Source organism: Mycetomoellerius zeteki, unplaced genomic scaffold, assembly GCF_001594055.1.
Source record: "Mycetomoellerius zeteki isolate Tzet28-1 unplaced genomic scaffold, Tzet1.0 scaffold309, whole genome shotgun sequence".
Lineage (NCBI taxonomy): Eukaryota > Metazoa > Arthropoda > Insecta > Hymenoptera > Formicidae > Mycetomoellerius > Mycetomoellerius zeteki.
This window is the reverse complement of record NW_017257293.1, coordinates 318,156-387,331: the sequence shown is the minus strand read 5'-3', so window position 1 is coordinate 387,331 and position 69,176 is coordinate 318,156. Positions and strand designations below refer to the sequence as shown.

The 69,176-nt window shown below is 32.2% G+C and overlaps 4 protein-coding genes across 10 annotated transcripts in view; 2 read left to right on the top strand and 2 right to left on the bottom strand.

Annotated features, from left to right (window-relative positions):
* Window positions 1–29,544: 29,544 nt before the first annotated feature.
* On the bottom strand, window positions 29,545–33,720 carry Uxs (UDP-xylose synthase). Its single transcript, XM_018450981.1, has 5 exons — window positions 33,320–33,720; window positions 30,733–31,323; window positions 30,532–30,645; window positions 30,124–30,444; window positions 29,545–30,036 (listed from the first exon to the last, which is right to left on the bottom strand). The coding sequence occupies exons 1-5, from the start codon at window positions 33,378–33,380 to the stop codon at window positions 29,768–29,770; spliced, it is 1,356 nt and encodes a 451-aa protein (XP_018306483.1). The 5' UTR covers window positions 33,381–33,720; the 3' UTR covers window positions 29,545–29,767.
* On the top strand, window positions 33,690–58,806 carry botv (tripeptidyl-peptidase 2). Of its 2 annotated transcripts, XM_018450980.1 has the most exons (30): window positions 33,690–33,729; window positions 34,653–34,999; window positions 35,659–35,787; window positions 36,392–36,559; window positions 37,484–37,644; window positions 37,758–37,921; window positions 38,007–38,339; window positions 38,518–38,787; window positions 38,879–39,187; window positions 39,371–39,527; window positions 39,611–39,798; window positions 39,895–40,049; window positions 40,151–40,368; window positions 40,445–40,679; window positions 40,960–41,210; window positions 44,567–44,793; window positions 45,330–45,784; window positions 46,645–46,813; window positions 49,098–49,336; window positions 49,888–49,953; window positions 54,741–55,281; window positions 55,407–56,248; window positions 56,328–56,543; window positions 56,701–56,911; window positions 56,987–57,243; window positions 57,329–57,456; window positions 57,521–57,797; window positions 58,038–58,142; window positions 58,275–58,513; window positions 58,771–58,798. In XM_018450980.1, the coding sequence occupies exons 2-29, from the start codon at window positions 34,838–34,840 to the stop codon at window positions 58,377–58,379; spliced, it is 6,738 nt and encodes a 2,245-aa protein (XP_018306482.1). In that variant the 5' UTR covers window positions 33,690–33,729; window positions 34,653–34,837; the 3' UTR covers window positions 58,380–58,513; window positions 58,771–58,798. The 2 variants fall into 2 exon arrangements, with proteins under 2 accessions (XP_018306482.1, XP_018306480.1); XM_018450978.1 differs by lacking the exons at window positions 33,690–33,729; window positions 34,653–34,999; window positions 35,659–35,787; ... (15 more) ...; window positions 49,098–49,336; window positions 49,888–49,953 and adding exons at window positions 53,963–54,275; window positions 54,426–54,660 and having other exon boundaries at window positions 58,771–58,806.
* On the bottom strand, window positions 51,904–53,731 carry SCCRO (defective in cullin neddylation 1 domain containing SCCRO). Of its 2 annotated transcripts, XM_018450983.1 has the most exons (5): window positions 53,574–53,731; window positions 52,836–53,049; window positions 52,574–52,742; window positions 52,241–52,454; window positions 52,004–52,168 (listed from the first exon to the last, which is right to left on the bottom strand). In XM_018450983.1, the coding sequence occupies exons 1-5, from the start codon at window positions 53,574–53,576 to the stop codon at window positions 52,004–52,006; spliced, it is 765 nt and encodes a 254-aa protein (XP_018306485.1). In that variant the 5' UTR covers window positions 53,577–53,731. The 2 variants fall into 2 exon arrangements, with proteins under 2 accessions (XP_018306484.1, XP_018306485.1); XM_018450982.1 differs by lacking the exon at window positions 53,574–53,731 and having other exon boundaries at window positions 51,904–52,168; window positions 52,836–53,058.
* A 6,782-nt stretch (window positions 58,807–65,588) lies between the features above and the next one.
* Window positions 65,589–69,176, top strand: part of Rim (Rab3 interacting molecule) — a 62,020-nt gene continuing 58,432 nt past the window's right edge. For 4 of the 5 annotated variants that reach the window (XR_001936709.1, XM_018450984.1, XM_018450985.1 and 1 more), the window contains exon 1: window positions 66,349–66,482. Coding sequence is in view for 4 of the 5 variants with exons in the window: in XM_018450984.1 (XP_018306486.1) it covers window positions 66,367–66,482 (116 nt within the window). In the remaining variant the exon portion in view is untranslated. Of the gene's footprint in view, window positions 66,483–69,176 lie in introns of all 5 variants that reach the window. The other variant, XM_018450986.1, reaches the window with a different exon arrangement.

Here is a 69,176-nt window from a genome sequence, read left to right as displayed (position 1 = left end):
ATTTACATTTGTACCGAATATTTAAAGCTTATTGTATTTTTTTTCGTCGATTTGGAATATTAATTTTTTAATGCATGATAAATATTTCTTACAAACAATTACAAGTATAATTCTATTATAAAATAATGATTTTATAATATCGAATTAAAATTGGGTTAATCTTTATTGAAAAATGAAGCTTTATTGTGCATTTTATATTTTTAATTTGTAGTAATCCGAGTAGTAATCTTTAAATATGTGATTGCATATTCATAATTTCAAAATTTTTGAAACGTCCAAATCTTTGTGATGTTTTCTTATAGTCTTGTATAATGTGACTTCCACTTTAAATCGGCAGATGAGCATCTGCGTTTGATAGCCGCAGTGCGAATACACCGACCGTGGAGACGCGACAGGTATTCTCAGATAACAGACGAGTACGCGGAATGTGGGATCGCGAAAGCGTTTCGAGCCGAGCGCGTTCATGGCTGACCGGTTTAGAGAAGCTCTGCACCTGTAAGTAGATTACATCGTCGATTTAAGGACTTAACGGCGATTGGTATAGCTGTAGTTGTATCGTCTAGCATCCTCCATAATAAAGAAGTACTTTGGAAACAAGATTATTGATATCGTTAAAGCATGCACGTTATTCGAAAATCAGATTGCGTATTAAGTTCAATTCAATTCAGATGAGAGAGAGGGGCAAGAGCTCGGAGAAGAGAGAGGGAGATGAGATAAAAAAGTGAGAGGAGAGAAAGGAGGAGAGGGAGAAGAAGGTGAAGAGAGAGAGAGAGAGAGAGAGAGAGAGAGAGAGAATAATTATTTCTCACGAAATTTTAACAATATCATAGAAATATTTTAACCTCATCGTTATTTAGCCAATTATTTCTTTGTAATGATGTTTGCCAATATATTTTGCTAGATAATTAAATATAAATTAATTGTATTCTATTTGTTATATAATTAAATAATATACATATCTACCAAAAAATATTTTGTCATTTTACATTATTCCGTTATATTCGAACCTTAGATTACGATTTTTACTATGTCTATTATTTTTTAGTTAGAAGTAATCATATATAGAAGTAATCATAGTTATATAGCAAAATATATTGGCAAACGTGATTACAAAAAAATCATAGGAATAACCATCGCTGATACAACTTTATTTTCCATGGAAAATTTCGTTTTATAAAAAAAAGAAATAGTACTTGCTCCATTTTAATTCGTTTTGATTCTGTTGCATGTTGCGCTGTACACGGCCATTCAATTTGTCACGTTGAAGGTCCGAAGTATTGTTCGCGTTATTGGCGAGTTAAAAGACGTTTAAACGTAAATAAGGGGACTAACAATATTCGGGTCACGGTTGATGTCGGACTCGACCGCGTTTAATTCTCGTGTGCAAAGAGAGAATAGCGTGGCAAAAGTCGAGAGACGAGAAACATTTAAAACTTTGCTTCGAGCGAAACGTTCGAGTCCGTGCAAATTGCCTACAATGACCTCTTGTCTTGAGAAAATAAAGCATATCACGGTTCCTTATTTTATATAGTCCAATTACCATAATAAAATGTACAGTTATTTGCGGCCAAGAATGTATTAAAGCTTCCTTCGAAGAAGATTTCTTTCTTAACAATACTTTAAAAATACTTAAATACACGTGAAATGCATACTACTATATTGTACTAAGAAAAATATCTGGTTGAAAATGAATGAACTAGAAGATTCTGTGATTCATTCATTTTCAATTAGAATTCCGATTAGATATTTTTCTCAGTGTATAAAAGAACATTTTTTTTCTTATCATGGATTTTCATATAATGGAAATTTCAAATGTTGATAAATCTTTTTTCAATGTTTAAATATTGAAATAAACATTTGACTTAGCAACGAAAAATTATCAATAACATAATGTAAAATATACTGGAGACATTTTTCATCAAAGGAGAAAGGAAGATTATTTATTTGTTTAAAAAAAAAAACAATAACAGCGAATCATCTTGATGAATTGTGTTAATTATAACATTAACTATTAAAATAAGCAAATTACCATTAAATGATAAAGTTTAACAAAAATATTACCTCAACAAAAAACTAAATGTGCATGATTATTTATTTGCTATTAATAGTAAGTGAATATGTAATATATGAGAAGGTGCGATGCACATTCGCGTGTATGTAATTACTTCGGCGTTCGTATCATGAATGTGCGCACGTAGTCATACGTATAGGGTCGAAGGCAGATAATGACGAGCTACCACATAGTAATTTCACGGCAGAAAGATTTAAAAGCTTCTATGCTGTGTATAAGATGAGCGAAACAATACAAAAGTACGAAATGTTAGAACAAAAGCGAATCAGAATTTTCTGGTTAAATTAATTAGAATTCTAGTCGAGATAACAGGATTTCTGGTTAATACAATATTTCTGATAAAATCTATTAGAATTCTTATTTTTACCAAAATAATTATATTAATCATAATCCTAGTTATCTCAATTAGAATTCCCCAGAATTACTGTTTAATTCAACCGGATCATCATTTTTCTCAGTAGATTTTGATTTTTTCAATATGCAATGATGTTTTCGTGTCTGTGATATTTCGATTGAATATGGGGTGATTTCGAATCGAACTTCCTTTTTTAGATCTTTATTGAAGATATATGTTTAAAGATAATATAAAGTGGCGACCAGCTGTTTTCCGTTTTTGACAGAATACATTGAATGTGCAGCGAAGCGCTTCGTCTAACATTTATATATCCGAATTTCTTCCGGTGTTGTGCCTTCGGATGAGACGTCAAATCGACAGAATACTCTGAGAAAGTTTCCAGCTGCTAAGAGAATTCTTATCTTCCGCCCAGACGACGAGTTACCATCCACAGTTTCCTTTTTTGTATCCTCTCTTCGTCCATACTCCTTTCACCGCATATTTCTTTCCGTTCTCATCTTATCTTCCTCGCCAATATGTACTATATCACGTTAAAGTTATTGACGGCCCTTCACTTTAAGGGATATAGACATTTACATAAACGTTATGACATGACGTTCTTTTAACAAGATAATGAAATATAAAATCACGTTTTAAGAGTCCTTCGCCATAAGAATTCAATATTTATTTTTCAATTGCATCAAACAAATATACTTACAGTTTTATTCGAAAGATTTATGTGTTCTAAGAGGTACATAAATCACAACTCCATGGCGGTAAGCATCAATTTAATAATAAATTGTAAATCATAAAACGTCAGACATCGAAAAAGTGCGTAAAAATTTACAATGTGTGCGCGCGCGTGTGCGAATGTGTGTGTATGTGTTACATAATTCTATACATTACAATTTATTATATTTATTTCAATGTATGTAGAATACGGACAAACATCTAAATTTTACTTTCAAAAATTAGAAAAAAATAAAAATTTCAATAATCAAGTTATATGTTTTTTGTTTCTATTTCCAATTATATATAACTGATTATTCGTATTTTTGAAAAGTAAAAAATTGTATTCGTTATGCGCGTGCGCGGACTATATCCGGTGACAACTATATAATATCGTTACGCAGATTCTGTGTAATTGTGTAGTTAGCAGTTCGAAAAATAAAAAATTTGAATTCGATTTCTAACTCATTGTTAGCTATCTCCACCTGACATTTGCTTCACTCTCTAGATGGAATTAAACATAAATAAATTCTCATATTTAAAAACGTAATATTTTTTTATTAATAAGTATTTAATATATAATTATTTATAACTGAAAATAGAGACATCATTTAATTAAAATATTTGTTTTCGCCCTTTTTTGTAAATAGAGTTTGGAAGAGTTGCACATAAATTGTAATATGTAGAGTTATGTAATATACACATTACATGTATACACATACATATTTAATATTATTATACATTCCATTAAAAAGCATTAAATATATGTATATAAATTAGTATATTAATATAAATTAGTCTATTAAAAAAATACATATAAATATCTAATAAATCCAATATTTGAATAGGTATACGTATACCTGAATATATTAGTATAAAGAATAAAAACTATAAAAATAAAAAAATCTAAGAATAAAAAAATTTATAAAAACTATGGTCAATTCTGAAAAATTAATAGTTTTCATAGTTTATGCCATACATAATTATATTTTATTAATTATTTTTAAAGTAACTTGATCCACACATTAAGTACGAAATAATATTATTAACCAAAGATTTACCGGCTATGTGAAGGGTTGAAGTAAAATTAAAATTGCGGCCATTAAAATGATTGGCGGCGATTAACTACCTACATTAGTTACGTACATATATGTGTGTGATGCCGCGATATGTTCTGTATCCGTTTGGTGTCAAAGAAGATCGATTGCCGTAAAAACAACTTCGTCATTCTCAACAATGTTGCAAGATATTATCGATTCTCCTCGCACCCAACAATGGGAATTAATTGTTTTCCTCGATTATCTTTTCATATCTCGGGAACGTCATATATGTTACCACTAACGTTTTCCATGAATTATTCTTACCTGCGCGAAAATTGATAGATCGCACGGTTCGCTGACGCCAGAAATTACACCTAACCGTCACGAGAAAATTCAACATAATAGACAGATTGTAATTTTAATAGCACCTTAACACCTAGCTCTGCGAAATGCAAGTTGTGAAATTCATGCTACCGAGTAATTCTCCAGCTCTGATCTCCATAAACGACATTAGATAACCATATATCTGCGAAAATCAACGTAGTTATTAATATTTCCACAGACATAAATATTGCATAATACATAAATCAAAACTACGTAATTTACAGAGATATCCATGCAAAGTTGTGATGCAGCTTACGTTTTACATATACTCGAGCTCGCGTAAGACTTGTGAATATCTCTCCGGAATAGATATTGCACGGCGGAAAGTGTATAGCGCGCGAGGATTAAGTATTCATAGCGATCTTTAAAAGCTCCGGACACGATGTGAGATTTCAATGCCCGTGTGGAAACGGGCCTCGGGTCGGTGGAACCACCGACAGGAGATTGCACAATGAGGTATCCTGTGAATTTCACGTATTTATACATGATAGAGTGTGTTCAGCCTCAACATTGCTATAGACACATCGATGAAATTCGACGAGAGGTACGTATCTAAACTTATTAATTATATGGTAAAAAGCTGTTCAAGATATATCAATTAAATGGGATTCCCGTCAAGAAACAATTCGAGAGACAATCATCATTAATTTCGTTTCATTGAACTTATGACATATGTATGTTCCTGCCAACTCGATAGGGTTGTCCGTTAATACATTTATGATGATGAACTCGTCTATCTTTTCACGACGTATGAATGTTAAAACGAGTTTACTCAGATATTCATATTTCGACTCCCTCAGTAATACAGACTCAATAAGTCATCGATAAGCCGCAAGTAAGTGATACTCATAAAATGACTTAATATTTGACTGAAATCTCTGAAGATAGTTCTAGCCTACTTTATAAAATATCTTCGCACGTACAAATTTGGTCAATAATTATCGTTTGGCAGAAATTGACTTCGATCATTTTTAATCTCTAAAGATGCCTTCCGGGAAAGTGGGAGGAAATATACCTACGTGACTAAAACGCGAGTCACGATTTAGCCGAAAAGTATGCTGTCGAGTGACGAATTCGCAACGATCGCAAGCTTTACAATGCGTACAGCGCGTCATGTAAACTGATGTAGACCGATGTAAACCGACGATGGTGCATGCCGCGTTAGTGCGGTAATGGCACGCCGGGTCACGCGAGGGCTTCTAAGACGTCCAAGTAGTCGGCATCAACGTGACGCGAGAATGGCGTGTAATTTTCAAATGAACCATTCAAAACGCATGTATATATATAGATGGGTCTACCATAAATCACGTCGCGCAACAGAATGCGTCACATCCGGCACGATCCTTACACTTTATGAGGTGAGCGTTCTGATTTCTTTTCTCTTTTTTTTTCGGTTTTATTCGAGCGATATATCATGAGGAGAGAAGGGGCGCTCTCTCTCTAACAGTAATTCCTGTATTTATTTTACTTTAAAAGTTGTTTAATCGGTTGCGATTAAAAACTCCAAGTTCTACACGATTTATCTGGATTAATGTCGGCTTTTGTATAAAAGATTTGTACAAAAGATTTGATATCAACAACTGGCACCAAGATAAATTCCACTCTCTCAACCCAAGTGATATGTATTGTATTTCGTTGAAGGTTTTCTTATTCAAACCCAAGTAATAACAGTTTTTAATTCCCCTTAAAATTTATTTATCGTTAACAGGATTTAATTTTAAAATGCACCCAATATCATTTTAAGTAATATGTTTGTTTAATATCAAAATATTTGATATAATAATACAATAATTCAAAATTTATTACAATAAATTAAGAATTCTCGTGTACATTCTGTAGTGATCGTCATATAAATAATGTGATACAGCGCGAGTAAAATCGTTCACTTATAAACAATAAGAATCTCATTTTTAGACCGAACATGTGAGAATACGATCGATAAACTAGAAGCCTATACCGATTGAAGCTAGATTTTTTAATGCTTGAGATAATTTTTAATGAGAATTATATATATGCTATAACTTGCATATGTACTATATTTGTAATCCTTCAAACTGCGTTCACTTATAGTTCTCCTCGCAATTGCATCGGCACACGAGTTATTCCCAGAGATTTGTAATATAGTATCCCTCTATCCGGCGCCGCTATCCCTTCGTTTCCTACCCCATACCGAATCAATCCTGCACCGAGATTCGCTGCGCATCATTCGATACTCGATGAAGCGGCAAGGATACAACAATTGATAAATGGTCAATCGACGCATATACATATAGTAGTTACCGCTGTCCGCGACCGTCACAAACAGCTGACCAACGTTTTGGTAACATATGGTTGGACAATATTCTCTCGTCCTTACTGCACAGACTGGACATTAGCCCCTCCGTGATTTCCCTTGAATCAGGATGCGCGACGACTGGTTCGATGAACATTGCTCTCACACAATAGTGAATGCAGCAGGAAGGGTGGGCTTGAAACCGAAGGAAGATGCGCACGAAAGACAGGGATGCTCAACTGCTCGTTATATCCCATGATCTAATTTCCCATATACAAGCACAAAACAAAATTATAACCTTCTTTCTCTTTATATTAATTAATCTTTTATTATTAATTGAAATACTGAGAGAAGAGAGAATCCATATTTATATTATTTTAATTTAATTTATAGAAAAAAGCTTCATTTAGTAATTGACTACATAAATTCTTGTGCAGCTCGTTGCTCCCCCATAGGAGAATAAAAAAATGAATGACTCAGAATTATAAACTATTTATAAGATTTCACACAAATTAAAATTGATCTTATCAATGTGCGCAGAGATTTAATTTTTTCTCATTATTTAAAAGAGGGAATGGGATTTGGTGACAGAACTAAAATAGAGTTAAAAAGCTTAACTCGCTTAAATCGATATAGTTTCGAATATTATGTTTAATAAATTTAATAAACATTCACTCCTCTCTTTATAGAGAAAATTAAATTACTGCCTACAATAACGAGCTCAAAATGTTTAATTAGTGAAATTCGAAAGTTTATAAATAGCTTATAATTCCGAGCTTATAATGTCATATCTTTTTTCATATTTGTATTAGTTGTTAGAGCAACTAATTACACAAGAATAACGTGATATTATTGTAGCAAAAACTCTGCAGCATTGGTATAAATGACAACAAGTCAAAAAACGTTTCTCGAGTTTCTATCTTTGACGGTCATAGGTCAACTTCCAGAAGATGTATGTTCCAAGATTACATGAATGCATCATTGTTATCGAAATATACATCAGACGGGACATCTTTAGCTGTAACAGTTTATTAGAACGTCGATCACGATCTTTTGATATCGTTGTTTAATTCATCATATTTGCTATTAATATTAAATACAAACATTATTTCCGTCATCAATCATATATCGATAATATGTGATACATACATGCACAAAAATTCAACTTTCAACACACAATATATGCCAAAGAGAGATATAACGACTAAAACGCTACTTTATCATCGATGATCTTTAATAAGTTTCTTCTGCAAACGCGAAACTTCCGTGATTCCCAAAATAAATTTACAAGCAAACTTATGCTCGATATCGTAGAGTATTTCTAGAACTTAAGCCAGGTTATTTATAAATCCTTAGTACGAAACTGTTCCGTGCCGTTATAATGCCTGAAAGGCTATTTTCGGCACAAAGTTAATAGCGTGAGTGTTCTCGTAAAAAGGCAGTATTTTACAACAAGGATATCCTGCAGTTTCTGGAGCGAGACCTAGCATAAAGTGCACACCGACAAAAAAAATGCGTTTACCGATAATTGAATGTTTGAACTTCGTACACAGATACATGCCTATTAGATGTGTACGTGTATGTGATGTACACCTCCGAAAATACGTTGCTAGAATGACGACAGCAAAACGCTGATCATTCTAGCAACGATTCGCTATTTCTTCATCTGTCATTAAGTTTATGTACGTTCATTAAATCATGGTCGGAATTGAATTAGTGATAGACAATTCTTAATAGCAAAATGAAAAATTCGCTGCTATCGTGCTGGGCGAACTGTCATATAAACGTTCATTCCAAGGTTCATTCTTTAATTACCGTTTTCTAATAATAATACAACTGACAAAACTGGATAAATGTTTGGTACGTATAATTATTCACTTTATTGATATATAAAAACTTTCTTACTTATTCATTTAAAAATTGTGTTGTCCTAATCAAATTAAGACAATATAATTTTTAAATAAGAAAGTCTTATTAGTTATAAATCAACAAAATGAATGATTATACGTATCAAATATTTCTCTCATTGTCAGTGCAATTCTGTAAATTAAACATATAATATACGAATTTCATTTTAATTGGATAATTAGATAAATATGTTATTATATATCTTGTATTTGGATACACACACATACAGTAGTCAGTTAACAAAATTTTATTTCAGTAAGCGTGTTTTTTAAATAAATACATTTTTGTGAGGAAAATGCGATAGACGCGATAAAGATTCCCATAGGATTTAAATATAGGTGTAGTAACTATAATATCTTGATCCGATTGGTTGACAAACGCTCGATGCAGTACGTATCATCATGTAATAAAAGCAATATTATCATTGATACCCGTTACCGTTTTGAATGATTTCATTTCACTTATCAAATTCTATATAAATCACAGCGACGCGTTTAATGTCCCCCATTAAAACAAACGATCATGCAGAGGCGAGCTTCGAAAGGATAGATTCAAACAATACACGAAGTGATAAATTTACGGAAGCTTATCGTAACGGTAGGGAGCAATCTAACTATCTTGCACGTGCACAAATATGCATAAGTATGTACAACAAAGAAAGAGAAAGAGGAAAAGAAGAATCACTGTGCGTCCATCGTGACTCATCAACTTTAACTGTAGCTGATCGTTGAATTGATGCATTAATAAATAGCTTGCACATTGATTATGCAGACTACTACAGAAAATATGTTTCTTCAACAAGTAGAGACGCAAATTCGAGTTAGATGCATATCGCGAGTGTTTTAATAAAAACAGCAAGCTCAATAATAAAACAATACCATTTACTTGCGATCCCAGAATACGTGTCTAATATCAAATAATTCGAGCGTCGATTACGCGACGATGGACAGAGAACATATTTGAGAGTATTGAATACCTTCTTTTATATTAACTTTCATACTCTAGATGGAGTCAGACACAAATAATTTCTCGTTTTTTTAATAGATCTAATTTATATTAATATACTAATTTACAGGGTTGGTAAACATTACTTTTCAGTTACTTTTTATAGTAAACAATTTAATGACAATGTTGCAATTTTTTATGACGGTAACGCTAACTAAACACTAAGGTTGTACTAAGGTTAGAAGTCACTTTAAAAAGTAACTTGTCACTATTACGCGTACACTGAAAAAGTTATAAGTATACACTGCTTTCCATTTAATGACACAAATCGACACAAGTCGACACAAGCATCGTTCTATCCTTCTTGATATTCAGAGAGTGACAAAGATAGAACGACACTTGTGTCGACTGTATCTCCTAAAAGGAACCCAGCCATAATAACGAGTAACGCGTAACGTTACGCGTAACGTTATTCGTTACTAAAAAGTAACGCGTTACAAATTATTTTTTTAAGTAACGAATGACTTTTTCAATCCATTACAAGTATCAATTGACTTTTCTAACTCTGATGTTAGCATTACCATCATAAAAAATTCACAATGTCATTACCAAATCGTTATTATAACAAGGTAAAGGCGTTACAAGTGTATATAATATATATATATATATATATTGATATATATATAAATAAAACGCGTTACTTGCCAACCCTGTTAATTTATATATTTAAATGCTTTTTAATGGAATGTAGTATTAAATATGTATGTGTATATATGTAATATATATATTACATAACTCTGCAATTTATGTGGGATATGCAACTCTTCCAAACTCTATTTACAAAAAAGGGCGAAAACAAATATTTTAATCAAGTGATGTCTCTATTTTCAGTTATAAATAATTATATATTAAATACTTATTAATAAAAAATTATTACGTTTTTAAATATGAGAATTTATTTATGTTTAACTCCATCTAGAGAGTGAAGCATCTCTTGCGTTGGAATGCTTCACTCTCTAGATGGAGTTAGACATAAATAATTTCTCGTACACAAAAATACGAACAATTGGTTATAAATGAAATAAAAGTATTAGATTATTACTGATGGTCACATTTTTTATTATTACTAGTCATAATTATGTATTATATAATTTATTTATTTGTTATTGCGTATAAATATATATAAATAGGGTAAACTAACAAATGTAATTTAACAAATTTTTTGAAGTGTGAAGTTTAACTCCATCAATAAATTGAAACAAATATAAATTATAATGTAGAGATGGCTAATAATGAATCAGAAATTGAATTTAGGTTCTTTATTTTTCGAACTGCTAACCACGCAGTTACACAGGATCTATACATAACGACATTTTTCCGCTTGTTTCTATCTGATCAGTTAAACAAAAAATTTGTTTTTGAATGTTTCCTATGTTGTTTTAGGATTTCATAAATATTGCAAATGTTATACATAACATAATATAAAATCCGCAATTAATAATGACATCTTTGCATATAACGAGCATATAATTGCAGTTTATACATGTCGCAGTTATATTCTAATTTTTGAGTTACCCTAATTTATGTTTGTTTCACTTTTTTAAAAAATTGTATTTATATATCTTTTCACGCTGTATACATTCATATACATTTCGCGAATGTTATTTATTTATCTTATTATAAATGTAAATTAGATTCTATTTATATATTAGATTCAAATTATATATTCAATTTATTCATTTATAAGAGAAAGAATTAAACTCTGAACTATTTTATTTCTTTTCAGGCGTCTGATGTCTGATCCGATTTTGCATTGTATGCTTATATCCATTTCTTTTTTATCCGTACACATTCTTGCATTTTGTATTTTGGGTGATACACGATTACAGGTAACAGTGTACGAGCAAGTTATAGCATTTATGCATACGACAATTATGTATGCAGAAAAGCTACTTTAGGTCGCACGTGCCCAGCATGACAAGTAGTGATATCCTTTCGTTCTCCCGGACTTTCAGCAATAAATCTGTATTAACAAGGCATGCTGCGATAACGTGCCATTATGCACATTAATTGTATGCATACATCATACGCCGCGGCGGAGTGCAAATCAAAATATCGAGGAAGCTTTCATCATGTTAACCAATTAACTATGTATTAATAATGTAATCTCTATGGAAATGCGAAATTAACAGAATATAATTTGAATCCAGTCAAAGAGAAAGAATGGGAGAGAGAAAGAGAGAGAATAGTTGCTAAAATAACAAAATAATGTTGAAGCTGATGAATCCAAGAACAACGCGTATCATCGTACTCACACTTGGCTTCTTGCGTCGAATTTAATTTACAGCTTATCTAACGATTAATGCATCGATATGAAAATGGTTTTACAGCGTACGTTCCTTGAAAATATCGCAAAAAAAATTGTTAGATGAGCAAAACATAAAAATATGACTTTAGAATGATAAACTATTGCTTAATTCATTAGCAAAGAAAAATGTCATCATAAAATGCAGATCTGGAGACACGGTAGTGTCTCAGCGCTAAGCCAAGCGTAGCGATAACGTTATACCGTAACAGAACGATAAAATATTTTCGATTTCAGAATGAAAATGGAGATTTGAACGTCGCGAATATTTTGAGCCATGCATGATATGTTTAATATTTCTATGTCTAATGTGTATCAATGTGCTTCATCGTTACTCCAAGAAGAAATATATGACTATAAGATATCAAATGAATATACTTCTGCTTAGCGACTTAGCATGTCGTTTTGTACGCATGACCGTATTACACATATTTTCATGTGATGCATGTGTACAATACCATATCACCCACATTAACATGCGATATAAACACAATATTATTGTGCATATCGGGGGGACAAAGATTTTCTATTAAACCATGTATTAAATATTAATATAATACGATAAGATAATCTCCGTATGTGAGAGTATAGAATTATAACCATAATTTGAATCTGGTTTTTCTTTATAGGAAAGAAAAATAAAAATTTGTACGCGTTACGACTATAACCAGTGATGACTGTATAATTTATATTATATTTATGTAGATGCACGTTTATTTTTTTTTTTTAAAGTAAAACTTGATTTAAGATCGTAAATATTGGCGACATTTCGCATATCGCATACGGTTAAGGCATGCACAAGCTGCAATCGTGTGCTCGATATATGCAAAGATATCATTAATTGTTGATTTTACATCGTATTATGTACAATGCTTGCAGTATTTACGTGAAATCTTAAGACAGCATATGAAACATTAAAAAAACAAGTGCTTTGTTTTAATTTGTTCAAATTGTAAATGTGATAAAACCAACCGGAAAAGTCGTTACGTAGATTCTGCATATATGCATGGTTAGCAGTTCGAAATCGATTTCTGACTCACAAGGGCACACAGCCAACTGTCCCTTTCTAATTTTAACAAGCTCTGGATATATTAAAATATAGACAAAAGTATGAAACACGAATTTTTTTTATAACTGCAGAATCGCATATTAAGAAGTTAAACCTCTCCTTTGAAAAAAATTAGTGTTTTTTTTCTTTCAAAGTAAATATTATCTAAATCATGAAAGAGACATAAAAAATATTTTAAATAAAAGTTGAATAGTTTTACGAGTAGTTCATAACACGGATAAAAATTTTTACGAAAAATTTTCATTTGTAAAAAATTAAAAAATAAAATTTTAAATTATCATATTATAAAGTACTTTTAAAACTAATCAACTTTTACTTTTATAACATGTTTTAATATCTTTTACAGTTTATAGCCATTTTTACCAATGTTAATTTTAATCTTGGTTCAATTAACTCTTTTTTTTCTAATTCTAAAAATTAAAAAAAGATAAAGCGTAAATTGAACAAGATTAAAGTTACTCTATATTGGTAGAAACGGATATAAGATGATATTCACTTAGAAAAAAAACCTATTTTTTTTAATGGTTTTACCGAAATGTACGACTCAGTACTTATAAAAAATACTATATATCTCTTATTTTTGTAATGATATTTACTTCTACACTTTAACATATCCAAAGCTTATTAAAATCGAAAAGAGATGGTTGTGGTCCCTTGTCAGCCTTATCAATCATTCGCTTGACATTTGCCACATTATAACTCTACATTATAATTTATGTTTGTTTCAATTTATTGGTGGGTTCAAATCCCACACTTCCAAAAATTGAAGAAGAAGATAAGGGAGACTTATTGGGTCATATTTTATAATATAATTATTTGAACTATCAAATTGTACTATTAATATAATTATTTATTTTGATAAAATTTATAATACAATGATTAACAATAATAAATAAATTATAAAATCTAATAATTAAGTAATAATCATCGTATACTTCTGTTTCAATTATAACCAATTGTTTGTATTTTTGGGTACGAGAAATTATATATGTCTTACTCCATCTAGAATACGAAAGTTAATATAAAAGAATACCATCTTATCTGCAGATAAGAAAAGTAAAAACAAATATCGACGAATTTCATATAATTTGCTTCCGTATATTTTTAGTTATAAATTTTTCTTTGGTATACATTTATATTTATTTATTATTATTTATTTATATTTATTTATTTTTATTATCATGATAATAATTATATCATGATATATATAGTAATATTTGTAATACATAAAATACATAAGCGGCGATAATGTAAAATTTTTACATAGCTTCTATTATTATTTAAATTGTCCTGAGTGTGATAAATCAATGGACAAGTTAAATTATGTATCAAAACTAAAATAGTAATGTGTGGAAAACGTTCAAGGACATGCTTAAGATGCCAACAACTAAACGACTCGTCCTAAATTTGTACACGATCGAGATACATCGCAGTATCGAAGTCGTGCCAAATATTAATGTTCAAACGTGATACCTTAGATTGCAGAGTGTCGCACGTGTGACACGATTTTACGAATTTATTCCATATTCGGATCGCCTCTCTTAATTAATATTGAATCGCTGTAACGCCAAGCTCCAATTCGTTGGAGATTAATATCGGAGATATTCAATAGAAAATGGAATGTAAATTTTTACTGCCAATGCAACGTATAATAAATCTGTAGGTTTCCATATTACCAATTTCGGAAGCAGTGAGTTTCACATTTGACTGCGAACCTCCATTTTCGCTTAAATTGAGACAAATGTATCGCGCGCATTTCCATATGTTACTATCAGATTCAGAAGTAGATAGATGAATACATATAAGAAATCATTTACTTAAGTAATCTTAGTTTGCCTAGGATATGCAGCAAACAACAACATACTGGTAATATTGATAACATTTTGAATAATGTATGAATCAAACAATATAAAACATAAAATAAAAATATAATATATATATAATATGAAGAAACATTTTTATTCTTGTTTTTCTTTACTTCGCTCTTCTTTCTATTAAGAAAGATAAAGTAGTCTAAAATAATTTTTATTATCTTATTTATGTCGTAATATAAGAGAGAAAGAGAGAGAGAGAGAGAGAGAGAGAGAGAGAGAAAGAGAATGACAATTTCGTTTAATTAAGACTAATGATACCTACTTTTGGAGTCATCTCATTATACATCATTTCCTTTCATTAAAAAATTTTTCAATATATATAGAAAAAGATAGAATATATAGAAATTATCTTATCAAATATTAACTTTTGCACATAAAAGAATATCGTTAGTTTGAATATTATTTATTACACGAAAAAATTGAAAGAATTAAATAATCGCGCAATGAAAACAGACGTGTGAATTAAAGAGTTTTTAACAGGAGTTTTTATTCTTCCAAAATAGAAATCCATGCTGCGCGATATGTACAAAATTAAAACTTTATATCAATCTAAAACTTAAATCGATAGATTGCCACAGTACAGTTCTTCTTTCTCTCTTTTTTTTCTCGTGTTTGCATCCATTAATGAGTTTCAATATGTTCCAATCGTAATAATAGCCCAAACCATTAAAATTTCTGCAAAATAGTCTGCTAAAAAAAAACATGCGCGGACAGTGGTTATGTTTGTTTATTCGCTCGATACTTGGTGGGACGAATTCGGATCCTTGAGACAAGTCCCGTAACGAATAGCGAGGATAGGAAAGCACTCGCGGTGATTTATTCAGTCCTTTGTGCTCGCGTGCCTTCCGTCACGGATCTATTTTTGACCCTTTCAAATGATACGCGAAATAATTTTCCTCCCCGGCTTATTGCCATCGTAGTTGGAAATAAAAGAACAAAGGATATTTCTCGAACACGCGAGTGAGCGAAGCGAGTCGCGAAATTCGCGAACTTGTTCCCATTGTTGAAAAGAAGCTCGTATCATTTGAATCTGATACACATATGAAAAAACGAATCTTATTAAATTTAGCAGCTAATTTATATTTCTATTCTAGGAGAGATGTAACATTTTGATTCATATCAATTTGCCAAAAAAAATCAAGGTCTGTTTTTTAATAATAATTTAATTAATCTAAGAAGAAGAAAATATAAGGCAATTATGAATTATTCATGAGAGAATGCATTACTAAGAATATATTAGACGTTAGATCCGCAATTCACAATCCATAAAGTGTCTTAAGTTTCGTGATTGCTAATTTTACTTTTTTAACTCACATATGAAATAAGTTATTGTGCATTGTGATAAACCCACTAATGTGAACAATAAATACCGTGTTGGTTTATGAAGGTGTCCGGTAAAAAAGAAAAAGAGAGAAACATTTGTAATAAATAACCTCGCTGTATGAATGCACAATGAGTCGTTAATCATGTCATCGAGTCTTAGGTGTGAAATGCGGGTATCTGTAGCGATATATATATCGTTGATAGTTTTTACTTGTTCTCCGTTTCTTGGTCGAATAATTTATTGATTCCTCACACGAATGTTTTATTAGCAATGTTCTTTTTGCAACGTTCACACATCAATATCGTAATTAATTATTAATTTCGAAGCTTTCCACGAAAATTGCCAAGAAATCTAAAGGACAATATAAATTTAGCTGCAATCTTCAGAGATTCCAAGAATTATTTAATCTTTAAAATGCGACGCTACTCCGAATCACGTGAATTATTTTGTCTCAAATCATTACACAATAATTACACGACTAATAGCGAATTCGATTGCACGCACTATAGTGCGCATTTTTAGATACTTCAGCAAAATCGTTCTTTTCTTTTAGAAACGTTATAGAAACAAGTTAAACTTTGAAATTTTTAATATACTTTATTGTACTATTAAGTAAAGTATTTTATAATTCGAAATATTTGCATTTCACTTTTATACTCGGATTAAATCAGTGCAAAACGGCTTTAATATGCATCAGTGCGCACTGAGTGCATCCAATTGAGTTCGTTATAAAATAAAGAGATAATCATTGATAAGACGATTAACTTTATCACGCGATTATTTTAGCAACTTTAAAATGAGCTTTTAAATTACAGATTTTACTGATAATTATTAATTTCTTAGTTCGTTGATTTATACATGTTTCATTACGGAGTAATCATCGATTCTTTGACTACTTCAAACTATGTATACAATTCAAACCATGTATACAATTACGCTATTGTATACAAAAGCTGTATTACGTATTACAATTACATCATTATGCGTTTGGTCCTCTTGAATGCACTTTACGTATATAGCATATACTTGTATGCAAAGTGCAGCATATAAACTTTGAGAAGAAACAATGCGGCTTACAATCTTTTCCAGATTTCCCACTAAAAGGCCACTTTTTAAGAATAAATTCAACGTAGCTTTACATCTTCAAATTTATAAGGAGTTATACGATTACAGAAGACTGAACAAATCGTTCGTATTCGGTTGAATGCGTTGATATTATATCGATTTAAGGCTCCTGTTCACTCATTACTACTATTTCAGATAATGATATCAGAAGTAAGAAAGCATACAATAAAAATTCTTTCAAATTATTCGAATAAAAAACATTTTTCAATAAAACAATATTTATAAATTATAGAATAGACTTATAAAATAGGTATACCAAAAACTCATTTAGTACTTTCAAATTATAAACAAATATAAATATACATTGCGACTAAATATGCTTCGGTATTAAGTCGCGACATAATTATTTTTTCATTTGTTCATATGATTCATAGTTCTATTTGTTTAGATCAATATAATTATGTAAAACGTTTGAATTGATTATTAAAATGTTACAACTTTTTGCAGCATTGTCATCAATGTTTCAGCATTCTACTAATTACTTTAATGGTTTAAATAATATTATTTTCAGATCTAAAGCTAGCTAGATATAAAGCTAGAATTTTTACATACTTCGACGAAAACGTTCTTTCTATGTGCGTTACAACTTCGCACATGTCTCCCATGTGGCTTCTTCCGATCGAAAACGTTTCTACCATATTTGAAAGTTTCCGGGGAACAAATGACAGCATTCCTCGTACGACTTCTTGGCTACAATGTCTATTTGCGTCTATTGACTAGTCTATTGTATCGGTCCAACGCTTTTTTTGTGTGAATGGCTGAGATTTACAATCGGATACCACGAATCCACAAACGATTCATTCCGGGACGAGATACTATAGATTTTAGCATGAACAGTGTATATCAAAACACAGCCACAATTAATGTAACATGCGAGTATTAAATATATATATATATTTTATGTTAACTTTCTCACTGTAGATGGAGTACGATATAAATAATTTCTCGTACACAAAAACCAAACAATTGATTATAAAAAGTATTGAAAAGTATGGAAAAGTATCAAGTAAGTGGATATTAGTTATTTTATATTTGTTATATTTTATACTTTATTTGTTGCTACATAATAAACAGGTATATTATAAATGATATAATGATATATAAATGCTAATTTTTGGAAATGTGGAGTTTAATCGAAACTCCACCAATAAATTGAAACAAACATAAATTTTAATAAAGTTATAATGTGGTGAATGTCAAGCGAAGATGGCTGATAAGGGACCATAACCAACTATCTCCCTTCGATTTTAATAAGCTTTGGATCGAGGGGGTAACTATTAGGTGAAATATTGTCCCACAGATTACATGATTTCATATGATTTTATCTGATTACAAATAATTTTTTCCACTACATATGAAGTAATTTGGTAAAATATACAATTTTATATAATATTATACAATGGTTTCTCGTGGTTTTATATATAATTATCGGATTATGCATAGAGATTTCATATAAATTTTATAATGATTTTGAGGACTCTGTCTCACGATTACATTAAGTGGTTACCCCCTCGCTTTGGATGTGTTAAAGTATCGAAATAAATATCGTTACAAAAGTAAGAAACATGTATTTTTTATAAGTATACATTTGCGCGTTAAGAAACTCATGAAAAAAAGGTTTTCTTTCTGAGAGAATGTTGTCTAACGTCTGTTTCTACTAATATAGATTAACTTTAATCTTAGTCCAACTTACACTTCATCAGTTTTTAATTCTTAAAATTAGAATCTATATTGATAGACACGATTAATCTACATTGATAGACACGGACATTAAACGCTTTGAAGCATTCTGGTTGATCAATTCGTAAGATTCTTTCTTCTAATTGATCAATTAGAAGCATTTGCAGCGTTAAATGAATCGCATCTTTTGTATCACATGATGCAATTATGGTGTGGGTCATAAATTATTTATTAAACGTTAGAAACAATTGAAGAAAATAATAGTGGTCAAAAACAATAGTTGCGGAAGTACTACGTTGAAATAAAGGAATATCTAATATAACGTACGAATAATTTAGACCGAAACTAATTTAAGTCACGGAAGGAGGTGAAATATTCTCAAAATAGCGGATTTATGATCGGTTGTCCTACTTTTGAATGAATGTAATTTATTTAATGGACAAAAAAAGGAAAAAGAGAAAGAGAGCGAGAACGAGAGAGCGAATAAGCTGAGATCATAGAGCTCGAAATATGGAGCAACTTAGCCTTTAAGGCTTGGTTTTACATAATCTGGTTAACTTATAATTTAGATTTAACCTCACACTTAACTTGATGATAATGTAAGAATTGTGTTTTTCTAACTAGGATTAATCACTGAACTAACGGTTTTATAATGGTAACTTTAATGCCCGTTTCTACCACATAGATTAACTTTAATCTCGGTTCAACTTACTGGCTCTTCATGTTTTTCTAATGTTTAGAACTAGAAAAAGAATATAGTTGAACCGAGATTTAAATTAAACTAACTAAGTTGGTAGAAACGGGCATAAAAGATATTTATTACAAAATCATCAATTTATTCTAGAATCAGTTTATAAATATCAGTTTAGAATAAATAGGATAGATAGAAAAATACAATTTTTACATTGGCTGCGTTCAGCAGAGAAAGCAGCTTTGCAACTGTTGTAAAATTCTTTAATATGATTGGTATAACGTTTAGATCTATAAAGAACCAAAAGCAAGAACTAATCATATTGAAGAATTTTACAACAGTTGCAAAACTGCTTTCTCTGCTGAACGCAGCCATTATGAAGTTAACCAGCAAATGAAAAGCCGGGCTTAAGTATTATGTCTAACCTAAGTAAACATCGAAATACGTCTGAACCGGCATATTTTACTAGTCTGCGCATTCTCGTTAATGATAGATACATAAAAAACTTTCAATAAAAACAATTACACGAACGGCGCATGTATGACGCGTCGACAACCAGCGGGTTGTATGCGAAGAAAAAAAAAAGAAAGGAAAAAAGAAAATAAAAAAGAAGGACTTACCTATACGCAGAGAAGATCCAGCCAGCGATTCCGGACTTTCATCGGCAACACTGCTTCCCGAAGATGAACTCAAGCCGGACCCGAACGACGACGGCGGGCGTCTTCTTGTCGCGACGTGGAATTCGATCCGGTGAAATTCGGACGCGCAGATCGGCGAGAGTGAGGAACGAACGCACAGATGCACGTGGCGGCGAGACGATGCGATACCGTCCCAACAAACAAATCTACCCCGCAACGCAACCTCACCGCGCGACGGTCGCAACCAGACTGAAGTTCGCCGCCGGTTGGTCCGCCGCGCTGCCGCTACTCCTACCCTGGAAACAGCTGCTCCTCCCTCCCTTGCTCCTTTCGATCACAGCCTCACCGCGGTCCTACGACGTCGCGTAAAATGCATCTTTCCACGAGAGAACCAGAGACAACCGACGCGACGCCTTCTCTCGCGAAATCGCGGTGATCCTGGCGGGTGGCCGAGAACATCTCGACGTTGATTTATCAGCGCGGAAGAGAAATCGCTCGCGCGACGACGCGCGCACGCAGGCGACGAGTGGAGAAGCTTGGAAATTTCACGATAAAATAGAAACTTTTCGTTATCCGCTTTTCAGGATTTCCGACGTAAATCCGGGAACGCGGAAAGAACGATTTTGTTGAAATATCTAAAAATTTAGCTGGATATCACAGTTGAAAAATTTGTGTTAAATTTTATATGTTATTTTACATGTCCCAAACGGTCCACTCAATTTTTTTTTATTTAATACGAGATGAATATACAAAAAAGTAACATAAATATTATGTAAAAAAATTAACACAAAGAACTTAACATTGGCTCAATTTGTAAGCAATCATATTTCTTCATTAAATTTAACATTTATAATATGTTAATGTAATACATTTTTTTTATTTATCTCAGAATTTACATTTTGAAAAATTGTTCTTGTGTTACTTGTTCATTTATTCATAAATAGTGTTTAACACTAAATAATGTTGGATATCAATGTATCCCAAAATATTCAAATAATCACATTAAATTAATTAATAATCGGATATATTAAAATTCAACAAAAAATTTTAATAAGGACTTGAATGGATCGTTTCGAACACAAATATGTTTTACTGTATATAAATCTGAAAATAATTTTGTTAAACCATCGAAATAATTATGCTGAAGTCGATTGTTGGTATAATAAAATTTATTGTGGCATTGCTCATTATGCTTGAGTTTCTCGCATAATTATTTTAATAGTCCAACAAAATTATTTTAAGATTTCTACCTAGCTGAATTTTTAAATACTTCCGAGGATATTTCAGCAAAATCGTTCTTCCCGTGTTAGATCTCCCTGCAATTCCGGATTGAGAACAACTTCCGAATGTTGGTCCTTCTGTGTTTTCTCACTTACTGCTTGACATTCTCGTTTGAAAGTAAACGATCGACGTGAAGATGGTTGCGATTCGTTTTTTATGACTTTATGAAAAGCATTCATTTCGCGATCGGAGAATGTAGGTCTGTTCGTATTGCTTGGACTTTTTACATACAAAGTCTTTATTTTCTTTCTCTCCAACATTTGAATATATATTTATTTCATTTTTAGTGCAAAAATTTTTGAAAATTTCGAGCAACACGAATAAACCTTATATTTTCTGAACGGGAAGAACGATTTTATTGAAATATTTAAAAGTTTAGCTAGATAGATCTGAAAATAAATTTGTTGGACCATCAAGATAATTATGTAAAACATTTAAGAGCGTTGATGATAATGCTGCAAAAAGTTTTAATATTTTAGCAGTTAGTTATTTTAATGGCCTAAACAAAATTATTTTCAAATCTATATCTAGCTAGATTTTTAGATATTTTAACAAAACCATTCTTTCCATGCAGGAATTTCTAGAAAATTAGATTGTTTTTCTTAGATATTGAATTGCGTTCGGAAATTCACTAAAAAAAAAAATGATAGCTTCAAATATTTCACGCCAAACGTGCAAGGTTCATTTGATGCTTGTTTTGAAATATTCTTTGATTAGTAAAATTCTTCCTTCTGATTGGATAATCAAATGCTTCGAAATATTTGTAGTTTTTAAGTGGACTGCACCTCATACGTGTATCATATATTATTTATCCATTTATATATTTATATTTTTATATAAATTAGATATAGATAAGTATAAATAATTTTAAACCATAAGACAGCTTGTTTATAAAATAGCTTGTTTGCAAAATGGCGTAAAAGTTTGGTTTAATTAATTTTAAAAATAAAATAAAAATTGTTTGAAATTAAAATAAGAATTATTGAGATACAAAATTGGGACGATGTTTTATTGTAATGTGCACTCACAGCGTTATACTATATCTATTTGCATTGCTTAAAATCCCCCAAAAGTTTTGCACATAAATTATTTAAACGTAGAGAAAGAAAGCGAAGATCTTGAGTACAAAAAAGTGCAAGCCAACAAGAATAGCTATTATCTACCAATAATTCAATTGTTCGCAAACAATTTAATTTTTCAGTCGGAATTCTCTTCACTCTATTTTTAGAACTCATTCTCGTTATTGCATCGATATAAATGCGTCAGAATTGATAAATCCCGGTTTATTATTCTATACTGATTCTAGAAAATTGCTACTAATGCTAGAATCTCTGGAATCACGCATGGGACGTCAAACGGTGTCACTCTCGGTGTCACTCGTTTCGATGCGGCAAAAGAATCGCGATGACGCGGATGCATCGCGGCCGGATATTTTTAGATCGCGAAAACGCAACTAAAGCTGCGACAAGGAGCGAGTCCGGCGGAACAAATCGCGTCTCGAGAATGAGAATATTTTCCGGAATGCACGCGCACCAATAATCGTAAAACGCGGCACGGAATGTCTCCGTAAACTTTCGTTTTACGCGTAATAATCATGGTGACCATACCAAAGTCACGAGCGCGGCCATAAAGCTTTTAGCGAGAATTAGTATCGAAAACGGCTGCACGTACGCGACTCGACGGTAAAATATTTCCCCGTGCATATTCCAACACGCCGGGTGCTTCGATCACGAGGGCGGGCAGAAAGGGCGAGGGAGAGCTTTTATTGCTCGGCTTTTATTAACTGACGGCGCTACGTGTCCGTCTTCCTATTACTTACGCCCGCATGTCGTAAACCACCTGCGCCATGACGCGCCACTTTGCGCCCCGATATATCGCTGGGTCATGGACGCGCATTTAACCCTTCATTCTCTCTTTGAACTCTTACATCTTTAAAGGCGACCTTTATCGCGCGCATTTATGGGGACCGCCGGAACTTCGGTGCAACTACGGCGTGATCTCCGAAATTTGTGAGAAATTCTTGTTCACAGGTCTCTCCGAAGCCTGACCTGACTCTTCCGGACCCTACATTTTGGGCACAGCGATAAGCTAAAGTTTCGAGAAAACGCCCTGCGAATATCGGCCCTTGCATCATGCCAAAGGCACGCTCGAGGAATGCCAACGATCGCTGTAAAACCACGATAATGCCGATGATGGTGTTGTAATGTGCATACAGGATCATTTAAAAAAATATGCTTCTTACATATGAATATAAGCGCCTACTGAGATATTTGGAACGCCTGTCTTATACTTAAATATATTCGCGCGTCATAGTTATTTTATTATAATTTAATAATAATTAATTACTTATAATAATAAAACATATAGTAATGTTAAAACAATGTATATGTAATATATTTTATTACATATTACTATTTTGTAACAAATTAATTATTCTATAATTATTATCAGTAGTTATATAATGTGAGAAATTGAAATATACACCAAATGTGCCTCGATATGTCAATTCATACGTGAAGGTATTTATATACACACTGTTACTCTCTAAAACTTAGAGTGACTTTCACTGTAAAGAGTGAAATCTTATTCGTAAAGATTGAAAATTGAAAATTGAGCATTCTTTTTTAAAACTGGCTCAATTTTCACTCTTTAAAATGAGATTCCATTATAAAGAATTTAGAGAGTAGATATTAAAGGAGCAATCCACAATCTCTTTGTTATTTTTAACTTCCATGTATGTAAAAACAAATTAACCAATCCATTTTTACGGTTATAGCTCCAAAAACAACATTCATATTAACGTATGCATTTAGTAAATAATAAACTAAATTTTTAAGTCAAATTTAAACTGTAAATTTAGTACTGGAAGAACATTTAAAAATTTCTAGGTCTTTTTTATATGCGTCTAAGGGTTAATCTAAACAAGATCGATCTAATTAAGTGTGTGCTTTTCTAATTCGCATTCTCTCTCTCTCTCTCTCTCTCTCTAAGAGATATCAAAAATCAAGAATGGATAAAAAATACGGACTCAGCCTGAAGAGACATCAATATCGAGTTTAGTTAAATCAATCACCTTCAATTATTAATATACACCGATAATGAATAAATGGCAGAATCCCGCTTGTCGACGTCCATCAAATATCCAGGAAGTCGTTCATCCGTCTTATGTAACGCATTGCGGACAAATTAACCTTTGCAAGTACACCCAGAGCATTTTTATCGGCGGGGTGTTTATTTTATCGAGCTGAAATCAATGAAGTGTCAAGAATATACATGCCACCACATGTTTTCCCGTCAGTCCTCGATTGCTTCTCCTCGGCTGCGCCTCCGAAGCGTAATTGCAGTTCCATAGTTTATACACGAATACAACTCGACGCTTATTCTCATAACAAATCATGTATTTCATAGAAAAGGTTTCAATTTAGTTTATCGATGAAAGAAAATATAGTGAAATATTCAGTACAAATATAAATTTACATTTATGTTTATTTGAGTTTATTAGTGGGGTTAAGCATGTAACCAAAATTGGAATCTACATCAAATAAAATTATGAATCTCAATAATAATCCCTTGAAATAATAAATACTTCTACGTACTTCTTTTGTGTACGAGAAATTATTTATGTCTAATTCTATCTACAGTATATCTATAATATCTATTATTCTATTTTTCAGAGCATGTCTTCAACATCCGCCAGTTTTTGTAGAACAATTTCTGTAACTCATTTTGATTTTCTTAGTTATCAAGGGAAATGTTTAAGCTTTAATTTAAGTTTTCATTTTGATACGATAATTTTTATTAAGTTGTCGCTATTCGAAAAGATTAAAAATTTATGCTAAAATTATTTCAGTTTATTAGTGGGGTATTTAGTTTATTAATGTGTACCCCACTCTCCAAAAATTAGTTCGAAATCACTTATTGCAATTCATCAACCCTTGAAATAATAAATACTTGTACGTACTTCTTTTATGCACGAGAAATTATTTATGTCTGACTCCATCTACAATATATCTACACAATATCTATTCTATTTTTCAAAACATGTCTTCAACATCCGCTAGTTTTTGTAGAACAGTTTCTGTAACTCATTTTGATTTTCTTAGTTATTAAGGGGAATGTTTAAGCTTTAATTTAAGCTTTCATTTCAATACGATAATTTTTTATTGAATTATCGCTATTCGAAAATATTAAAAATTTATGTTACAATTTAGAGATCTGTTTTTTTTGCAGGTGAATGTATATACCCACATGTATAGCAACGATTCCGGAACGCGTGTCTATCACGAGAAAGTTACGCGCTTGAACTTTACTATTTACGCGTGAATGTACATAGAGACACGTGCCAGTCTCGTTACCACGTGTCTCTTTAATGTGCTTTAATGATGTACGAGAGAAAGGACAGTTTTATCACGATGCGATCATTATTACTACTACTCAACAAAGGATCACCTGTCCCACCCTAGTAGTATTTAAAATTCATCTCGCGCAATTTAATTGCGTCCGAGATTGCGAAAGCGCAAGAAAGCGCAAAAGATCGCGATTAATCGCTATCTTCTATGATCCATTATATAAGAAAGTACAAGGTCTTCTTACAAATATAAATTTACATTTATGTTTATTTCAGTTTATTAGCGGGGTTAAGCATGTAACCCCACTCTTCAAAAATTGGATTATGCATTCTGAGAATTGTGAATCTCAATCCCTTGAAATAAATACTTGTACGTATTTCTTTTGTGTACGAGAAATTATTTATGTCTGACTCCATCTACAGTATATTTATAATATCTACTATTCTATTTTTCAAAGTATGTCTTCAACGTCCGCCAGTTTTTGTAGATCAGTTTCTGTGTAACTCATTTTGATTTTCTGATAAAATAAAACATCATGACTGAGGCAAACAATCTGCGATTGATTCATAGATGTAATCATAATGTAAGAAGATCAAGTGTCACGGCACACAAAAAAGAATTTAAACAGTAAGACATAAGGAGTACAGACCTTTGCATAATGTACAATGCATAAAGCACAAGAAAATCAATCAACCTTTTAATTGTCTTTTATTTCATTGAAAGAAAGAAAATAAAAAACTGATTGATTTTCTTGTGTACTAAAAATTGAATGATTGTATTGTGAATAAGTAGTGGAATAAAAATTTGATAAATTTAGACAAGTTTCTGATATAGTAAACAAATTTGATTATTGTGCATCTTCACTCAAAAAAGTGATCTTGCAGTTACAGCGAAAATTATCTAAGTACAAAAAATAGCTAAAATAGATAAATTTCTAGCAAGTACTGCGATATTGGATATGTATATTACATCTAATCATATAGATGACAGAGATAGAATTTAAATTTGTGCTATAAATTCTATGATACATTATTTTTTATCAGATACAAAAAACAGCTATAATTCTAGCTGGATCAGCAAAATATATTTTTTTGCATGTTTGGAATTCTTTCACTTGGTCTTTTTACATCATGGACATTAAGAATGGATTACGCATTCCTAAGAAATTGTCACTATCAGTGTAGAAAGAATGAAGTAGCTTGAATCATGTCACTCTCTCTAAAGTATCGAGTTGAAGAAAAATGCTGATAGAATTGAAAAAAAAGCTGGTGAATACATGCTTCTTTCTAATAGAGCACAGATGTTAAGATCAAGGAATTCGCAGTCTAATATATATCTATTAAATCTATGAATTGATTCATTTTTTCTTTTTTTTAAATACGTAATTTTATATCGTTCACATGTTCCTCCGCGTTTCGACATAGACCTCGTACAAACGCCTTTGTAACGATTAGATCATCATCGTCATCATCACCCTCGGGGCGGCACTTTCGTTTGCGCCAATCGAGTTGCCGTATATCCCGGACGCGATCATTATCGTTAAGAATAACCGAGCCTCGCTTCTCTCTCTCTTTCTTTCTCTTTTCCATTTATTCCTCTTTTCACCTTCCGTTCGTCTTTTCCTGAAGAGATAAGATGACCAACCACGCGCGCCCTGTCATGGCCCACGCGACATTCATTACGACTAATCGACCCTTCAAATAATCGCTCTAAGCGACACAGACAATTCTCCCATTTGGAATTTCATCCGTCTTGGACTGCATTGCCTCGCAAATGATCATGTATGCACATAACGAGATTATATTGTTTAATCGGTTAAGAAAAATCAGAAAGATTCGACTTACAGGAAGTAGAAGAGTGGTTCGATTAAAATTTATTTTGTAAAATGATGTTCTTGCCATTTTGGAAAATGGATATTAAATTTTGGAGATTAATTCATTTAAATGGAATTAATTTGAAATGGATTTCATGATTTGATTCGATAATTTTGCTACCTTTCTTAGAGCTAGCTTATTACCTCTTCTATATAAAACAAAACAATCATGATAATCATGTTTCAGGGAGAAAAAAGTATATATATATATATATATATAAATAGAAGAATATAGCTAAAATAAATATGCATGCTTTACTAAATAAAGATAAAATATATGCTTGTTTAAGCATGCTTGTCAATTACAACAGAATTCCGTTTATCTATAGCCCATTCATTTATTAAATAAACAATTCATGCTCACAGATCCAAATATCCGAGCTCATAGCTGAGCTTCTTCTATTATCTGAATTATGGCGTTGTAGTTTAACATAATAATGATAGCTCAACTTGCTCGACTCTAGTTTTCTGAACGTCGGCTCTTATTATCGGTCATCGGAACTAATAAGTACTGATAGAGGAGAGAAGTAGTGAACCTCTATTATCCGAACCATTCGATTATATCAGAATTGTCCTCCCGATAAGTTCAGATAAACAGAGAATTCCACTGTATATGTATTTTAACTATATATACTTAATTATATACACATATGAGTATATATTCATATTTAGGGTATATTTTTTAAATTTGCATTTTGATACAAAGACATTTTCATACATTTTTGCTTAGTTATTTACATCATATTTACTTCGCATATAAATTTTAATTTTACACTTGTAGGAAAAGAATTTGTCGCGATAAATTAATATTACATAATTTTTTATAATGACAATATAAGAATTAATTACATCATACAAGTTACGTTGTAAATAGTTACATTATCGTAAATGTATTTTCTGCTCTACTCTTATATATAAAATATAAAATTACTTTCTTACTTATACGTTGTTATTACAGTCTCACAGTTTATAATCACACTATATCTATATTTTATGTACCATATAACTGTAATATAAATTACAAATGAAAAACTATTTTGTCAGTATTAGATACTATCCATTTCAATGTATTGTACAAGAGTTCGCGAATGTTCATTACAACTATAATTGAGTAACTTAATAACATTCTTTGAAGTTTTATTGCAAGTACATATTATCGGTAATATCACTATTATGACTGTAATAAATGAGTCAAAATTAAACAACATTTCCTACCTATATATAAATATTATATCTAAGCGAATTATTTTACGTCCAAGCTAATACGTGATCGACAATATGTAAAAAAAGAAAAAAATATCTTCATATTCACCAGCACCAGTTTTTCAGTTCTGCTTCGATAAAAATATAAATAGATAAATAAAAGATAACAATTTTCCTATTTAAAATTAATGCACGAATTTGAATAGATACAATGTTAATAATAAAGAAAGAAAAATAAAGATAAAAGTACATAAATTATATTTAGATATGTATTATCAATATATTTTAAAATATATACTTAGAATTAAAAATAATAAAAAGAAAGAGAGAGCTATGGAGTCATAGAAAAAGGAATAAAAATATATTTTAAAAATTATTGCTACAAAGAGAGAACATGACATATGTACCTGATTGGAAGAAATTCGAGTCTATTTACTTAAATGATTGCATATTATATATGTGTGTATATATATGTATTGATTGATTATACAAATTATGCAAAATTTAAATTGGACGGGGATTTTTTGGCACATACTGGTCCATAGCTTAATGGCACTTTCACGCCACTTCTGAAAGTGGATACATTCATCGTATCACATTACACTTGAATTTCTAAAGTTGTTCTACAATATCGTGATCGTTTTTGTATGAAGAATGTTTAAAACTGTTTTTTTGAGAGTGCTTTGTCCTTTGTAATTCCTTTGCAAAATACACTATGGTTTTTTTCAAGCCTTCAGCCAAAGGAACTTTAGGCTCCCAGTTTAAATATTTTTTGGCTCTACTGATGTCAGGTCTTCTTCTCTGCGGATCATCTTCAACCGCCGCGAGTTCGACTATTTCACTGGTAGCACCCACCAAGCTCTTTATTATACGCGCAAATTCTGAGACAAATTGGAATGTTCAACTTCGATAAATATATACAAACAAATGTTGGAAAAAGCGTAGCATGATTGGAGAATAACTCTTACTTTCAATAGTCTGCTCTTCAGGATTTCCAATATTTACAGGAAGTGTATAATTAGATGCCATTAATGCTACCAATCCATCCACCAAATCAGAAACGTATTGAAACGATCGGGTCTGTTTTCCACTGCCGTATATCGTGATCGATTCATTTTGTAAAGCCTGGATGATAAAATTCGACACGACACGACCATCATTCATATGCATTCTCGGACCGAAGGTGTTGAAAATTCGTGCAACTCGGACCGATACACCTTCATGTCTCATGTAAGCGTAGCTCAATGTCTCGGCAACCCGTTTTCCTTCGTCATAGCATGCCCGCGGTCCTATATTTCAAATATGTCCATCTTTATGGTATCTACTACAATTTAAAGAAAAAGAAAAAATTATATTTACATCACACAGAATCTTACCGATGGGATTAACATGACCCCAGTAAGTTTCTGCTTGCGGATGTTCGTTAGGATCCCCGTACACTTCTGACGTGCTCGCAATTAATACTCGTGCGCCGACTCGTTTTGCGAGTCCTAAAATGTCGTCAATAAATTAATAACGTTGAATATCTTCAATTCTTATTTTCAATTTTCAAATTCAGCTCCGTACTGTTAACTCACCAAGCATATTTATAGTGCCTAGGGTATTTGTCTTGATCGTTTTCACAGGATTCAGCATATAATGCGGCGGACTGGCCGGGCTAGCGAGATGGTAGATCTCATCTACTTCTAGATACAATGGCCTTACGATGTCGTGATGCACCAGCTCGAAGTTCTCGTGACCGACCCAGTGCTCCACGTTCCGCTTTCTGCCGGTGAAGAAATTGTCGACGACTATTACCTCGTGCCCGGCGAGCATCAGACGATCCACGAGATGAGAACCAACAAAGCCCGCACCGCCCGTCACTAGGATTCGTTTCCGATTCTTATAATTTAGGAACTTCACCGTTGGGAAGTCCTTCGCCACTCCGTTCTTAATTGCCGCCTCCAGATGCTGGAGTTTACCCTCCAGCTCGCGGATCCGAATTTTCGCCTCCTCGATGTCCCTGATGTCTCCGTCGTCCTCGACATCGCGAATCTTTTGTGTCGCAACTTCGATGAGTTCGTTTTTATCTAAATTAGCTTTATTTACGCCGAGCACGGCGCGATGTCGACCGCGGTTGAAAGATCGTTCCTCTTCCGTAGTCACCAGAGTTTTGTAAAAACCTAAGACTGTTACACAAATATATAAAAACGACATTATTAATCTGGAATTAGATCTGTTCTTTATGAATTAATTTTCAACAATATAATAATTACATTAATATAAAAATAGAAAGTTTTGTGGCTCCAAAAATAAATCAAATATAAATAAAATGTCTATATGAGTTTCTGTGGTTGTGTTACAATTACAAATTACATTCATAATCGTAATAAATAAAATAATAATTGTAAATTTATGCAAGATTTTTCAAACTGATAAAACAATAAACATTTTGCTTCTTGTAATATTGAACTTTTTTATTTAACGTATATCGTTACTAATGACAGTCTATGGATCTCGGGTAACCGCAACGGTTAATGCCCAAAAGATTTGCCTCTACAAATTGCCTTATTTTCCAACTCTCGTTCGGTATTCGGTGGTGCTCGACGCGAACGGTCAAATGTTATATAATTACATAAATTATACGCTGCATACATTTGCGCTCCGAGAAAGCTTTCCGATCGTTATTTACAGAGGCATGCAAAAATAATTTTGCTGCTCCAGAAGTGTGCATATATAATTATTTGTATATAGAAATCGATTAAAAAAAGGATATGAGAAAGGAATCGTGTCAGACACGAATTCTTAGAAAAAGATAAAGAATAAATTAAACTGAGATTAAAGCTGAGAGAAATCCAATTGCTCTCACATCGTTAATTGGCCAATTTAACATAAAATTTTCTGATCGGTATACCGAGAAGAAGTTTCTAGGCTGATGTGAGTGAATGTATGCTATCGAAATGTGAGCTAACGGGAATCTTCTATCACAGTTAATTTATATTGATTAAAAATAAACAACAGAGAAAGATAATTTTGGTCGTCTGTTTGTTATACTCTATCTTTTTCTAATTCTTAAAACTAGAAGAAGATAAGAAACAAATTAAATCGAGTTATACATCTAATCTACATTAACAGAAATGGGCACAAGAGATTAAAATTAATCTGCATGGATAGAAATGAACAAGACAGAGGAAAATAATTTTAGTAAAAATAGAAATGGACGTATATATCTGGTTCTAAGAATAAAAACTAGGAAAAAATAAAATTCATATTTGGCTCATTTTTTTTGTTTTTTATTTTTAATAAATTCCTGCATACAAAAATTATACATATGCACATTTTTGGGGCGGAAAAATTATTTTTGCACGCGGAATATTATTTTTGAAAAATAAGAAGCATTCCGTTTTCTTCATAACGATTTTGATTGAAATTAGAGCTCGGTTATCGATAAAATTACCATCATATATCGTATCTCATTGTCAATAATACGACGATCGCGACGTATAATTATCAATAATTAACTATATCAATAATTCGAATTGTAAAAGAGGCCTTTACACGCTTAAGTAAATTTATATAGAAACAAGAAAATATCGAAAAATTAAATCGACATATTCGCCTCTCATTTATTTAACGGAAAGTCATTCTTGCAACGATTTGTTATAACATTCAGAAAACTTTCAACCGTTCTATTTTTCAGAGTTTTACACACGAGAGCTAAACATACGACAGCGACAGGCACATTAAAATACTTTGCTATTCTTGTAACGCAGCATCGTCGATTTCTAGTATTTTAAATTTAAAACGATAATAAAGTGCTGATGGAATCATAAAATTACGTAAACGTATCATGTGACATATACGAAAAAAAAAAAAAAATAAAAAAAAAAGGATATTCTGAATAATGTTAACAAATAAATGATAACAAATGTGAAAGGAACGGGGGGAAAAAGGAATTGGAAGAATTCGAAGAATCGCTTGACGAATTCGCGAAACTAAGCAGAGAAGCGAACGAGATCAAACGAGATCGCGCAATCACTGAATTTATTATCCGACCGCGTGGCGCATCAGCCGTAAATAAATCACGTTGTTCGCGACGCAAAAGAGTGAGAACGTAATTCCGAGCTCGTTCGAATCTCTGATGCTCCTCGTTCTTCGCTCCCATAACCTATCGAGAAGACTCACCCAGCAGCACGCAAATTGCAATGATCGCAACCTGCTTCATCTTCCGTTGCGTGATAACCATACTTTAAATTTGCACATGACTCGTTTTAAATCGCGCTTACGTCACTCCCGTCGTGGCTCGACGGACAACGATCGTTGCGTTCTCTCGCGTGACACGGGAAACACGCGTTCGAGGAGTCGAGTTCAGTGCGTGTATTACGTATTATAGGATTATTCGGTAAGGATTCCGACGGGAGATTATATTCGATTGCCCTTTAGATTTCTGTCTTTCTAGAGAAAACGGAATAACTCCGATCGGAATCCATTCCGAAACGCTTTCGTATGATACGTGCCCAGTTTAATTACTAATTCAAAATATACACACGGGACGAGCGAACATAACCTCCACGGCACACGGACATCGACTAAACGTACGTCTTATCCACCGTATCCACAAACTTCTCGTATATACAGTATAAAAGTCTGTAGTTCGATCGCTCCGAGATGCACCTGCACGCTGCCCGCACGCGACGTGCTTATTGACGCAGCGTGCTTGGAGCGTCTTGGAGATACGAGTGTCGCCATCTAGGCAGAGATTTCCGGAAATTTGCATTCCGTCGTATCACATTTATCCTTCGTCAGTAATACGTAATTTTGTACCTTTTGTCAACAGCTTGGATTATTGAATTTCAATGAAGAGGCCTGTTCTTTTTGGCTGAATTTTTGCACCAGTTCATCTTTCTTCCTTTTCCAAGAAGAAAGAAGAGGAAGAAAGATAAACTGGTGCAAAAGTTCAGCCAAAAAGAACGCCTCATGATTTTTAATATTTTTTTATTATCCCGAACTGTATGAAAAACTGTTAAAGAATTCTTAAATACTTGTAAAATCTTAACAACGAATTTTTGCTATCACAGAAATCGGATTGTTTTTCATTTATTTTTCATATTATAAATTTATCTGCCGGAATTAATTACAATAAAAAATTGACTATGCCTTCGAATATGTATATAATTATTATTTTGTAGTAATACTATTATTAATTTTATATACTACAATTATTATAATTTATATCATCCCGACGATTGATATGTATACATATATATATATATGTATATATATAATCGTGTATAAACCAAGTATATAGATGTTATATATACATATTATATTTAATTTATTAATTAAATGTGTTATAAAATTGCACTCCTATTATTACTCCATCAGTGCCTCCAGTTATCTATGTAAATAGAAAACTATAGAAAAAAATGCATCTTTACGGCAATAATATACATGATATTGTCGAGTCGAATATTTATTCGTAAAGCATCTACATAACAAAATTAACATAAAATTACAGGCCGTCCTCAACGACACGTATCGTCCGCCGTTAACCTAATCTAACTTCAAAAACTGATGAATCTCAACTGGCTCACACGCAGGCGCAGAGCAAGTTCTTCGATTGATATATAAGGCTATACAATAGTACAAAGGAAACATCTCGGGTGGTTTTCCTGCAGTCACGGTGGCAGTGGCACTTGAAACATGGCAGACGTCATCGATTGTAACTTTCCTGTTTGGGGCTTGCTGCCTAAAAAAGAGACAGGTGTCACTCAGTTTCTTACTAAATATCCAGAGCACGATGGACGGGGTGTTGTCATTGCGATCTTGGATTCGGGGGTGGACCCCGGAGCCCCGGGTATGCAGGTGAGCCGAGGGTGAATTCACGGGCATTGGTTAGTTGGACAACACGTCTCCCACAGGGTGCTAATTCCCTTCGCCCAAGGACCTTTTTTTTTTTTCGAAACGCGAGTGCAAAATTTTAGAGTAAATGTGATAAATGTGTCTCAACGGGTATCGTTTCTGGCGTTCGCTCCTTATTTTTTTGTTCGAGATGTTTCCCGCATTTCGTCAACTATCTCCATCGAAAGATAAAAGTCATGCTGTTCGTTTACTCTTGCCTGATATGATCGCATTGTCATGTTATGAGAAGATCTTATCGAGTGACAGAAAGTCGTTTTGTGAGCTTTGTTATGTCAATAATAAATCTGTTAATCGCGGCTGAGCTTTCTCGCAGTTTTCATTTCGAATTTTTATAGCTATTCTCGTATTATGTCATAATTTTTGTCAGTATATTTAATTAATAACAAATTTTTTTAAATTGTATTTTAAAGTGTACTATTTTTATTTTTTTTTTTTATGCATACTGTATTCTCGACAGTCTTTATTAAATCTTTAATAATTAAAATATTGTTAAAGTTCTATAGAACTCACATTATTAAATCTTTAATAAAACGTTAATAATGCTTTATTAAAAACTTTAGTGAAAAAATAAACCTTGTTATCTATAAATCAATGGGATTTAGGTGACTTCAGATGGAAAACCAAAAATTATTGAGAGATTTGACTGTAGCGGAGCAGGGGATGTAGACACTAGCAAAGTTGTTCAAGCACCAGATGGATTCATAACTGGCCTGACTGGTCGTAAATTAAAGGTATGTGTACTGTACACTGTTCAAGTAAACTTTTATTGCTTAAAAAAAGATATTGTGTTATATATGAAATTACGCTGTACATTTTTTTTATTTATAACCTAATGTTACTTTTAGAATTTTAAATTGCTAATTGCAAAAGTATAAGTAAGCACAACAGTAAAATCCATTAAATTAATTATATTAGCAGAACATGTAAATATATAAATATATATATATATATATATACATATATCAATGTCATGATAATAGGTCTGTTCTTTTTCGAAGAATTCTAAACTGGTTCTGAACTATGTAGTGCAATAAGTTAGAGTAAAACAAACTATAGGCCTATACTTTTTAGCTGAACTTTTGCACCAGTTCATCTTTCTTCCTTTTCTCTTTAAGAGGAAAAAAGAAGAAGAAAGATGAAGACTGGTGCAAAAGTTCAGCCAAGAAGAACAAGCCTTATATCTGTCTCACTTTAATTTATTGTACCATCAATTTAGAACTTAGGATAGAAAAAGAACAGACCTAATGTGTGTAATTGTAGATAGAATAAAACAGATGTTTATTATAACAACTCATACATATTAATTGCAACATTTGATTATTATTTATTATTTAGGTTCCATCTAATTGGAATAGCCCTAGTGGAGAATATCATATCGGTTTAAAGAATCTGTATTCATTATATCCTACTAAATTAAAGGAAAGAGTAGTGGCAGAACGCAAGAAGCGTCTTTGGGATGATGGACATAAAGCAGCGCTTGCAGAAGCTTCCAGACAATTACAGGTATAATATTTTTAATTAAAAAATGTTGATACTTTACATTTGTTTCAAAAATGAATTATAATTCACTTCATTCCTTATATACTTACAACTTTCAAAACTCAGGTATATGAGAATTTTAATTGAATTGAGATTATTAATCTCTTTGTTATTAATTATCCATCTCATTCTGTGATGTTTTAAAATGTATTTATTAGAAATTTTCGACATTAAGTTGTTATTTTGTCTTTAATGCATATAAATAATGATAATGTTATTGAAATGTCACAAGAACTGGAAATCAATAGAAATATTTTTGAATAGTATTATAATTAGAATATTAGTCCATGTGATCCAAAGATAGGAATGCATGTCAAACCATGCAATTAAATGAGGCCGCTATTTCACAACATGTCACAGTGATCCGTATCTAATGCTATATTTGTATTTGGCAGATTGATCTATTGTAAAGGCTATTGATTCTATTATATAATATCTACTTAAGCAAAACCTATTATATGAATGATACATATATGTGTTCATAATGTTATCATTAATTTTATGATATTTTTATGGTATATAATTTAAATATTAATTTATAAGTGCAAGAAAGCATGTAAAAATATTTAAAGATATATACAAAAAATTGAAGATATAAAAATATATCATTAACGTAAAAAAATTTGTTAGAGAGAAAAAGAGAGAGAGAGAGAGAGAGAGAGAGAGAGAGAGAGAGAGGGAGAATTGAAAATGTATTTTATATGTTAAATTAAATTATTATAAACAGGAGTTTTTTTACCATTATTGAAATATGTATTGTTCCGTTTATGTAGTTTTATTAAGTAAACTTATATCAATACATTATTAATTTTTTATTAATAATTAGCTAATGATATAAGCTTACTTTATAAATTTTAGTTATATAATATTCTTAAATATAATATGCAGGAATTTGAGAATAAAAATCCACAATTATCGACTTTGGAAGAAAGACTGCAAAAAGAAGAATTTGAAGCTCGAATTGAAGTATTGAATAATATTGAAAAAAAGTATTGTGATGTAGGACCTACTTACGATTGCGTTGTTTTCCACGATGGTAACATTTGGAGGTAATCATATTTCGAGTATGTGATAAGCCTAAATATGCACATACCTATTTATTTAAAATTTAAATTGCATTATATTTACTTGTTTGATTTGATATTTATTTTTTCTATGACAGAGCATGTATTGATACTTCTGAAGTGGGTAACCTGGAAACTGGTGTTTTTCTTGGTGAATATTCTATCACGAGAGATTTTGCTCCTCTTACACAAGAAGACCAGTTAAATATTAGTATTAATATTCATGATGAAGGCAATACATTAGAAATTGTCAGTTTGTGCTGTAAGTATAATAAAAATCTTGTTAAAGTTTTATAAAATTAAATATCCAATTTTTCTATTCGACTTTTAATTAAATTATATTACAGCGAGTCATGGGACACATGTTGCGTCAATCGCAGCTGCATATTTTCCTGATAATCCAGAATTGAATGGAGTGGCACCAGGAGCCCAAATTATTTCGCTTACTGTTGGTGATGGACGTATTGGCACAATGGAAACTGGAACTTCAGTTGTACGGGCAATGATCTATATAATGCAACGTAAAGAGAAGGTTCACGTTATAAACATGAGTTATGGTGAACATGCTCATTGGTCAAATACAGGTAGAATAGGAGAATTAATGAACGAAGTTATTGACGAATATGGTGTATCATGGGTTGCATCTGCTGGTAATCTGGGCCCAGCTTTGTGTACTATTGGTAAATAAAATTCACTATTCTCTTTTCACACACACACTCTATTATATCAGCTTCTTAAAATTTGATTATATTGCTACAATTTGTATTAACATTATAAGTACAAAATATATTTAGACAGTTTTTTTATTGCGCTATGTGTTTTGACATCTTACATCTAAATACTTTAAAAAATATATAGGAACTCCTCCAGACATCAGTTCAAACAGTATTATTAGTGTTGGTGCTTACGTATCACCTGATATGATGGTAGCTGAATATTCTTTAAGAGAAAAGATGCCAGGCATGCCATATACTTGGTCCTCCCGTGGCCCAATGATAGATGGAGGTGCTGGTGTAACAGTATGTGCACCAGGAGGTGCCATTACCAGCGTTCCAAATTTTACTCTTAGAAAAAGTCAACTTATGAATGGTACAAGTATGGCAAGTCCACATGTTACGGGAGCAGTTGGTGTGTATCGAAATTTCTATATATATTTATGACATATTAAATTTTGATGTGATTATGAAAATATTTTTATATCATACTTTTATATTTTCAGCGGTTCTTATATCGGGTCTTCTTGCCAAGGGTTCTTTGTACTCTCCTTATAGTATAAAAAGAGCGCTTGAGAATACTGCTCTTTATATACCCAATTTAGATCCATTTGCACAAGGCTCTGGCCTATTACAAGTCGAACGTGCATTTGATAATCTCATTTCGTGTTGTGATGTACCCGAAAGAGACGTACGCTTTGCTATTAATTGCGGTGTTAATTCTAAAGGCATTCATATGAGAACAGGTGTCATTGATCGTGCAAAGGATTGTGCAATTACAGTTGAACCAGTATTTATAAATAGCGAAAATATAGGTAACATAATACGTAACGATTTTCTGTATTTGTTCTTTTTTTATTTTTATTATCACGATATCAGATTTCTCTAGAATGAATAATATAAAATAATTTTTTAATATAAAATGGTATATAAAATATTTTAATAAAATGATATATAAAATAATATTTTTGTACAAATAAATTTATGTCATTTTGTAGATCCAGCACGCAAAATAGATTTCAATCTGAAGCTAACACTGGTGTGTGATGCTTCCTGGGTCCAATTTCCGACACATCTGGACTTGATGCATATGCCTCGTGCTTTTGCTATTAGAGTTGACGCTACTAATTTACCAGAAGGTGTTCATGCTACTAGGTAAAAATAGTTATTTTAAATTGCATTATATCAACTAGTTTAAAGTAATTGCAATTATAAGTTTGCATTCTTATAATTTTTAGTGTACGAGCGTATGACGTAACTAATATCGCGAAAGGACCAGTATTTCAAATTCCAGTAACTGTTGTCCAGCCAATTACAATACCGAAGACTGCACTTCTTCCAGACTTAACATACACAAATGTATTATTTAAACCTAATACAATTCAGCGTCATTTTATTCTTGTTCCAGAAGATGCTACTTGGGCAGGTAATATATCAAAGATAATCTTATCATAAATATTATTTAATGTAACTTTGACAATATTATATATATTATATTTTATTGTTTATATGTTTGAATCAGTTCTCAGATTAAAAAGCACAGAAAAGGATAAGACTGGTAGATTTGTGATGCACACTATTCAATTAAAACCTCGTTTGGCCTGTAAAACTCTTGAAGTTAACAGAATAATAAGTGTTACATCTCAATCGGAAACTGTTCAACCATTTGCTGTTCAGGTACAAAACATTTATATTAAAGATGTATAAATACATTCTTAAAAAGTATAATTTGTAATTGTTTAGTTTATTATATCTCTATATGCAAATAATTTTTTCAGGGTGGATTAATTTTAGAAGTAGTTATCGCAAAGTATTGGGCAAATCTTGGTGATATGTTCGTTGATTATTCTATAGAATTTCATGGAATTCATATGATAAACGGTAATCTTACAATGCTATCTGGAGATGGAATAAATCGTCTTGAATTACGCAGCTCTCTTAGAAACGAAGAAGTTGTACCCAATATTTCTCTGAAGACATCTGTTCAAGTCTTAAAGTATGTTTTACTTGAGATCTGCATCTTATTTTTATACTAATGATTACGAGATACACTTTACCATGTAACATTATAGGCCTAATGAATCGAAAATTGCTCCTTTACGAGCACGTGATATTATTCCACCATCACGACAAATATATGAATTACAACTAACATACACATTCCACTCGGCAAAGTCAACTGAGGTCACACCAAATGCTGCATTGCTTAGTGACTTGTTGTATGAAAGCGAGTATGAAAGCCAAATGTGGATGATTTACGATAGTAATAAACAATTGATAAGTTGTGGAGATGCATATCCATCTAAAGTGAGTTTTTTACTTTAATATTTAAAGAGAGAGAGAATATAACGAAATATTGTATTGGATTTGTTGTTACAGAAGTACATCAACTTTTTTATTATATATATTTTTATTATATATATATATTGTATACATGATAATATTTTTTTAATATAATAATAAAAATATATTTAGAGGATTGTATATTTTTTATAACACTGATATAATAATTCCAAGATCTAAATATGAAACTTGGCCTCTAGTACAGTTTCATTTAACGTATGAAAATAATATTAATTTATTACAGTATACAATTCATAAATTAGAAAAGGGAGATTACACTTTGAAAATGCATATACGTCATGAGAAAAAGGATTTGTTGGAAAGATTGACAGACATGCCGTTACTATTAAGTCAAAAGCTTAGTACACCAATTAATTTGGATATTTATACCAATCAATCGCAAGCTATTATTGGTGGGAAAAAAATGGTTGCTGCATGTATTCCACCTGGCCAGATTCTTCCTATGTATATTGCTCCACTGTCTAATGAAAACAAGTGAGTGTTTACATTTATATGTGTACATGTAATATTTTTTCTTAGTATTTGTGTTATAGATATATGTAAATTAATGTAGTTTGACATTTCTAAATTTGCCGATCATAATAAGATGATCATAATAGATGTAGTTAAATATTTAATAATTATTTGCATAAGACTAATTTGCAACTATGAAAGTTATCTATAAAGAAAATTTTATAATTGGGACCGAAAATTTCCAAAATATTCAAGGTTTCTAATTGCAACATTTTATCTTAAAAATATATTCTATAGGTTAGTTAATTATTTTATATACACACTCATAATTTTAATTTAAATGTTCAAATTTTTATATATTTTAACACTTTTACATTGTACACATATCATATACATACTTTTACATTGTACACATATCATATACATACTTTTGCATATAATTCATATTAAAATACATTATATATGTATATGTAAATATACATATATATATATATATATATTAAAAATTATTGATGTACTCTCAATATCAAATCATCTTTATTGCACATTTGTTTCATACATATAATTTGATAAATTGTATGCTTAAAATATAAAAAATATTCTGAAATATTCTATGCAAAATTTTGTATTTTTGTATATAAAAATATTTTCTTTCTCTAAACTCTTAGTGATTTTACGATTTGAAAATCACATAGTAATATGCTTGAATGCAAAATATTGTTTGAGTTTTACTTATAGTTAGTAATTTTTTCATTTTTATTTAATTATCAAGTTAAATGTATACGAATAAAAATATTTATACGTGTGTACATTAAAAACGTTTATGAAAATATTATAATTCAATATTTTATATATATGTAAGATGTTTCTAAATTGATGTCATAAAATTTACATATATTTTCTTTGACCAATTTGATACCGCTTTTTCTTAGTAAAAAAATCTTTATTGGAATTTTTTTATTTAATTCTTTATTTCTATAATTCTTTTTTATATATAATTCTTTATTTTTTAAAGTTAAATATCTTATATTTAATATTGATTTTTGTATTAAAATCTTATTAAAACGAAATTTTCTTAAATTTGTATAAATAATACAATTTTAATTTTCCGTTTTGAAACTTAATTTCTATAATTACATTTCGCCAAGAAAACATCAATATCAAATTGATTAAAAAATTTATACATACCTGTAAATTCTGTGACATTCATTTAGAGATATTTGATAACATAATATATTATAATATATTATTTAGTGCTGAAATGCTACTAAGATAATTTTTTTTCATCTTACATTGCAGCACTGAAAACAAGTGAGTTTATAATACAATTTTATACATACTTTGCATTTGAAAGCTTTAAATAAAATCAAGGACATTTGCTATTCAGTTATATGACAACATATTTTTAAATGCATGCTTATGTCTGTCTTTAATCAAGATATTGCAATGTCTATTAAGCTGACACAGCCACTCCAGCACAATCGAATGTAACCTACACAGAAATTTAGTATTTTTTTGTTGCTAATTTGTTGCTCAATTCCCAATTTTGTTGCTCCAGCCAATTCCGAGAAAATAATGGCTGTGTTAACTTAAGTTAGCACAGCCATTTAAAAAAATTAAAAAATCACACATATTCTTTTTGTACTGATTTGATGCTAATTTGTTGCTCAATTCCCGATTTTGTTGTTCCATCCCCGACCCTTGAAAACCATCCCTAACCACCCCGAGCCAGCACAATACCACCAAACTGTAAATTATTGAGATATCTCGATTGATTTCTCGTGTCTCCGATTTTGTTGCTCCACCGTTCATCCTTGAAAACCACTATTCGATTAATTTACCATTTTGAGCTGGTATATGTTGGCTAGGGATGGTTTTCAAGGATAAAGGGTGAAGCAACAAAATCGGGTTCACTGTAAATGGCGAGCAACAAAATCAGGGAAACGTAATCAGTCGAGATGTTCGATTAATTTACCGTTTTGAGGTGTTGTGCTGGTATATGGTGGCTAGGGGTGGTTTTCAAGGGTGAAGGTAGAGCAACAAAATCGGGTTTACTGTAAGTGGCGAGCAACAAAATCGGAGACACGAGAGAAATCAATCGAGATATCTCAATAATTTACAATTTGGAGGTATTGTGCTGGCGCGGGATGGTTTTCAAGTGTCGGGGGTGGAGCAACAAAATCGGAGACACGACATCAATCGAGATATCTCAATAACACTAGTTTACAGCAAAAAATTACTTTGGACCGGACTACGTGTCTCTTATATCATGATTTCTGATCGAAATTTCAAGATAATGTTCACTTTCTTTAAAAAAATGTAAAATATCATAAAAAAAAACATTTTTTGGATATTAAACCTCAATTATCTTGGAAATCTGACGAGCTAAAATTTTTTCGCTTGTGGCATCGTTTTCAGCGTCCAAAAATCTATAAGAGACACATAGTCCGGTCGAAAGTAATTGAAAAAAAATTTTTTTTTTAAGCTAGTGTAATTTACAGTTGGAGGTATTGTGCTGGCGTGGGGTGGTTGGGGGCGGTTTTCAAGAATCAGGGATGGAATAAAAAAATCGGGAACTGAGCAACAAATTAGCAACAAACATGTACTAAATTTCTGTGTAGGTTACATTCGATTGTGCTGGAGTGGCTGTGTCAGCTTAATAGACGTGATATTGCATACAAGATACAATATCAAAATATTGCTTATTGCAAGAAAAGGTACATTTTAAAAAGGCAAATTTACATAGGCAAATTTTTTTTTTCTTTTTTTATTCTTAGTTGAAGCAGATACATCAACATTTATCGGATAAGTAATGTATGTCAATTCTTATCTATGTTTATTGAAATAATATACATAAATCAAACTTATATAGTAAAAAAATTTGCCTACGTATATATTAAAAAACTACTGCTTTTTTTACTACTTTTAATTATTAATTTGATGTTATTGTTCTTCAAAAATGTTGCAAATTTTAAAAATTTCTTCATAGAGATTTCATATCTATATTTATACAGTCGTTTCTTCAAATTTTATTGTCAACTTTTATTATTTGCGAATATTTTATTCCACAAAAAATGATTTGACTTTTTACATATACAAGTTATGCTTTTGTCTGTTAATGTAACGTATTAGTACATTTGATATGAATGGAGTGTATTATTTTTCTGCGAGATTATATTCTGTTACAAACATCATGTATATTATGACCACTATTACGCTCTTCTTACAGTATTCAATTTATTTTCCTGTTCTATTCGGCTTCAGCATGTAATACATATAACAAAAATAAAATAACAAAAAACTGCTATACTTATTATTAAAATATATAATTTTAATCACTTGATATACATTAAATATTTTTTTTTCTTTTTGCAAAGAGTATCCAAATACGCTACCCCTGGTAGTTATCTTCAAGGTACATTGACTTTCTGTAAAGATGATATTGGAAAGAAGGTGGATAGTTACGTATTTAAATACATCATATCTGAGCCTACTAAGAAAAATGTCAACGCTACTGCTAAATCTGAGAAAGAGAAAACTACAAAGTGGGATGAATACCAGGAAGCAATAAGAGATTTAAAATGCAATTACCTTGCTAAATTTGGTAATCTAACATTTAGATATTGTAATGTTTAGATATACAATAGATATAAATTTAGAATAATTTAGTATATGTATTATTTAGTATTATCACATATATATTTTTATCTTTTTTTTCCGGTTTATATTCCATCAATTAGCACCATCAATAAGTAAGTTGGGTTGAATTTAAAATGTGAACATCTATGTATTTTTCTCCATAATGTGAATATTTATGTCCTTTTTTATCCATATAAAATACATGTGTACTTTTGAGCATGTAATTGCAATTGTTGCATTTATCTAACTTTCTGCAAATATTTATATGTCAAATATGTATCCATGATTAGTTTTTATCCTTTTACTATGTTTATAATAAAACAAACTATTTACATTAATAGCATACATAATTTGAGAACATTTGTTATCATGTAACAAAAATCTAACATGAATATCTACATGTATGCAAACCTTTAATATATATGACATTTATCATATACGTTAAATGAAAATTTATTTTTACGAATTAATACTAATGAATTTTGTTCTTGTTTGTAACAGAACCCGGTGATCATACCAATACGTTGTACGGAGAATTGAAAGGTGCCTTCTCAGATCATCTACCTGTCCACACTGCCATGTTGATATCATTGGATTCTTCGGAGGCACGGCGACATGTACCACAGAATGAGCTTTCAGAAAACGCTATTGCGTTTGCCAATCAAATAATAACAGTTGCTGACTCTGTGATCACTAATATCGATCAAGATAAGTTATTAGCATATTATGGATTGAAAAACGATCAGCGTCCTGATGCGGCTAAAATTAAAATAACTATGGAGAAGCAAAAGAACAGTTTGATTGAAGGATTAGTGAGAAAAGGTTGTGCATTGGCACGGTTGTATGTACATGGAACAAAGACTGGGGAGGGAGATGGATCCTTTGAACATTTGCTTGAAAGCGTTACACATCATTGGCAAGAAGTACAGAAATTTTCTGAACCTACTGACAATAAGGTAAAAATAATAATATTATTATTATTATGTTTAAAGCCATCTTTTAAAATACACAAAAGTAATATATTATCCCTATAGGAGAAATTGGGAATATACGTTTAATTTTTACTTTTCACTTCTTCAAAGGGTAAAAATTAAGTTTTTATGTTTTGTTAAATTTTGAACAAAAAAAGTTAAAAAAATGAAATTTAATGAACATTTTTCTGTACTAAAAAGGACGCTTATTAATAAAAATAAATAAATAAAAACTTAATTTTTACTTCCCCCCCCTTTGAAGGAGTGTAACTCTTCAGAGAGGTATATAAGAGTACATGTTTATATTAAAAAATCTCCCTTAATTTTTGACAAAGAATCAGCTTCTAAAATTTTTCGCACTTATTTAGAAATACCTTGTATACATATCTCCACTCGAATAAATGTTAGATAATTAATAAGTAGGGGGAGACCGGGGCTAAGCTGACATTTGAATTTTGAGTGACAAATATATTTTATGAGTTCCTAATTTATATTGTAGACAGCATTTCGTGCGTCTTCTTTACCAACGAAGTTTCGTTAGTTTAGGTACCACGTTGTTATGTTTAGGTAGTCAAACGTATCTTCGATAGTCAAAAGTAATTTTTGAGATTTTCCGAATCACATCATTTTTTGTGTATATGGATGAAATGAAGTTGCAAACACCAAAACTTTTTATTGCCATCTTGTAGTCTTATAATCATTCTATAAAACACCAATAATTATTTGACTAAAACCGCTTACTTTGTTACCGAAAATTGCAATTCGAAAAAAAGGTGCCCACTTAGTTCCGGTCTCCCCTTACATTATAAAATGATAAATAAGATTTATTTCTATATCTTCTTTAGGTTATTATTTTATCTCTATGGCATGCACACATCAATAATCATTATGGACGTTATTTGAAATTATTGACACGCTATTATGAAGAAAAACCATTAAAAGAAATTGATGAAAAATGTATTGAAATTGCAAAGCTTCTGGGATGGGAACATTGGTCACGTCTTCTTACCACAAGTATACCAACACGTTACCCAGCTACATATAGATCATTCTGATCACTGATGGGTACTGTTTATTTTAATCTTAAATTTAAAAAAAAATATATAACAATAATAAACTTTATAAATTATAAATAGCATTTTTTATCATTACTCTTTCTTTACAGTATATCTATATGATTATTTGTTTGATTAAAACTTAAAGAAAGTTTAATTGGTTAAGTTTAATTGGTATAAGTTTCCTAGAATACTATGTAATACAAAATATGTATGTTACTTTCAGATTTTATGAGCCCAATGTGCGAAAATATGATATAGAAGATTATGAAAACGATTTCCAACACATCTTTGTAATAACAGTGACAAACACAAAAGACAAAACGTTCATTTGAAACAGAAGTCAGGTGTAATATACGTTTAGAAAAATATAAATTTATTCATAATAAACTAACGATTTAGAAGACTAACTGCAGTGCTGAACTGACTTAAAATAAATCATATTCATAGGTATGCATATGATTTGCTTAATGAAAACTGACAAATTTTCATTGAAAATAGAAAACAAATTTGTTGAAAATTTTATAAAAAGCAAATATAAGAATGATAAAATGTTTTATTCGCAAAAATTAATATGCTATTAATATTATAAAAGAAAAATTGATGAAAAGGTTAATTTGAATGAGTACTTAATTTGAAAATTCTATATTTTTAATATTGTGTGTGTTATTTTACAATGTCAATTTAGAAATTTAAATTTTTAGCTAACATTGTATCAGTTTCTATTATAACGCAATGTACCTCATTTGACTTTTATCGTATTCTATTTTTACAGTAAATTATGGATACGTTCCGTTATTTACTAGTACTGGAAATTTATTGTTACATATACCATAGATTTTCAGTACTCGCAGAATAACAGAACGCAGCCTATATGTAAATATATAAATATGTCTTTTGTTTTTATATTCATGGAATATACTTCCACTTTTATGTTATCTCGGGCATATATGTATAACTTATATAACACATTAACTAATCTTGAATAGACTATTAGTTTCATAATTGTAAAGTCATATATTTACACGTGTAGCACAGACACTTTTATATCTTATCTCATAAAAAGTATATTATCAAGGAATATACATTCGCACGTGCGTATATTTGAAACTGAATTTCATATATTCTTCTTAAATGCTAAAAGATTATTCATAGGAACAATATGCTTTTTATAAAAGAATAAAATGATGAAATTTGTATCACTTTAAAGAAAAATCATTGTTTTGAAACGATCGATCAATATGTCACTGCAAGAGACGTCATTATAAAGAGAAATTCAATTAATAAAATGTTTTGTTATGAAGTATAATAAATATCAAATAATAACTTTCTCTCGCTCTCATTCATTTTCTTATTAAATAAGCTGGAAATATGTTCTGTATAAAAATAGATGGAAAAGTACAATATATTAAAAAAGCTGTATTGCTTTTCTCAATTGTGCAATTATTTAAACAACAAAATCATTAAAAAAATTATTTTTAGATGTCAATTATTATTTTAAGAACAATATGAATTATACTTTTTAAAAGCCGTATTATACATTACTAGTTCTGTTCGTCTTTTTCTTCGTTTTTCGTTCTCCAAAATGATTTTCCGACCCATTAAGGTGGGTCACAAGTAAATAGTTTTTTTATACATATACATTATTAATATTTGAAAATCTATATTATACATAACATAAATTATAGAGTTGCAGTACTAGCAGCGGAACATAACTTAAATCGATTAATTCAATTGCTTGAAACGAAACAATTAATTTGTATCTAATGAATGCAGCTATTTTTCATACAATTGTTTTCCATCCATAATATACCACACAATACAATTATAACCCAATTACCATACAAAGTTTTGGCATCCAAAATGTCTTGACACACACACATATATATATATATATATATACACATCAAACCTTTTTGGAAAGAACATAAATATGAATCACAAAGAGATGTATTTGGTAACAAAATTAATAAGTAATGAGCAACATATGGAATAAAAGATACTTTTGTAATTATGACTTTACCACCACTATTTAGTTGCCACTTTCCGTCATACATGAAAAACTGTTTTAATAATGAAGTAGATATATTATGGTATCAATCCGAATTTACGCAAAGCCGTTATCCACCAGGACAAAAACGTAATTATACTTTGTTACTTGTATCAAATTAAAAGTATCTGTATATATGTATACATCACAATATCAATAACGCTTATTTTTTGATGCACTGAATAATCTCCAGTAAGTGAAGCCTGTACACTTATATGTTTACTTGTGGCTGTACGAATCTCAAGAGGAAATGTATCGATTTATGATATAGAAAACTGCCAGAGATTAAATATTATTGTGGCAGAGGCGATAATTGAAGGTAACACTATTCATGCGTGGCTTATTAAGAAAAGGCTTATATCACATCCGTATTTGAATACTGAAGATGCTTTAAAACATGGGGGCAAGAGCTTAAATATATTAAAAGAATGGGTATGATAGAAATATTTAATATGAATTATATCCTAATACATATACATATATATATATAACTGTACATGTGTGTAAGTTTATTAATATTCAATTAAAAAATTTATTTCTTATTCAACTGTATTTCTAAACAAATAGAAGAATTTTTGTGAATATATACATCTTACACTTGAATAATATATATAATAATTTTGTCACAGAAGTTCAATATCTTTCATGAGGAGATAGAAACAAGCCTATACAAAAATATAAACGTATTTTTACATGAATGGTATAAAAATCCAAAATGTCACACTTTGTTTATGTTACTTATCACATGCGGACGTACTATATTATTTATATTTCAAGAAACTACGAGTAAGGTAAGCACTTGCAGCTAAAATCAACAGAAATGAATTACATAGTAGTCTTAATTATATATCCATATTTTAGTTGGTGATCGTCTAAATAAATAATCACATACAGCATTTTTGTTTTGAACTAGATTTACTTTCTAAAATATTGACATAATTAATAATCATCTTTTATAAATAAGACCCAAGTTTTATTCATAGGTCACTTTATTTGATTCGCATAGTCACACTACTGGCAACTCAAATCATGGATTAGTCATAGCTCAGGTAAGTAAATTTTTAATGAATACTAAAGGATACCATGTAAATACAAATATTGTTTCTTTTAATAATTGAAAAAAAATGTGATGCAGACGACTATCGATAGATTGGAATCATTATGCAATTGGTATATTCAGGATGTATTAAAGAATTGTTACAATATACACGCTAATAAATACGAATTAGCTTTCTTACATTCTTATGCACAATGCAATGACCACAATAGAATTTTATGCGAATGTAAAAAATCTTGTAAAATGTAATCATCTTTGTAACTAAATACTGACATATTTTATTAATAATTATATTTCTTGCCGATTATAAAAACTTAGAAAATAAAATTAATGATTTTTTTTCTAACTTATATAATAAGTAATACACACACGAAATATAATTGTGGACTTTTAGCAGAACTTTTTATTTAATATTCATTTAAACACATAGAGATAATATACACAAAATGTGGTGTATATTTATTCAGCAGTTTATTTAAACAGAGACGCACTGAATAGATTGATGTATTTATTTACATTATGTACAATTTACTTTCTGTTTCTCCTAAGGCTGGTAAAACAATTTATTGTCTGCACAATACTGAAACTATTAAGGAAAATTTATATCCGAAAATTATCTTCGAATATCAATTTTCTTATTTTCGAATAATAGTATATTCTATTTTGAATGAATTTAGCATTGTGCAAACGTATATCCCTGGCGATATGTAACTACATACAATAAGTTTATACTGCTTTATATATTTGTTGAGATTTTTTTTGTCTATTTCACATTATATTTATAAAATTTAATCAAAAACGCATGGACGAGATAATTTTATTTCAAATTTTTTGTTTCATAATTTTATTATATATATATATATATATATAGCTGCAATATTTTGATTTTCTAACAGTTTTTCCAATTTATGATAATAAATAATTTTTTACATTATGTCCACATATTTTGTGTAGATAAAAATCTAAATATATTGCTGCGCTAAATTTTTATAGAATGTAGTTACAAGGGATAATATTTAACATACAAAATGCCTACGATAAACTTGTTAAGAGAATCAAATCTGTAAAGAATATCACAAATGACTTTTTTATGTAACAATTCCATGAATGAACTTATACCATATAATTGAAAATGAAAACTATTATATTAAGTTTATAAAAAAAATTATATTTTGTCACTAGAACAATGTTATATAAAGTATATTGTATATAAGTAATCTTTCTTCTAATATACATACGAGAAATAAATTTCTCTTTATCTCCTCATCATTATAACCTGATTGAATATAAAAAAATAAATAGAATGATGCCGAAATAGTATAATGTCTAAAATACAGATTTCTTTCTCTTTATGTTTTTATATACATTCTAAGTGTCGTGTAATAGAGTATCGTAGAATTTATTTAATAACAATTTCTTCAACAACGCAATTTCTAGAAATTACTATCTACAGGAACGTATGGACTAATTTTTCTCTTCCAATTTTGCTTCCGACATATTATTTTAAAAGAACGTCGAGTTTTTTAATTGCTTGCAAATACTACCGGTGGTAGTTGAGCAACTTTCTGTCATATTCCCACATGTAAATAAACATCTCACACATATATTACTTTTGTACAATATGATCAATTTCAAGGCAATGCTTTTTTCTCTTTGAAGGTAAAGCAAAAGTTGTAATTAAATTATTGTACAAGTATCTATGTGGTTAGTAGATTTCACACAACTTGAACTTAATAAATAACTATTATTTTTTTTAAGAAAACACTCAAAAGACTTTCTCTCTTTACATACTTTAGCAAATGAAATTGTATCTACTGAAGCGATATATTGTAAATTGTTGAGAATGCATATTACAAGATGCTATATAGTATATACTATGATTCGTTATATTATGTGCATTAATTTGTCTCTAATCACTTTTAAAAAATAAAACAAAGTCATTGGAAAAAAAATAATCATTTCACAAAATAATTTTAAAAATATATCTTTTGTAAATGAATAAAGTTATCATGTGCGAGAATGTTGCAAAAAAAAGAAAATCGTTAGAGAGACTGACGAACTCGAGGTTGTGCCCATTCTACAAAATCATCGATTAACACAGGCCAAGCACCTTCTTCGTCATAATTACTCATGTCCGAATTGATCATAAGTGCAAAGTCTAATAATAAATTCCATGTGTCTTTTGGAATTGATCTTTTGTGATGTTCCTAGAATCAGTTTATTATTTTAAAGTAATTTGCCAAAAGTAAATTCCAAAGCAATATCTGAAATTTACTTACCTGTAAGAATTGACACCATAATTGAAGAAATTTAAATTTATCGTCTAATACAATATTCCAATATGCAATGGCCATATCCAAATCTAAGCCTTTCTGTCCAGCATTTTTTGCATAATTAAATGTAAAATGATAAAAATCCTTGAATTTTAGAGGATCCCTTAAATCATTTTCTAAACTACCTAATCGTGCTTTTAGCTTATCTATACTATCCACACTGAAAATAATTATGGAAATAGTCATAATTGTATACACATGCCTGATGATGAAAAATGTAAGGTATATTCATTTTTTATTCAATCACCATAGATATATGTCAAAGAAATTAATATTTACCCCAAGTCCACCATTCCATTCATAAACTCTTCTTTAGTGAATTCGCATTGTGTTTCGGCACGAAATTTCCATGCAATAATTAGAACTAATTTACTCTCAGGACTTAGATTCAAGTCATCAAGAAATTTCATGATACCATCCGCAGTAATTTTATTAGGTTCACTTGGATCTATAAAATAATAATTATAATTTATTAACATTAAACACATAAATAATAAATTAGGCTAATGGAATTCTTATTAATATATTATAACAATTTTACCTTGGTATTTGCTATATAATATTTCCAGTTTCTTTTTGTCGACAGAATTTTTCGGTTCTTTATAATAAGCTTCTGGATTTTGGAAGTAATTATCACTAGCGAGATCCAGTTTCCAATCATTTTGGGCTAAACAATATATCGCAGTTTGCTCTCCAGTTTGTGTGAACGTTATAAATTTTTTCACTTTGTCCCTTTGTGAAAATTTTAACTTATGCTGTAACATAAATAAAATGATGAGTGCTACAAACTCTCTTATCATTAAAAAGAAAAAGAGTAACAGGTAAAAGTGACAGTGACACCAATACGATTCTGAAATTCATTACGTTATAATTAAAGTACATGCTAATAGAATATTCTACAATCTTAATTCAAGCAGTTATCTTGGTTGTCTGAAAATTATGTGCAAAAATGACAGTTTGTATCATTCAAAATACGCTATGATATGTCGAGGCGGTTTTACGTTGCATCAGACAGCATTTTAACGCAACTATATTTTTAAAACTGGGAGATAGCGGGGGGAAGCAACAAAGTGAAATTTCGCGTCGCTTCATCGTCCCGGGTGATGAGGCCAACGTGAATGTGAAAAACATTATTATAACGCGGGGGTTATTAGGTTATTCTAAAAACTCGAAAACGAAGGTGCGAAACTCCAGAATGAAGAGACAGACCGATTGGCCGAATAACGCGACATAAGCGTGATCTCGTCGGCGTACAACCACACTTTTCTCGAAAGCTTACCATTTTCCGGCTAATTTTAGGCCCCCGAAAGCCAAAATATTATTCCCCTCGCACTACGCTCGACATGGACATTGCATGAACATGCGCATGTTCGGCGAAGACCTCGAGAGACGCGAATACATCACGCGAATGCGCAACGTGTTGTCGCGACGTGCCACCAAACGTCGTCGGAGCAAACCAGGATACGAAGCGACTGGAGGCGACAACGAGCGGGCCGTTCGAACTTGATTGACGCGACGTCAAAATTCGCATCATTGCGTCAAACGCGACGGAGAGAAATTAGAGGGAATCGTCGAGTCTTTCCGAATCTCGAAAAGTAGATTGACGTGGATAACTCCCAGACGGCTGTTCACGATTCGCCGCGCCGTTTCATATTTTCGGCATGAGATCTCGGGAGCATTGGGTGGATCGGTAGTATACGCTGCGATACGCTGGGTCTCATCTCACGAGAGTGGAGATATCAGATGGACGACGGACGCGAGTGAAACGCATTTCGGGACTAACCTCGATGCGACCGTGGGCGATGTAGAATGTGACTGTCAAAAGTCCTCGTGGGATTGGTCCAGCTCGTGATGTTTTCGATCCGGACAGCAGGAAAATGGAGGAGACCATGAGGTTACGTAGGTTATCGACAACACAATGATATGGTCTGATAAAGTCATCTCCAGGTTTAATTTCTACGTCGGTTTCTAGTATGGACAGGTATTAGTATTAATAATGCGTTTGTGTGCCCTTTGTCCTTTAAGTTAAACTAAATGTGAGAAATTATGGATGAAAAGCTGTTTTTGTTACATGCAAAATGAAGTAAAAGCTCATGAGATTACTTTAAAGGCTGTGTAACATTGCTTGCAGAAATCCAAGAAGATGCTGGATGGAAGTATCCAGGATTTGTTAGACAGATGAAAATACTTAGCAATTCCATATAATCATGGTGGGAAATACTTATGAGGCACTTCCGTTCTACCACAATGGAACTGGGAGGGAGATGTGCCAATGGTTGACGCACATCAAATTGTCAAGGATAATCATTTTGACGTCTATAGTCTTATTTATCGTGCCATTATTTACACATTACTATTTATCTAAGGTACAGTTAAAGAAGAAAGTTAAACTTTTAAAAATTATTTGTCCCAGAATACTTCGCATTAACTTTAAGTTGACTTTCAGGTAGAATCTGATGCTCCAGATAGGGATATGTATAGAACATTCTCAACCCTGGAGGCTTTTGAGGATTTCACATCCATGAAAGCGTCACAACTGAAGATGAGAATAGAGGAAATGTTTCGTATAAAAATTTCAGTGAGCAATGAATTGAGAGATCTGAGCGCAAAGAGGCAAAGACTTCAGGGCGAAGTTAATAGCTTGACTCAGAAGATAGACGAGCTGAAGCAAGAGTTACTGCATCAGCAAACTGACCTTGATAGATTAAAAATAAGTGTGGAGCAAGCACAGGTGGCGCAGAAAGAAGCGGTGGAAAGAAACACGCCTGAATTAGCACCACCTAAGAGAATATTGATTAATACTCTGCCAATTGTATTACCTAGCACAGATCCACGATCATGTAGAATGTACAATTGTTTTGATCACAGTCGATGTGCATTGACAAGTGGTTTTCCTGTGTACTTGTATGATCCAGATCAATTTTCGGTAGTTAGTCCAGGATGGGATGTAGACGGTTTCTTAAAAACGACTATTAAACAAACGCTAGGTATGTATTTAAGATATAAATAAGCTATATATTACACAAAGTAAACAGAATTGTATTTAAAGACATTTCTTGCGTTACGTAGTACTTATCTGTGATAAAACTTATATACAAAAAATTGATTGTAGGATATAATCCGCATCTTACTAGAAATCCAGCAGAGGCATGTGTTTACATAGTCTTAATTGGTGAAGCATTGAGCCTCCACCAAAAGAGTAATCAACGTCATAACAAAGCTTTAGATATAAAGAAATTACAAGCACTTCCCTATTGGGGTGGAGACGGTAGAAATCACATATTATTAAATCTTGCACGTAGAGATTTATCTGCAGATTCTGGAAATATTTTCAGTAATTTGGATACTGGCAGAGCGATGGTAGTACAGTCAACATTTTATAGAAACCAATTTCGCGATGATTTCGATTTAATTGTTCCACCAATTCTGGGACCACCTGGCGGAGATGTTTGGCAAGAATGCGCACAAATGTTACCTGCGAGAAGGAAATATTTGCTGTCATTCCAAGGAGAAATGAGGACTTTTATGGGCACACCGATGACATATCAAATTGATGACGCAGATATAGATTTGGAAAAATTGATAATTGATGATAACAATATAGATGCATTTATTATTCAACATTTGAAAGATATGAGCAACGGAATAACTTTGGATAAATTTTTTATTCAATTTGAATGTATACCAGCTTCTATGGAGAGTAAACCTGTGGAAACTCTTGATTGGTCTCTTTGCGGAACTGATTCGTCCAGAAGGGCTATATTAAAGGAATCAACATTTGCATTGATCTTAGCTCCCAGCAATGCTACGTTATTAACTACTTCGTTCATGCAAGCAAGATTGTACGAAGCATTGCGAGCTGGATCAATACCAGTCATTCTTGGTGGTGATCAGATTTTGCTTAATTATAACGAAGTTGTTGATTGGAGGAGAGCAGTTATTTTCCTACCTAAGGTAATTTTTATAGTAATTTATTATCAAATTTGTTTTTTAATTATTGAAATGAAATTAATAGAATTATATAATTATTTAGGCTAGAGTGACTGAAATGCACTTTTTATTGCGCGCTGTTCCTGACAACGATCTTTTGACTATACGGAGACAAGGTAGATTAATATGGGAACGTTATATGAGTACTGCTCAAGGTGTAGTGGATACGACCATAGCAGTAATCAGAGACAGACTTGGTATACCTCCACTACCAGCATCTCAAACATCCAGTCCTAGTGTTTTTAACGAAAGTTTTGTGGTACATATTTTAATGTGACGCGCTTTTTTATTTTATATATATATAAATGATATCTTATATTATATATATATATATATATATACATGAATATGTGATATATATTTTAACCAAAAACACACATTTAATTGTATAATTTACATTACTTTTTATTTTGAAGCCTTTAAAATCAGATGCCATTATTGCCGAACCTGAAGCTGAAGAAAGTTTAGGTCCTTTAGAACCACCGTATCCATCTCCTGCTTTCAAGAGAAATTATACAACACTATTAGTTCAAAATCATGAAATTTGGAATGATTGGATGGATCCATTTAATTTGTATCCACAATTACCTTTTGATACTGTTCTTCCCAGTGACGCTAAATTTCTTGGTAAAATCATTATTTTAGAAATTATTATATGAGAATTATATATTATATTTATATTACTTTTTTATTCTTTCATAGGCTCAGAAGTTGGCTTTCGACCCATCGGTAAAGGTGCTGGAGGCGCTGGAAAAGAATTTAGTGAATCATTAGGAGGAAATTATCCAAGAGAACAATTTACAATTGTCATGTTAACTTATGAAAGAGAACAGGTTCTTATAAATTCACTGGCACGTCTTTATGGCTTGCCTTATTTAAACAAGGTACTTGTAGTATGGAATAGTCCGAAACCACCTGTAGAAGATCTCAAGTGGCCTGATATTGGCGTTCCTATACATGTAATTTTAATTTATTATCTATAGAATCTTTATTCATTTTTAAAGCTTACACATTAAAATATATTTTCCAAATATATTTGAACAGGTTATAAAAGCTCCAAGAAATAGTTTGAATAATAGATTCCTGCCATTTGATGCAATTGAGACAGAAGCCGTCCTTTCTATTGATGATGATGCTCATTTGAGACATGATGAAATCATGTTTGGTTTTAGGTAAGCCAATTTTTCAGTCTTTTCATTCCATATACTTTTGTTATTTATTAACGTACATCTTTAGAGTGTGGAGGGAACATCGAGATCGTGTAGTTGGATTCCCTGGTCGATTTCATGCATGGGACCAGAATTATCACAACGCTTGGAATTACAATTCTAATTATTCTTGCGAGCTATCCATGGTTTTAACTGGAGCTGCTTTCATTCATAAACATTATACATATCTGTACACACATTGGTTACCACAAGCGATAAGAGATAAAGTTGACGAATATATGAATTGTGAGGACATTGCAATGAATTTTTTAATATCTCATCTTACAAGGAAACCACCAGTTAAAGTAAGACATTATATATATATTTTAAAAAGAAAATATTTATTACTCTTATTAATATTATAAATTAAAACTTTTTAGTTTCTTAATTCAGATTTTATAAAAATTCTGCAATTATATATCACAACTTAAACATTTTGCAATGTACTATTTCTGTTTGCATTTTAATCATACAATTGAATTTGGAAAATTTATGTGAATATATTAATATATGATGCAATGATATTAAAATATTTGTTTGTTTAGGTTACATCACGTTGGACATTTAGATGTCCCGGTTGTCCAGTTTCACTTTCAGAAGATGATACTCATTTTCAAGAAAGACATAAATGTATCAATTTTTTTTCACAGGTAAAAAGTTGTAATTGTTAATTACTTTTACATTTTTCTTTATTACATTTAAGTATTTTAAATTATTATTATTATTATTATTATCGTTTATGTAAATTCGTCAATTTTATTCAGTATAATTAATGATTTTAGGTTTTCGGCTATATGCCTCTATTGAATACACAATATCGAGCTGATTCGATATTATTTAAGACACGAATACCACATGATAAACAAAAATGTTTCAAGTTTATATGAAAAGGAGATGTATTAGAATTTTTGTGTAAATATTGTAGAACAGGATTTATACGATTTTGATATAATTTTATGCAGCTCACAACTTAAGAACTATCATGTCGAATATTTCACAAAATACATATAGAAAACACAAGGTACAGTAAGAGTTTAATTATAATAAATTAAAATGTTATTAAATTGTGTTAAATTTATTGATCAAGTAGTAGACAAACATTAAACGTTACTAATATTTTTTTCATAAAACATTTAATGAGAGACGATGATTACAAACGATCGAAATAATTCTATGAGTAATATTAGATAAACGCAATTGTAAATAATTCTTTCTAGCTTTAAGTTTCTTTAAATATTTGATATTTAGCAACAAAATATTTAATAATATCATTTTTAGACCGTGTATGTGAGAGACACAACCGATAAATTAGAGCCCTATACGGTCGAGATTAAAAATATTTAATGTTTTAGAAGATGTTCATTTTGTATTATTAATATATTAATATTATTCAAATATATTAAATCAAATATATTAATATTAGTGTGTACTATATGCATATATTAATATAATAGTTTACTACATATATTAATATACCCTATAAGTGCACTAAAATATCATTTACTTTAATATGTTATATTGCAATATAGTGTATTAATAAATTACTGCCTATTAGACTTGTAATAATGTACATACATATCTAAGATAAATAATTAAAAAATGATATAATTTTTAAACAAATGAACAAAATTATATTTTATGTATTTATGTAATGATTATTTATCATTATCATTATGTAAATAATAATTTATCTCCATATAATTAAGTTTAATAATTAAATTTCATAAAGACTAAAAGAAATACATATAATAACATAAAACAATTTGTTCTGAAACATTACACTGATTTTTCTATTAGTAAATTTTAATTTTTATTAAAAATATGTTAAAGGTAATTAAGAAAATTTTAATATGTATGTGTATATATATATATACATATTTTAGTGGGCCACAAATAACAATTTAAATTATACGAAGGCCGCTTGTACATTTTAACGAATCTTTATATTTCTTTTTTAAAAAAAAGGTCCGGAACCGATTTGATTCTCCATTAAATATGTTGTTAAACACGAAAATCTAAGAGACACGTATTTTTTAATACGTGCCCTAACTCATGTTTAAGGAGTGTTATATATATCATGGAGAATCAAATCGGTTCCGGACAATTGTGAAACTTCTCTTGTAAGAATCTCAATAATCGACTGCTTTAAATTTGACAGAAACATCACATGCAGATATTTGTTTGTACGATCTAATAACTCATATAGATTGTACATACTTAACTTTTTTATTTCCAGGATATTAACATATGAAATATGAAAACATGTCCATTTAAATTCATGTTTAGCATATAAAAATAAATTTATTATAATAATTTTATACATATTATAATTGTTATATATTATATTTTATATATATTATATATTAGGAAACAATTATGCAAAAAAGTAATTTTATGTGCAAATTGTTTTTTGCATACAAGGGTTTTAAAATAATTTTATAATTATTTTTTCAGATTATTTTAATTAATTACATATATAATTACAATTAATTACATATAAAATTTGATAAATTTTAAATATAGTTTGCTTGTCTATAATAAATAAATAACAGTATAAATAAATATGATGCGTTTTATAGACTGCATAGAATAAAATTTATCATATTAATATTAATAATGAAGTTATATTTCATGAAGAATGTTACATGGAATATGTATATAGATAGTAAATGACCAATATCTTTGAAGTTTAAGATTGTCTGTTCTTAACCCATCAAACTTTCAAAATCCTATCTCAGGCAAACAAATTTCAAGTTGATGCGACAAGTGATCATTCTTGTCTATATTATGGGAAAAGAATTAGTTATAAGTTATAAAAAAATTAAGTTTTAAATTTTTTTAGATTTTTTGTATTTTATTTATATCTTTAACATGTTATGTTCTATTTTCATGTAATAGTTAATTACATCATTTTATTATTATATACATTTTCTATGTAATCAATATGTGCCAAATTTTTTATAACTGTGTATGAGATAATTGTATAAGTTAATGTTAATTATACAAGTTTCTAGCTATATCTGTAATATCTATACCTAAATATTTCTAAGAAATTTATTAATTATTGTATGACATAGTTAATGACGAATTATTCAGTAAGTGTAATTGCTAAGTGATGTAATGAATTCTGTACAGCAAATAAGTGATGTAAAAGATTCTTCTGTACATGCTCTATATTATTATTTTATACATTATGTCATGCAAATATATATCATAGGTATATCTTAATTTCTTGCTTATTCACGTAATACGAAAATCTGACTAGACATTTTACAAATAAAAGAAACATTTATTTGACAGATAAATTAATGACTGAATATATAAATGCGACGACACAGAAATAATAGATTAAAACATACATTGCATTTTTTGTAATATATGTACATTTTTTTATGCTTTCAACATCTGCTATTCTAGTTTAAAAGAATATATTTTGCATGTAAATAATTTTTTACAATCAATTTTCACTTTTTTTTTATAAGTCGTTTTTTATAAGACAGAACATCTCATATTTTTCATCCTGTAGGTAGCAGGTAGTAAGTGTTGATCCTTCCTGCATTAGACATTGGCTGCGTTTTGATATTCGTTGCCAGTACTAAAAATCTATAATATACGTTATGTGCACTATAGATTTTTAGCAGTGAATATCGGAACACAGCCATTGTCTGACGCGTAGTAGTGAACACGCCGGCAGTAGTTGTTACATGTGTATAGTCAGACATGCACTTGCAGTAGTATTATACCGCGCTGCTCACGGTCAAAAGTAGCGCACCATAGGTTTGCATCGAACGAACTATATTTATACTGTTCAACAGTGACTTTGATATCGTTAGATATTTATAATTCGTACATATATACAATAAATTCGTAATTATAACGAATAGCGCATTAATTACGCATTGCAGATAAAGCAAGCGTTTAATACAGCAGCCAAAGGAATCAGCCTCTCCCATTTATTCAACTTTGGTTTCCAAAATGCAAATAGTTATGTACATTACTAATTAAAATCGTTCTAGTTGAAGAATGAGAGTTCATTGATTTTAACATAATTGGATCGAATTTTAATTTTAGAGAGATATGGGCATTATTACATCATCGTAGTATTTTCTTCGCGACATTTTGACTGCTCGCTCGAAGTCGCCCGTATTGGCGTTTTATCAAAAAGAAAAAAAAAGAAGTTCTCGACACCATCCCATATGCAGTCACGTGATGGATATACGAAACTTTGGCAATGAAGGAATAGTAGTCGACCGGTTGCTCGATGGCGCGCTTCGGTCATCAGAAGTTTCTGCCATTAGAAGTCTCATGTCGGAACACGATTCCCGGAAAGTGATTTATCGAGAATCCCATGTGGAATTATATGAACAACCGCGGTAACTATACAGCATCCATCGCGTATGCTTCAGTTTATGCTCTTGCTTTCATATCATATGTTCCATTTTCCAATGCGAATGGAAAATGTGAAAATTATGCATCTTTTATGTAGCGTTAAACACGTTTTTTTTCACTGGTTTTCCGTAGATTTTTACGTTATAATGGAAAGATTGCGCAACAATGGAGCCGAGTTTACGGGAGTTTTCTGGCGTTACAATTTTGGCTTTTACGTGGCTGCTGAAATCAAATCCGCGTAAAGTGCGCAAGATAAAGCTGAATGGAATATGAATGACTCTTAACACCAGAACCGTCGATGGTATCTCGCTCGAACTGCTGAAAGTGCCAATATGGTGATTTCTTATCTTTATTTTCGGTTAGTGAAAAGTTATTTTAATATTACCATATTGTTAGAATTATTCGTTTTATATTCATGTATTTTCAATATGTATATTTATTATAAAAAAATTATTTTTTAATATATATTATTTAACATATCACTTAGTAAATAATAACTGAATTTGAGTCAAATTGAAGTAATACATTTTAATGAATTAAATTGTTTAACTTATTGTTTTAAATTAACGATATATTAAGTAAGAGTAGTAGCGACCCTTACAAAAAAATATGATTGAGTGTCAATAGTTATCATTAGTTTCCAGTCATAATTTAGCAAATCAAAAATAGTCAGTAAAATCTATTAATCTTTGGATTTATTTAGAAAGAAATATATTTTAACTACACGCGTTTCATTTTTTTTACATCTATTGACCAAAGATGTCAACTATACTTCACCTACAGAAATAATTAAAAATAACTCAAGAATCAGAAAAATTATTCAGAAAAATAACAATAAGAAGGAACATTATTAAATCTATAATGTCAAATTGAGTATAATTTGATATTACAAATTTAATAATGTTTCTTCTTATTGTTATTTTTCTGAATAATTTTTTTGGTTCTTAACGAGATCCGCTTTCAAATACAGCGCCACGTGGTTGCGATCAAAGTTTGCGCTAGATTGGTCCACTCGGCGATCAATACGGCATTTTCCGCGACGTAAGTCGCGTCCCTTCTGCCCATTGGTCAGAACATACGCCGCAATCCCATTATTTATTAAGTTCGCGCGAAGATGCGATATTCGTCAGACACCATCTGTCACCGAGCGATTGTGAGACGGCGATTGTGATCGACGCAGCGCAGATTAATTACGATTGCACGAATCCGGTGTGTATCGCTGCTTGAACGACCGCCGCGTTTTAAAGTTGCCTTTCTATTTTCCCCCTCTTTAGCATCGTTCGTCATACGTGAAACTGGAGTTCGTACGCATTAAATGTATATAGGGCGCCTCAAAGAAACCTTATGCCCTTTCCCTATTATATATATATAATAATATTCTTCAGATAATCTTAAGTCAAACTTTGCTCAACGAGAATATCGGTAAAAAGTCATTTTTTTTTATTTTCGCAGCAGCTTTTTTTTCGAAATTAAAAACATTTCTTAAAAAATTCTTTAAAATTAAAACTTTATATAAATATAATCTATTTAAAAAATTAAATAACGATTAGATTTTTTTTATATAACTTTTATGTGTTGCGCGTTACATATATAATCTACACTTAAAAAATTTGTTGCACAAGAGATGTTTAAGAGTGAAATGATCGACGTCTTGACAGCGAATAATAATCATTTTTCTCAATGTAGCTCTTAACGATTTGAAGAAAGCACGCGCGATTTTTAAGTCACCCTGTATATCACTATGGACGAGGGGATGGAGGAGCGAAGCTCGGTTCGCGCAACTGCGGTCGCACACAAGTGTGATAAGGCAACTCTCCCTTGGATAGAGGTCTCTCAGCGAGCGATACCGCGATACGTACAACTATCGAAGGGCAGCTCGCGAGGAACGCGGGCTCGCTCCTCGATGTCATCGTGACGATCCCGACAGGAAGTCGATTCGCGACCGGAAATTAGCCCCGTTAGCGTCCCGCCCGTCCCGTTCTGCGGTCGTCGCAAGAGAAGGGTCGTGGGAAGTGAACAGGTAGCGTTCGGAGCACAGGAGAAGAGAAGGAAGAAAGAGAGGGGGAGCGAGAGACCAACAGGGAGATAACGCGAGAGTAAGAACGAGAAAGAACGGAGAAGCAGTCAGGTGGTGGTGGAGGAGAGAGAAAGAGTGACAGAGAGGATCGCGTACATGCGCCAAAAGGGGAGTGGCGGGACAGTTGGGGGTTGAGAAAGAGACAGAGAGCTTACCACCAGTGGTACCGAGCGCGAATACTACCCCGCGAGTCGACGTGGCCGCGAGACACCCTCGTCGCGGGAGGGTGTGCAGAGAGGAGAGGAGAGAAGAGGAATATAAACGTATTCGCGGGTCGCATTCCGACGTCGCATCGAAAGGAGGGGGTGAAAGGACACCGCGCGGAAGTGAAACGTTCGTAAACCGGCGACGCGACGCGACGCAGCGCAGCGCAACGCAACGCAGCGCAACGCAACGCAACGCAACGCAAACGCATCGCAACGACGGCGTCGCGACGCGACACGGGGTGGCCGCGAGTGCGCAAGCACCCTCTCCATCGCTCGCCGTGCGTGACAAGTGTCCGACCGTTCCGCTCGCAAAGTTCCTCGCGGCTCGACGCGGAGCGCACCAAGCGAGTGCTGTGCCGAGGGAGTGTACGCGTGGAATATCTAAGAGAAGACTTTGTGAGGCACCGAGATGGGTGTTTAATCTCGTGACGTCGAGGCAGTAGCCTCATCTACGAGGGCGTTCTCGCGTTGGTAACGACGGTGACGTGGGATAATGAGCGCGACGTCAACGATGATACCATGATCTTGGCGTCGATAGAGGAGTACCTTGGAGCGATAGACAATCCTCGACCCCTCGTCACATTGTCAGCTGGAGAAACGGTTGTCGTGGGTGTGTAACCGTCTGCTCGGGGACGATCGACTGCGTGGGCGTCGCGGTGGCCGTTAGAGGCGCGCCGAGAAGCGCCATTGTCGTGTCGGCCGCCACGTGAATCGCAAGCAGACTTCTCCTTGGGCGAGATCGAGGGATTGTGCGGAGATCGCGCGGATCGGTATCCATCCGTCATCCGTCAAATGGACGCGCTCCGCTATTCGTCGAGCATGTCCTTCACAGGCACGGTGGGTGCCAGTTAACAAAACGGTGATATATACCCTAAGGGTCAACGGTGGTTGGGATGACGCATCGCCTCGTCGCAGGGTCCGGAAGATAACGGAGCGGAGATCCCGACGAACGTCGAGAAGTTACAGGCGTTGGAAGTATCAGCAGTAGCAGTAGCAGCGACGACGGCGACGACAGTGTTCGACCGCGCGAAGATCGAGTCGCGCGAAAGTGGAGTCCTATTTATCAGCGGCGGCAACCCAGTGACCCGTTTTCATTTTCAATCGATGCGGTTCCAAAGAGTTTCGAAGGATCGAAAGGACAGAAGGGCGCAGCCATTATCTAGCAGCAGAGTCCAACCGATATCGTCAAGTACCATCCCGTGTGTGGGAATCACACGTTGATTAGATCCACGATTAGAAAGTCGAGAATTCTATTTATCTCTCGATAACGGTGAACGGGCGAAGCGACGTCCGTGAGCTCAAGGATCCGAGGATATCGCGGACCTTCGCCTTCGGTGAGATCGCGTATCGTCCGATGGTGCATTCGGGCAGCGCAGCGCGTGAGGCCGGGCTGCAAGAGAGAATGCGAGAGCCTCCTCACAGCCTGTGAACATGATTTGTCATACACATGCGACGGGCAGTAATCGTACGACGAGAGACACCGACGACGACGACGACGACGAGGAGGAGGACGACGAGGAGAAGGACGACACCCGACCACTCCGCGGCCATGCCACGAGCACGCTGTGCGCTCGCATGAGACCAGCCCGACTACTGCCCGATCAGCCCGATTGCCCTTCCACGCATCAGCAGCGACAGAAACAACAGCAGCGATTGCAAAGGCTGCGAAAAAAAGGGAAAAAATTAGTATCGCGTCAGACATCGACCGGCGTAAAATCTAAGGACGTCTACCGCCTTCCCTTATCGTTATCCCGCGTAAAGGAGGCCACACCGAAGTCATCGACCACGATCACGGAGCAGGTCCCGCGTCTCGATTGGGATTGGCGCGACCTGCGAGTGCAACGTACCGCGAGTGCCGAGCCGACGACGACGGTGCAACCGTCACGACGACGACGACGACGTAACCCCGGTGCGCTCGCGTTCCCGCGTCGGTGCGGTGCGGTGGTGCGGTCAACGGGTGTCGGATGACTTCCCCAGGCCGACAGACGTGTTTCGTAGTCGTAGAAGGTTATTATATATTGTCTCGGTCATTATATCCCGTAACGAAAGCCGTCGTGGAAGAGGCGCGTCTAGGGTGCAGCCCCATCGAAGCAACGTTAACGTCCCGTCGACGTCGACGTCGTCGGTGGTGCGCCGGCCTGCCTACCCGCGTCATACCCACGTCGCATACCCCGTGCACGCGCGTACATCGCCACCACCGTGATGGCGGAGCAAGCTCAGCCCGACATGTCGCACCTCACCCCCGAGGAGAGGCGCATCATAGAGGGTGTTTTAATGCGCCAAAAGGAGGAGGAGGAACAGGATCATGAGATTATGAGGTACGCGACTATATGCTCATTATATTACATGTACTTTGCGAAAATTTTGCCTCAATGACGCGTGGACACGTGGAAATTTTCCCTTCTTTTCCGAACTTCTCTTATGAAGAAATTTAAATAGAAATAATTATATGTGTGATGTCTTTCTTCACGTATATTAAGTTTATATTTAAAAAGCAGCACGTCAAAAAATAGTACTGAATACCCGCAGAATATAAACTAATAGTAACATTGTATTGTATTAATCAATTAACAAATTAGAATCAAATAAATAACAAAAAAGGGGGCTACGAGTCAAGCGAGTCGTTTAATGTCAAATACTAGAAAATTGAATCTTTGTATAAACATCAAACACAAACGTTTCAACCTGTATCGGGTCATTCTCAATATGAAAAATTAAAATTAAAAGATTAAAACATAATGTTTATCAATACACGTTGATAATAAAATCGGTAATTAAAACTGTATAATTATAAGCGTACAATAAAAAGTATTAATTCGCTCTTAGAAACACGCTCGTAATTTTTGTGGGTAGTTAATAACCGCGCAATCAATATTTCGACAAAGATTGAAAAAGTTGTCAAATTGTGATGCAGAATTAATAAAATTCGCAGACAATAGTAAAAATTGCTTGACTTGTAGCATTATATTAATGTCCTACGCAACAATGTAAGTGTTATGTATAACATGTATTATATTACATTTATATTGTTGGGTAGGAAATTATAATATTGATATAATTTTACTGTCAGTTGTGTTCTGCGAATAGTCATTGTGATATGAAGTCTATTGCGTATCTGTTCCGAAACATGCACAATATATTATTACGCTAAATGTATTACATGCAAAAAAGAAAAATACATGAGAGGTCAATGAGTTAATTGACAACCTGTATAATCTCAAGATATGAAAGAGATAACGATAATACAACATATACAATAATAATTTTATTTATTTAATAATATTCAAAATTTGAATCTGAGAGAAAATGGTAAACAATTAATGATTATTAACAATAAGCAATAATCAATAAGTAATCAATAATAAATAATTAATAAGTGATTATATTATTTAATTAAATAGTGTACGTGAACTCAATAACTGATATCGCTTTCCCTCATTTATGTCATTTAGTAAAACGTTAAATAACAAACTTGAAATGTCATAAATACGGTACTAAAAACTTTTTTGTTCTCTCCAGTGATAGTTATGTACAATATTACGTCTTAAAGCGAGAATGTACGTTGAGGTTTTTTATTGCCGCCATATAAGCGTGGCTCGCGCGTTGGATTCGAAACTATCGATGAAGTATTGTTTCACAAAGCAGGACGCGCGAGCTTTCACACGGGTATTTAGGACTCTCTATTGCACCGGATATTGCCAGGCTGGTCAAATGCCTGTAATAACATTCACGTACCGTGATGCATGTGGCCGGTATTGTCCGTCGCGCTTTCGGTAATTGTGACCATTTTTATTTCCATTGCCGCAAATAAAATCGTGAAACTGTATAGCCCCAGATGAACACTATTGAGAGTGCCGATATTTTACTGGAGTAAAAATTTGATATATCAGCGTTGGTGGAAGACTTAAGCGGATATACGCAAATATCTTTACGATTTCTGGATTTACGAACTTATTTTTTTCAACATAACTTCAATATGTTGGAAATACATTTAGTATTTTTTAAAATAATTTTAAACTTGAATAACTTGGGTATTTGAATAAAGATTAAAATTAATCAATAGATGTTTTTATCAAGTAATATATTTATTCGTAATTTACTCGAATATATATTAATACATTCAAAAGTGTGCATTACAAACAGGGTAATAACTTTAATTGTAATAACGATATCTATTTTAACATTATTGGATCAGTGATAACTGCCAAGGTCAAGCCTCGACTAAGTTTAGAAGTTGTCGGAATTAGTAGATAAAAGATATTAATGATCAGACCAGCGCAAAAATTAGTGCAGTAGATGAAGGCGCGAAAAAAAGTGAGACGTCGTTTAGTTGGCTTTTACCGCAATTGGCAGACGAACGAAACGACAACCGATCGATTGGATAAGGGTATTTCTTGACCAACGGGTCTGCTCCGGATCGTTTCACCTATTTTCCCGGCTCACCTGCTCATTAGTCCTTGACCGCTTTACACCTACATCTTCCATTTATGTATCCACGGCCCCGCACATGCTCCCGATTACCGCGTCGACTCTCATCTCTTTTGTATCAAGCGGTCAGAAATAAAAATCGCTTATAATTGTGTCTTCGACGTCCGCAAATATTCTCGCCCTTGTACCGCCTTCGCAGCAAGGTTCTGCGTCTCAGGTGACTCGTGGCATCGTGCGATCGACTCGTCGAAACGTGTCGGATGTAACGTGGACGTACATACGATCGATTGCGATCGGCCTCGCCATATCGTGGTGATAAAAATAAGGCGGCCGATCTGTACTCCGCTTATCACAGGAGGCGACGACTGGATCGGCGCGTCGGCGCGGCGACGACGGTCTGCGTAATTGCGCGAACGGAGACCGGCGTTCTACCCTATGGTGGCTAACAATAACTGTAAACGAAGAGGAGGAGGAGGAGAGAAAGGGAAAGATAGAGAGAGAGAGGGGGGAGGGGGGAAACCGGGCATTGCGCAGTGAACAGGTTTTATCGATAGGTCGTCGCGACCGAGCGAAAAACGGGAACG

Excerpts from the sequence above, each read along its gene's own strand:
- botv (XM_018450980.1), top strand. The coding sequence starts at position 34,838 with ATGGCAGACGTCATCGATTGTAACTTTCCTGTTTGGGGCTTGCTGCCT. Across the intron at positions 57,244-57,328 it reads ATATTGGCGTTCCTATACAT|GTTATAAAAGCTCCAAGAAA; the intron begins GTAATTTTAATT and ends ATATTTGAACAG. Across the intron at positions 57,798-58,037 it reads CAAGGAAACCACCAGTTAAA|GTTACATCACGTTGGACATT; the intron begins GTAAGACATTAT and ends TTGTTTGTTTAG.
- Uxs (XM_018450981.1), bottom strand. The coding sequence starts at position 33,380 with ATGGTTATCACGCAACGGAAGATGAAGCAGGTTGCGATCATTGCAATT. Across the intron at positions 31,324-33,319 it reads TGCAATTTGCGTGCTGCTGG|TCTTAGGTTTTTACAAAACT; the intron begins GTGAGTCTTCTC and ends TTTGTGTAACAG. Across the intron at positions 30,445-30,531 it reads GGGTCATGTTAATCCCATCG|GACCGCGGGCATGCTATGAC; the intron begins GTAAGATTCTGT and ends TTTGAAATATAG.
- SCCRO (XM_018450982.1), bottom strand. The coding sequence starts at position 53,058 with ATGTTACAGCATAAGTTAAAATTTTCACAAAGGGACAAAGTGAAAAAA. Across the intron at positions 52,743-52,835 it reads ATTATATAGCAAATACCAAG|ATCCAAGTGAACCTAATAAA; the intron begins GTAAAATTGTTA and ends ATTATTTTATAG. Across the intron at positions 52,455-52,573 it reads AATGGAATGGTGGACTTGGG|TGTGGATAGTATAGATAAGC; the intron begins GTAAATATTAAT and ends AATTATTTTCAG.